Source organism: Mesoplodon densirostris, chromosome 4 (genome assembly GCF_025265405.1).
Source record: "Mesoplodon densirostris isolate mMesDen1 chromosome 4, mMesDen1 primary haplotype, whole genome shotgun sequence".
In the NCBI taxonomy this organism is placed as follows: Eukaryota; Metazoa; Chordata; class Mammalia; order Artiodactyla; family Ziphiidae; genus Mesoplodon; species Mesoplodon densirostris.
In genome coordinates, this window is record NC_082664.1 from 39407987 (window position 1) to 39472719 (window position 64733).

General features: G+C 37.4%; 1 protein-coding gene and 1 non-coding gene across 3 annotated transcripts; one reads left to right on the forward strand and one right to left on the reverse strand.

Annotated features, from left to right (window-relative positions):
- Window positions 1-2253: 2253 nt before the first annotated feature.
- Window positions 2254-38094, forward strand: SGPP1 (sphingosine-1-phosphate phosphatase 1). Of its 2 annotated transcripts, XM_060098050.1 has the most exons (3): window positions 2254-3097; window positions 28385-28474; window positions 35677-38093. In XM_060098050.1, exons 1-3 carry the CDS (start codon window positions 2402-2404, stop codon window positions 36226-36228), a joined length of 1338 nt encoding a protein of 445 aa, XP_059954033.1. In that variant the 5' UTR covers window positions 2254-2401; the 3' UTR covers window positions 36229-38093. The 2 variants fall into 2 exon arrangements, with proteins under 2 accessions (XP_059954033.1, XP_059954034.1); XM_060098051.1 differs by lacking the exon at window positions 28385-28474 and having other exon boundaries at window positions 35677-38094.
- LOC132489673 (small nucleolar RNA SNORA61) lies at window positions 24018-24143 on the reverse strand. The gene has a single exon (XR_009532064.1). It is a non-coding gene; the product is annotated as a small nucleolar RNA SNORA61 (small nucleolar RNA).
- Window positions 38095-64733: the final 26639 nt, after the last annotated feature.

Consider the following 64733-nt stretch of genomic DNA (forward strand, 5'->3'; position numbering starts at 1 on the left):
TGCTCCTTGACTATGCCAGCTAACCATCTGTTTCACAGAACCAGTCACAGCTAACCCAATGCTGCCTGCCTCTCACTCCACATAGTGATTGCTTGTATCTCACTTCCTAGAACTGTTTATTATGCCTGGCTTTACATCTTTGAATATACTTGCATGTTTTCTCATGTTTTGTCTTCCTCACTAGATTAGAAATGTCTCAATATTAGACACAATAATTTCCAATCAGGGATGGCCTATTATTTGCCTGCAGATCTCTGAATTCAAATGAAATCCTTTCAAATCCCTTCCTTCCAATTCCCAGAACCCGATTCTAGTTCAGGCACTCATTCTCTCTCGCCTGATTACTGTAATCATCTTCTAATGATTTACCTGGCCTTTGGTCTCTAACCTCTGGCAATTCACTGCTGATTTCCTTCCTAGTCATCTTTCTAAAGCACAGTTCTGCTGGTGTCACTGCCTAGCTTAAAGGCCTTTGATGGCTCCCCACTACTTACGAAATAAAATCCCCAGCCTTTACAATCTGGTCCTATCTTCCGTTTCTAACCCCATTCCAGCCACTTACCCTTCCTACTCTGTATTCTATGAGCTATTAATTGTTTACCAAATACACCTTTGCACATTTTCATCCCGTCTTTATTCATGTTCTCTCTTCCTCAGATGGACTTCTCCACTTATTCATATCTTGCTCTTCAATTATGATCCAGCTCAATTGGATCACCTCTTAACACCTTTCTTGCTGTCCCTAGTCAACTTGTTTCTTCTTTCCAGAGCATGTTGTTTATGACTCAGTTTTAGCACTTACCATCTGCTCTGTACTCCAGAGGTGGATCTATCTCTGTCTCCCATTCATACTGTGAGCAACTTGAGCGCACGGTTGATGATTTATTCATCTTGCCATGGCCACGGCCTGGCAAGTGGAGTGGGAGAAGGAGAATAATTCTCCCTGGGAAAGAAGAAAATATTTCTAATGACATAAGGGAGGGGAATTTTCCAGCCTGTTTCTTGGAAGAAGTTCAAATTTTTAAATTATAGACATTCACCGTACCTGAAATAACTTCCTGGAATTAGAGTTCAGAGCCCTTCTGATAAAAAACCATTCTTTCTAGAAGTCAAGTTTGTAACTTGTGAAACATGAAAGTTAAGTCTCTCAACCAGCCTTACCAAACTCAAAAATCTACACCCTGTGTTCGGCCACCAATTATGTATCTTCTGTGCAACCCTGCTATTAGAATTTACTAAAAGGAAATTCTAGATGTAAGTCAATAATAACTGTGATCTCTTAAAACCAAACAAAGGCCAGTCTTGAAAATTCCCTGGGCAGACAAAACCAATTTAGTCATTTCTTGCTTATGCCTTTGGAAATTATAAACAAAACTTGAACTGTTTCTCAAGGTTGATATGAGGTAACCACTGAAAATTCTACTATTTTAACCAATCACTATGAAGAAGAAACAGTCACTGCCTTTGCACTATATAAGCTGCTTTATAACAATATAACCCTGAGCCTCACTCCATGTTTTGGTTTGAGTGATTCCAGTTAGCAAACTGTTTTTTGGTGTGTGCACAATACCCTTTCACTAATTACTACTTCAGTGATTTATTGGTTTTAATACAGCTATTTGTGAACTTTTGACAATCAATGACACGCTATTGTCCTGGGATCTATATCTACTCTTGTCACCACTAGTCAACTGGCACGTGGCTTTCAGGACACCAACCCTCAGGGACAGCTCCGTAATTACTTGTTATTCCTTGAGTCGAACGATTCCGGGCGCATGGTGGTTACTTAGCCTTCATTCACCATTTGATTCTGTGCCAGCAGGTCGTCCGGGTGCTTGGCCACTGGCACCGCCGAACCTGGCACCAGGATCGTGGCCTCTCCCAGTCAACGCTGGACCGAGAAAAGCCAGCAACCCCAGCTGGCGGGGAACGAGGGCTGAAGTTGGAGAAGGAGGACGCGCAAAGTCCCGCCCGCCGAGCGCCGCGACGCCTGGTGGGTATTAATAAGGAGAACCTCAAGGCCGCGGCCCCGCCGAGCCTCAGGAGCCCTGACACCGCCCGTGTGAGCTCGGGGCGGACCCAAGCGGCCGGTCCCCCTTCCATAGTGGCCATGGGGGCGGGGCGGGGCGCGGCGCGCGCCGGCGCGTGGAGGCCGCGGGCGGTGGCGGAGCGCGCGGCGGTGGCGGAGCGCGCGGCGAGGGAGGGGCGCGCGGGGCGGCGGCGCGCGGGGCGGGGGCGCGCGGCGGCCGCTGAGGCCTGTGGCGCCGTCACCCGGCAGACCCGAGCGGGTGGAGGGAGGCGCCGCCGGCCAGGCGCGCGGAGACAGATCGGGGCTGCACCGGCGGCCGGTCCACCCTCCCGCCGCCGTCCTCCGGCCCGCGGACCGCACGGTCCCGTTATCATGTCGTTGAGGCAGCGGCTGGTCCAGCTGGTCGGCAGTTTGCAGGACCCGCAGAAAGTGGCTCGTTTCCAACGGCTGTGCGGGGTGGAAGCGCCGGTGAGCCGCACCGCCACAGCTGCCGCCGACCCGAGGGAGGATGAGAAGGCGGAGGCGCCCCTCGCCGGAGAATCCAGTCGCCGAGAGCGGCAGCCGGGGGCGTCCGGAGGCGCCCCGCGGCCCGGGAGCGACCGCAATCAGTGCCCAGCCAAGCCGGGCGGCGGCGGCGCCCCCAATGGCGTGCGGAACGGGCGGGCGACCGAGCTGGGCCCGGCCTCGCAGCGCCGCGCGGGGGTCCTGCGCCGCAACTCGCTGACGGGCGAGGAGGGCCAGCTGGCCCACGTGAGCAACATGCCTCTCTACTACCTGTTCTGCTTCGGCACGGAGCTGGGCAATGAACTCTTTTACATCCTGTTCTTCCCCTTCTGGATCTGGAACCTGGACGCCCTAGTGGGCCGGAGGCTCGTGGTCATCTGGGTGCTGGCCATGTACCTGGGCCAGTGCACCAAGGACATCATCCGCTGGCCGCGGCCCGCCTCGCCGCCCGTGGTCAAGTTGGAGGTTTTCTACAACTCAGAGTACAGCATGCCCTCCACCCATGCCATGTCCGGCACCGCCATCCCCATCTCCATGATCCTCCTCACCTATGGCCGCTGGCAGGTAAGGGTCCCTGTCCTCGCCCGGCTCAGCCTAGGGGAGTTAAAGGACTCCGAGCCGTTGTTGCTGTCTGCAGTTATTTGAATTTGGCCGTTCCCCTCCCAAACCTCTCTTCCCACAGGTTTTCACAGTACCCGCAAACAGGCCCTTTTTAGCTTAAAAAAAAATAATGAAACGATGGGGGAAACCTTCAGACTTAGTCGTCAAACTCTATTTTAATAGTAATACCTTTCCTGGAACCTAAAGTAAACACTATTCGTGGAGTAAAACATTATCATCGGGCTTCGGTTGAGTTTCTAAGCGGTTTTAATTCATGTGGTGCACAGAATATAATTATGATTCCTTAATGTAATGTAATGTCCTTATAATTAATAGTTGGGTGACTAAGATTCACCCGTTTTATACGGTGCCTTTCCCCAGACTGATTTCTGTTTCAGGTGTAGGTAAAGTCATTGGCTTTATCCCGAGACAATGTTTATGAAACAAACATGGTCGTTCAGGCAATGAAGTAATGAATTTTAAATGAAAGCCACCCTTTGTGGAAGTTAATGGAGCACCGCCTGACTGCTCTTTTTAAGGGGTGTGGTTGCTAATTTGCTGAGAGACACAGTTTAATTAGCTTTTGGATCACTGATCTGAACTATCACTTTGAGCTACAGTATTATTGTTGAATTAGCTTTACAAATGGTTTTAAAGTTAGTCTTAAAATTAGGGTTCTTGGTCAGACTAGTGGGTTTGTAAAAATGGTAAATATGACAGCAAGATCAGCCTGACAGCTGGGGATGAGTTTTTAACAGTAAACTTTTATATTTTGCCTACTTCTTCTGGCCTCCCATTTTTCAGTTTTTCATGGTCTGTAAATGTTACTTAGATTTAAAAGCTAATTCTTTTTTTATATAGAAGCAAAATTTATTCTTAGACTGATTTTTTATGTCTTTCTAAAATTCTTATTTTAAAAACTATAGTTGGTTTACAATGTTGTGTTAGTTATCTGCCTTTTAAATTGTAAGGAGGTTTGTTCATTCTGCAGACCAGTCCCTTAATTTAAGAATAAAGTTAATAACTATATGAAGAATCTAAGGAATCAGATTTCCTTGATCTTTTTTCCATTACAGCACAAAATCATCTCACACTGAGAAATACACATTCTGTATAAAACTCCATTATGGTAAGCTTACTTATCTCAGACTTAATTTCAGTATAGATAAACCCTTGTCCTCATCGACATTTCTGTGCAGTGCATCTCTCTTACAGGAACATGGAAAGTATGTAATGTGTATAGCAAGAATGGCAGAATTATGAGGGAAGAGTACCATGAACAGTGTTTTTTTTTTCCTGTTTAACCTTAGGAGATACACAGTAATATTCAGATTGTAAAGTAGTGCTGCCTGTTTTGCATAATAGATAAATATCTCAAGTTTATTTAAGCTAAATGCTTCAGAATTTAAGACTGTCATTGACTTATAATATTAACTGGTTAGCTAATGATGTTTCTCTTATTTTTATGAGATTTTCCAGATTCCATAATGATAGAGCCTTTTGTAACTCCTCGTTGAGTAGCTATGTTGCAAGCTATTAATATTAGCAGTCCAAGAAAGAGAAAGTCGTTGTTGCTCATCATTCATTCAGAACACATGCTAACCGGAAGTCTGAAAACAGTACTGCTGGATTGTTTATGGGACGTAGCTATCAATATTTTAACACTTCAGAGTTATTTGAATTATCAGAATATGCTTACATTACAGTTTTTGAACAACCTAGTATATTGAATTCAAAGTTTGAGGAATTTATATATCATACAGTTTTAGAATTTGAGCTAGACAGGACTTTAAAAATCACCTAGTCTCAAACTGTCATTTTACAGATGTGGAAACTGACCAGTTACATTAGAATTAATCTTGGAAAATTAAGTTTCTTCTTTTACGTGTCCACTCTAAGTTTGAATAAACTTCCAAAATTTGAATGATTGTCTTTGGTTAGTTGTTTTGAAAGAAAGACTCCCGTACATGAAAGTTCTGTGTTTATAAATGTTTGGTTGTAATAATGCAGTACAAAAAACCAAAATGACTTTTAAAATTTTTTACTTTTTAAAAAAATCCTTGTGATGATTGAAAACAAAAGTACCTTCCTTTGCTTAAGGTGCTTTGGTCCTCTTCTCTGCCAATTAGTATTATAGTACTTAGGAGGCTTATATTTCCAGAGCGGGTAATGAAAAATATATATATTGGAAAGTGGGATAAGAATTAAACAACGCAAGCCTAGTGTTTTTCTAATTAATAGCAGTTTTGGTTGACAGTTGTTTCCATCTGCTTGTGCTCCTACTGCTTATTCAGGACAGGTGTGTTTACTTCTAGTGCCTAGGATGCTGAAACTTCTCTGGAAACTGAGTTATCTCACATGCCATCCCTTTGGCTTGAGACAACTACTTCACTCACTCCTCACTTCATGTTCTTAACTTGAAATCTGGACAAGGTTCACTTACATGGAGCCTTTTAAATGAACCTTTTCTGTTTCATTATTCATTTGTTCTTAAAATGACAGTAAGCCAGAAAAATTACTTGGGGCTTCTGTAAAGTGCAGTTTCTGCACCTTACTCCCAGAGATTCTGATCCATTAGATAAGTGAGGGGTATTGCATTTTACTGAAATTCCCCAAATATTTTTGAGGAAAAAATGTACTTTCTTCAATCCCTTCAAAAATATCAAGGAAGTCTGATTCCTTAGATTCTTTTTTTAAAAAAATATTTTATTTATTTATTTATTTTTGGCTGCATTGGGTCTTCAGTGCTGCGCGTGGACTTTCTCTAGTTGGAGCGAGCAGGGGCTACGCTTCGTTGTGGTACGCAGGCTTCTCATTGCGGTGGCTTCTCTTGTTGCAGAGCACTGACTCTAGGCACCCGGGTTCAGTAGTTGTGGCACATGGGTTCAGTAGTTGTGGCTCACGGGCTCTAGAGCACAGGCTCAGTAGTTGTGCCACATGGGCCTAGTTGCTCTGTGGCATGTGGGATCTTCCCGGACCAGGGATCGAGCCTATGTCCCCTGAACTGGCAGGCGGATTCCTAACCACTGCGCCACCAGGGAAGTCCCCTTAGATTCTTCATAGTTATTAACTTTTTTCTTAAATTAAGGGACTGGTCCGCAGAACGACCAAACCAACCTCCAGCCAGTAAAATCAACTCTTGATCCTTAGAATATATTTTATTTCTCCAACATTGCTGTCTCAGTTCTTTTGCAGTTCGATTCTTTGAATCTTTTAAAGATATGTTAATAATACAAAGAGGGAGATTGAAACAGTATGGCTCCAAACAATTATTTGATGCTGGAAGAATTTTTTCCAGTAATGCAAGATAGAAAGTGTTATGGCATTTCTCCAGGTATTAAATAGCTTGATCCATTGGCCAAGGTAATGATTATTGCTCTCATATTATTTGTTGGAATTTTTTGTAGCCTGAATTGGGAAAAAATAAGAAGTAAGGGACATCAGATATTAAGAACATAGTCTTTTGAAGAATAATCTAAAATAAAAAATAAAGCACTCCTTTTGTATTTATGTCTGCATGTTCTTTCCAGAAATATAAAGTCTTAATTTTTAAATAATATGGCATATAATGAGTTCTAATTATATACTTAATTTAATAACATTAAGCAAGTTTTAGATGAATTTCATTTTTAAAAACTTAGTGACATCTCACACTTTATAGGCTAACCCATTCCCAACTAGGGCATATGCTTCCCTACTTTTCATAATAATAATAGTTATATTATTATCTTTATTAACATTTATTAAGGTCTTACTATGGGTCAGACATTGTTTGAAATGTTTATTATCTCATTTAGTCTGCTCTTAAAACATCCCAATGTTTGGTCCTACTATTAATACAAGTTTACAGATTAGGAAACTGACATAGAGGGTGGATAAATGACTTAGAGTAACAGAGCTAGTGAGTCACAGGCTGTCTTTATTTATTTATTTATTTAAAATTTATTTATTTATTTATTTATTTTTGGCTGCATTGGGTCTTCGTTGCTGCACGCGGGCTTCCTCTAGTTGCAGAGAGCGGGGGCTACTCTTCATTGCGGTGCGCAGGCTTCTCATTGCAGTGACTTCTCTTGTTGCGCAGCATGGGCTCTAGGCGTGCGGGCAGTAGTTGTGGCTCCCGGTCTCTAGAACGCAGGCTCAGTAGTGGTGGCGCTCGGGCTTAGTTGTTCCGCGGCATGTGGGATCTTCCCAGACCAGGGCTCGAACCCCTGTCCCCTGCATTGGCAGGCGGATTCTTAACCACTGCTCCACCAGGGAAGTCCCACAAGCTGTCTTTAAACGTATAGACAAACTCCAGAGCTTACAGAGAAAACTCTTTTCATATCATACTTTGTGATTTTTAAATAATCTTTGCAATAATAAAATTTTTGAAATAGATATGTGTGTTCTTAAAATACAAAAACAGCTTTTATATGCCTTGAGAAGATAATGTGTACATACATGTGCAATAGTGACAAATATTTCTTTTAAACATTAAGTTGTTGACCGAAATCAAATGCTGATTTGATCACCTTTCCTTTCCTCTATTTTCCTAATATAAATAAAAAATTAAGCATAATGAAGTCTTTGGGGGAAAAAAGAACATAAGATATTCCATCATAATGTAGTTTATTGTAGATAAAAAGGAAGATATCTGTGAGATCATGAAACAATAAAAGAAAGGCAAGAACTAAGAGTTAGAAAAGTAGGTCACAAATGAGAGAGACCAGAAAAGGCTTCAAGAGCCAAGGAAACTGATCATTATAGTAATTCTTGGAAGAAACACAGTTTATTAAAAAATCAAATTGGTTTGCTACTTTATTTCTTTTTACCTAGTGTGATACTTGTGTTTGAAATGCACATTTTCCTGATTTTATTAAATCTTCATTTTAAATTAATTTATTTGAACAGGTAATAGATTGTAGAAAATTCAATATTTACATAAAAATATGAAGAGGAGAGTACAGTTTCTCTTCTTTTTCTGTTCCACAGCTATGAGAATCTCATTTCCAGAGGGATTCATTGTTAGAAGTTTCTTATTTAGTCTTCTAGAGATAGTCTTTACTTTTGTAGGCATATATTTATATAGTTTATTTTTCATACAAATGGCAACATACCGTTCTGGACCTTGCTTTTTTAATGTAGAAATATATTGGGGAGATTTTCCTTTTCTTTTACCCAAAAATTAATGAATACTAATTTTGTGCTTACGATTGTCTAAATGCCTTACATGACTTAATCTCCATAAAATCCCATGAGTATTGTCATTGGTTTGTAGAAGAAACTGTGGCAGAGGGAAGATAAGTAACTAGCCCAAAACAGAGCCTGGATTCAGACCCAGGCAGTTCTGCTATGAAGTGACACTATACTACTGTTATATTGCCTCTCCATATTAGCATTTTCCATGTTTTATACAGAGAGCTATCTGATTTTTTTCACATGTGCATGATGTTCTAGTATATTAACAGCATAATTTATTTAAAAGTTGACGATTCGGGCCTCCCTGGTGGCGCAAGTGGTTGAGAGTCCGCCTGCCGATGCAGGGGATACGGGTTCGTGCCCCGGTCTGGGAGGATCCCATATGCCGCGGAGCGGCTGGGCCCGTGAGCCATGGCCGCTGAGCCTGCGCGTCCAGAGCCTGCGCGTCCGGAGCCTGTGCTCCGCGACGGGGGAGGCCACAACAGTGAGAGGCCCGCATACCGCAAAAAAAAAAAAAAGTTGACGATTCCAGTACTGCAAATTCAAAGACTTTCTCTATTTTTTTCCCTATCAGATTGTTGGTATTTTACTAATTTTTAAAAACTATACCTCTTTGGTTTTCTTTTTTTTTTCTTTAAGTCCTTGCTCTACCTCCAAATAATGTTATACCATTTCAAGTATAGCAACAGTATACTTCATTTTTCCCTTTTCCCTCCTTTGTATTATTGTTGTCGTACATTTTCCATCTACATATGTTAGAATACTCAGAATACATTATTATTTTTGTAGAGTGTTCCAGCATTATTTCTAGAAATATTTTTTTCTCCCTTCTTCTCTCATCATCCCCTTCTGGAACTTCAATCTCATGTATGTTAGATTTGTTTAACACTGGTCACTTGTAAATCACTAATGCTATGATGATGATGATGAAGAAGAAGAAGAAGAAGAAGAAGATGATGATGATTGCAGTGTTTCTTCTCTCTGTGCTTCATTTTGGATAGTTTCTATTGGTATAACTTCAAATTCACTGGTCTTCTGCAATGTCTAGTTTTCTGGTAAACTCATCAAGTAGAATGAGATATGATTTTAGATACTATATATTTTATATCTGGAAGTTCCTATTGGGTCTTTGGTCTAGTGTACAATTAAATTACTTGTCAGTTTAATCTTTTTAGGCTTGCTAGAGTGGGTCTAGAATAACCATAGTCTAGAGCTAATTTAGCCTCACTACTAAGGTGATAACCTTCCAAAGACTACCCAGTTCCCTCAGCACTCTGCCTGGTGGGAAAGCAATTACAGGCCTGTGTAAGCTTTGGGAATTATTTGGCCTACTGCTTTCCAATAGTTTTTCCCCCAGCCTGGTGGATTTTCATCCCGTGTGTGCACAGGCTAGTACTCAGCCAATGATTTGCAGAGACCCCTCCACCCCCACGGGGCTCTTTCTCTGTGCAGAGTCCTCTCTTCAGTACTCTGTTGAAAATTATTGCTGCTTTGACCTCTGGGAACTCCTGTTTCTCTCCCCTCAACTCAGTGAGACTGTTGGACTTTGTTTTGCTTCCTCCTCCTGTGCTACAGCCTGGAGACTGCCTCTAGCAGCAAGCCAGGGCAGTCATAGGGCTCATCTCATTTGTTTTCCCTTTTCTCATGAATCACAGTCCTGTGCTATTTGTTTTCCAGTATCTGAAAACAGTTCTTTCATATAATTTGTCTAGTTTTCTGGTTGTTTACAGTGGAACAGCTTTTTTTTTTTTTTTTACAACAGTTAATCATTTATGGGCAGAAACAGAAATTCTCTTACCTCTACTGTTTTGTTTTGTTTTGTTTTTAACATACAACAGCTTACTGAGATGTAATTCATATACCATACAATTCACCCATTTAAAATATACAGTTCAGTGGCTTTCAGTGTATTCATAGTATTGTACAACTATCACCAGAATCAACTTTGGAACCTTATCATCATCCCCCAAAGGAACCCCATACCCAGAGCAGTTGTTCTCTATTTTCCCCCAATCCCTAGGCACCCCTAGGCAACCACTACTCCACTCTAGAGATTTGCCTACTATTGTCATCTCATGCAAATGGAAGCATACATATGTAGTTTATTGTGAATAGCTTCTTTCACTTAGCATAATGTGTTAAGATTCATCCATATTATAGCATGTATCAGTAATTCATTCCTCTCTATTGCAGAGTAATATTCCATTGGATGGACATACCACATTTTATTTATGCTTTCATCTGTTGTTGGACATTTGAGTTCACTTTTTAGTTATTCTGAATAATGTTGCCATGGATATTTTTGCATAAGTTTTTGTGTGGACATATTTTTTTTTCCTCTTGGGTTACTTACTAGTTTTTGAAGCCTTTTATGTAGTGGTGAAATTTGCCTTTTGACTGTGGTGTGACTTGGAAGTATGTTTCCCTAATCATTACTTCTCTTCTGACTTTTGTTCCAAGGAGAAATTTTTCTTTTTATGTATCAATCTTTTATTTCATAGTTTCGCGGTTTTGTGTAATATTAGGATGGCTTTCTACCATGGTTTCTTTTTTTTTAAATTTATTTATTTTTGGCTGTGTTGGGTTTTCGTTTCTGTGCGAGGGCTTTCTCTAGTTGTGGGAGCAGGGGCCACTCTTAATCGCGGTGCGCGGGCCTCTCACTGTCGCGGCCTCTCTTGTCGCGGAGCACAGGCTCCAGAGCGCAGGCTCAGTAGTTGTGGCGCACGGGCTTAGCTGCTCCGCGGCATGTGGGATCTTCCCAGACCAGGGCTCGAACCCATATCCCCTGCATTGGCAGGTGGATTCTCAACCACTGTGCCACCAGGGAAGCCCCCTCTACCATGGTTTCTTATAGTACTTTTATGGTTTCATTTTTTATGCTTAAATTTTTGAATCATCTCTTGTTTTGAGAAAGGAATCCAACTTGATATTTCCCAATGGCACCATTTATTGAATAATCCATTTTTCCCTACTGACTTGAACTGTCACTTTTATCATATATTAAGTATAGGTATATATTTGGGTCTATGTCCACTATTTGATTTAGAATTGATATATCTAATATTTTGGGCAAGTACTATACTATTACATTTATTGTAGTTTTATAAATATTTTTTCAGAATTCTTGCTGTTTTTATTTATCTGTCTTCGTGTACTTTCGATTTTGTCTAGTTCTAAAAGAAAAATCCTTTTGTGGTTTTTTTTTAATTGGAAAGATAAAGTTGTCCTTTCACATTTAAGTTTTTGATCTACCTTCAGTTGCCTTGTATGTGCTGTGAGGTATGGATCTGATGTAATGTTTTATATAAATAATTAACTGACCTTGTGCCATTTTTGAATAGTTTATCCTTTCTCCACTTATCTATAATGCCACTTATGTTACATATCAAGTTCCCCTATATGTATGGGTCTAGTTCTGGGTTCTCTGTTTTGTTTCACTGGCCTGTTTGTCTATCTCCTTAGCAATATTATCGCCTTTCTTAATTGGTATAGTTGCTTTAGAATAAGTCTTGGTATCTGTTTATGAAAATTCTCTATCATATTCTTCAAGACTGTATTGGCTATTTTTGAATATTTGTTTTCAATATATAGTTTAGAATCAGCCCTTTAATTTCCATGTAAAAACCTGTCTGGACTTTTATTGAAATTGCAATGAATTTATAAATTAATATGGAGAGAATTGATAGCCTGACAATATTGAATTTTCTTATGTTTGAATATGGTAAATCTTATTTATTTATGTTTTCTTAAATGCATTTCATGAAGTTTTGTAATTTTCTCCATATGGATCAAGCATATCTTTTGTTGGATTTATTTCTAGTTACTTTATTTATTTTTGTTACTGTTGTAAATGATATCTTGTTAAAATTCAAATATTCTAACTTTTTGTAGCTGGAATATAGAAATGCCCTTGGTTTTTATACATTGATCACATATAAACTTTGTTCAACTCTCCATTAGTTTAATAATTTGTAGGATAGTCTCATCTGTTCACTATAGGGAAAATCATCTCAGCTGAGAATAATGACAAGTTTATTTGTTCTGTTGTAGTTGTACACTTTTTTCCTTCTCATTGACTGAAAAGCTTTAATCAAGGTAATGACATTCAATTCCACAAATATGATCTCTTCACATTTCTAATAAGTACTAGGCAATAACATAAGCCCTCCAGATAGCAGAGTGACTAAAACAAATATGGTCTGTTTGCTCAAGGAGATTAGATTGGTGTTTTAGAAATACTCTTGTGTCTGTAGGATGGAAAATGGACTGGAGAGAAGCAAGACTGGAGGCAGGTAAGCCAGGCCTAGTAAGAGGTTACTCTGCCAGTGTAAGGGACAGACTATGGGGACCTAGATCAGGAGACTGCAGACAGGCCTGCTGCCTGATTTTATATGACTTGTGAACTGTGAATGGTTTTCACATTTTTAAATCGTTGAATAAAGTCAAAAGAAGAATGATATTTTGTGACATGTGTACATTATATTATTCAAAATTTTAGGGACTATACAGTAAAGCTTTACTGGAACACAGCCGTGTTCATTCATTACATAATTGTCTGTGGTGCTTTTGTGCTACAACAGCAGAGTTGAGTAATTGTGACCTTGATTGTATAGTCCACAAAGCCTAAGATAGTTACTTTCTGGCTCTTTACAGAAAAAGACTTTGCTGGCCCCTGACCTTTAGGTGGCAGTAGAGAGAAATGGTGAATTTGAGAGTTATTAGGAGGTAGACTGACAAGGCATGGTGATTAACTGGGTGTGGCTGTAAAGAGGAAAAAGTGGAATAAAGGATTATTCCCAAATTTGCAGATATTTGGAAAGGTGAGAAATGTTAGTTTGATTTATAGAGATAGAAGATATTGAAATCAGGTCAGATTTGTGGAAAGGGGCAGGAGCGTGGAGGAGATGAGTTCTGTTTTAGATACGTTGAATTTGACGTGTCTGTAAGACAGCCATTTGCAACTATCTAGGAGGCAGCTGTATACATGAAAGAGACCTGGACAGGTTTGGTGTCAACAACATAGACGTGCAGAATGAAGTGATTAGAGTGGATGATATTGCCCCCAGTGAGGATACAGAGTAAGAAGAACAGAGGGTCTATAGGAAAAAGAAATTTAAAAACATCAATATTTAAGGAATGGATAGAGTAAAAAGAACCTGGAACAGAATCTGACAAGTAGCAGTTCAAGAGGTTAAGAGGATATCTTAGGGATTGTCTAACTAAGGCAGCGTGTGTGTGAGTGTGAGTGTGTGTGTGTGTGTGTGTGTTGTGGGGGTGCAGTGTTCTAGTAACCCATTTGAACTAGCTTAAGCAAACAAACAAAAAAACCAAAAAACGTTATTTGAAGGCTAGAGGGGGACTGTCTCGTGGAAGTCAAGGATAAGAAAGTGCTACCAGGCCTCCTGAGGGATTGGAGCTAGGCTCTGGAATGCTATCAGAACTAAAGGCATGCCATCCATCTTTGTTTCTTGAGGTTGCATGGTCTCGCATTTCTGCTTCTTCCTTTTCTGTCTCCACTTTGGCATGTGTATGTCAGCCTCACCCCTAGCTCTACATCATTTTCAAATTCAAGCACGTAACAGAGACTGACTGACTTTCTGACTTTATTACTATTAGGAAAAAGAATCTAATCGGCTTAGCCCAGCCAATGGATTTGCTTCCCTAGAGCCAAGTGTCCATGTCTGATTCAGGGGCTGTGGTCAATAGAGCAGGATCACACAGTATGAGCATGTCTCCAGGGCCACACTGCTGGGTCTAAGTGGGGATGTTTGCAGAAGAGAGGGATATAGATTGGACAGTATCATAAAAAGAATATACTATAAACTACAAGTGAAAGAAAGAGAGGGTATTCTGGAAAAGGAAAGTAGTTAATATTGTTAAATGCTACTAAGAGGATAAGCAGGATAAGTACTGAACCTTATAGAAGGCTTGGAAAATACAAGAATAGGAAAAAGCTAGTATTAACTTTATTTCCTTACAATTTTGAAATAATTGGGACCATATTGTATATGGACTTTATTCTTTTTTTATTTAATATAATGTGTGATGGTAAATTTTATGAGTCAACTTGGCTAGGCCACAGTACCCAGATTTTTGGTCCAGCACTATTCTAGATGTTTCTATGAGGATATTTTTAGAAGACACTAACATTTAAATCAGTAGATTTTGGATAAAGTAGATTACCTTCCATAATGTGGATGGAGCTTTATCCAATCAGTTGAAGGCCTTAAGAGAAAAAAGACTGTCCTCCCCCAAGGAGGAGGGGATTCTGCCAGCAGACTGCCTTTGGACTTGAGCTACATCAAGTCTTCCCTGGGTCTCCAGGCTGCTTTCCTACCCTGAAGATTTTGGATTTGCCAACCTCCATAATCCTTAAAATAAATCCAATAATAAAGCCAATTCTTTATAATAAATCTCTCAATATATATGTATACATATACATCCTATTGGTTCTTTTTCTCTAAAGAATTCTAATACATTATGTCATAAATTTTCTATCAGTAAAAATTCCTAGAAAACATTATTAATGAATGAAATATTTTCATATTCCTGCAAAATACTTTTTATACTACAGGGTTGTCCTTACTGTTGACATTATTATCTTTATAAACGAGGAAACTGCATTGCAAAGAGACTATAAAACTAGCCCATGGTCCCACACCTGAAGAAGTAGGCACCTTTCGGGGAGTCTGCCGAGTTCCCAACCCTCTGAAGGTTCCCTCACCTATAGGGCTGCCATATTTTCTCTACGTGTTCTTGCCCATCAGGAACTGAGAAGAGTACTGTTTGGGCAGGTTCCTCAGTGAAGAAATAGTGAATTCAGAAACCTTTATCTACCATGTGGACTGAAGAACAGAGAAACTAGTCTGCAGAAAAAGAAGAATGAAGTGGATATGTAAAGAGAAGAGATGGTCCTGTGACTGTCCGGTTTATAATTCCAGTTTCTTCTTTTTTTTGCGGTACGCGGGCCTCTCCCGTTGCAGAGCACAGGCTCCGGACGCTCAGGCTCAGTGGCTATGGCTCACGGGCCCAGCCGCTCCGCGGCATGTGGGATCTTCCCGGACCGGGGCACGAACCCGTGTACCCTGCATCGGCAGGCGGACTCTCAGCCGCTGCGCCACCAGGGAAGCTCTCCAGTTTCTTCTTGAAGCTTAGCCTCATTCTGCCCTAGGGTTCTGTGAGATGCTCTGTAACTTTACAGATACATCTCTTTTTTTCCCCTTAAGATAATTTAATATCTGTTATTTACATTTTTAGAGTCCCAATAAATGCATGTAGTAAGTGGCTAGATCCAGGTCTGTGTAGCTCCAAAAACTGATATTTTATTTTATTTTTTTGGCTTTGCTGCGTGGCTTATGGGATCTTAGTTCCCCGACCAGGGATTGAACCAGGCCCTCGACAGTGAAAGCGCCAAGTCCTAACCACTGGACTGCCAGGGAATTCCCAAAAACGGATATTTTAAGCACTACTTTATTATCAATAAACGTTGATTTATTCACTGTTGTATGGTATAATTTTATGATAAACATTTATATATATAATCCTTGCCCTCATTTCTATTTCTTTAGTGAAGAATTCTAGGAGAGAGGTTACTGATTCAATGTATATGAACATTTATAGCTCTTTTATGTATTGACAAAATGCTTTCCAGAAAGGTTGCCTCAATTTTTACTCCACTAGCAGTGTATGAGAACAGTGCAAGATATATCAGTAATGTGTTCTTCCTGTCCTTTGTTGTTCATATAAACACTGTCCATTCCTCAAATGGAAAATATAATTTTTTTCTTGGTGCTTGCCTTTGTCCCATGTTTAAGTTACTTTGTACGCGGGCCTCTCACTGTTGTGGCCTCTCCCGTTGCGGAGCACAGGCTCCGGACGCACAGGCTCAGCAGCCATGGCTCACGGGCCCAGCCGCTCCGCAGCATGTGGGATCTTCCCGGACCGGGGTAGGAGCCCGTGTCCCCTGCATCGGCAGGTGGACTCTTAACGACTGCGCCACCAGGGAAGCCCTAAGTTACTTTAAAAAATTTTGAATTCTACTAAGAACAGTCTTTGTAACTGCTTTTTTTTTTTTAATGTTTTTTTTTTTTTTGGCTGCATTGGGTATTTGTTGCTGCGCGCGGGCTCCCCCTAGCTGCGGCGAGTGGGGGCTACTCTTTGTTGCGGTGCGCGGGCTTCTCATTGCGGTGGCTTCTCTTGTGGAGCACGGGCTCTAGGTGCGTGGGCCTCAGTAGTTGTGGCTCACAGGCTCTAGAGCACTGAGTAGTTGTGGCGCACGGGCTTAGTTGTTCCGCCGCATGTGGGAATATTCCTAGACCAGCGTTCGAACCCGTGTCCCCTGCATTGGCAGGCGGATTCTTAACCACTGTGCCAGCAGGGCAGCCCTATAACTGCTTTAATTGTAAGTAATTTTATTGACTTACTGACTTCAGTGAGTGTGAATGGAAAATGTCCTAATATAAAAAATAATTCCAATTATGAGTGATAAATATTTAAGGAAAGCATATCAGTAAGAGTAAAAACATTTGGTAGAATAACTGAAGGAAATGTTTAGATAAGTGTTCTGTGATAGGATTTGCAATGAAAAGATTAGATAGTGGCATGAAATTAAAAACATCTAGGAGGTCATATAATCTGTTTTGAGTTTGGTAATTTTTTATTGATTTGAAAATAGGAAGGATTTGTACATTTTTCTTTCATCTTTTTGCTGTTGTTGTTGTCATTTTGCTTTTTTCTTTGGCTGCCCAGCTTGCAGGATCTCCAACCAGGGATCGAACCCACACTCTCGGCAGTGGAAGTGAGGAGTCCTAACCACTAGACTGCCAGGGAATTCCCTCTTTCATCTTTTTTGATAAGATCTGAAGACTTAAGTAAAAACATTCTTTTTAGAGGAAATAACATAAATTCAGCAGATAAAGCTCAACATTCTCTAAGAAAAAGAAAATAGAAGCTAGGAATCCCTACCAAACTCAAAATTATAACCTATTTGTGTAGTGATAAAAGTGTAAGGTAATAAGCATGGTAAATTGGAAAAGTCATCAGAATAGGCCACTAGAATATAATACTAAACGTTATTTAGCATTGCTGGGTCTGTTTCTTATTTTGTAAAGAGAGGGGAGAGGAATTAGTGTAAGATCCTTTGTACTTGTAATTAAGTGAAATTTGTACCTAGCCTCCATTCTAAGAAAAACTAAGTAAAATGTATCTGTGGTATTTTTGATCCTAGGGATACAAGGAATTAAACAAACAATACACTTTATACAGCTTAGTATAGTGGTTAAGAGCTCAGACTTGGGAATCAGACTTCCAGTGTTTGAATCTCATCTCTGTAACTTAATACCTGTTTGATTTTGGGCCTCTCTCTGCCTGTTTCATTTAAATTAGAACACCTACCCCTTAGGGTTGTTCTGATGATTAAATGAGCTAATATTTGTAAAGCTCTTAGAATTGTGCCTGGTACATGGTAAATTGTACGCTAAATTATTTAATCTATTAACATCTCAGTAAAAAACAAACCCACACATATTTCTTCTAACATCTGCCTAGAATTGAATTTGGGGTATAAAAAAATCCAGTTTGAGTTTTCTGTTGCAATGCCTTTTGCATTTTGAAAATTACTGTACTTAATTGCCTTTATTCCACTTACTCTCCCAAGTGCTGAGGCAGCTCCAGAAGAGCTGTTGTCATCCCAGACTAGATTTGCTCCCAACCCTAGAGATTTGAATTAGGAATTAAAAAAAAAAAAAAATCTCTACAGAACCTGTACTAGACACTGGAGAGATTTTCTGGGACCTTGTGAGCAAATAGGCTATATTATCCAAGAGACAATTAGATTAAAAATGATTAAAAATGATTTGACAGGTTACAATCATAATGAATTAATGAATTGGATACTGCCTGGATTTACTAAATTTCTTTTGTTTCTACTCTGGTTTCTGCAGAGGGAATTAAGAATTTGTTGTTCACCTTAACTATCTGGAAAGCTGTGGGCTTTAGAGCTTCCTTTAGCAGCTCTAAAATGATGCAATCTGTATAATATTACATGTAGCCCTTATCTTTTTTCCTCACAAATCCCTTCCCTATAATAGGAATTGGGAAATGGACTTATTTTGTTAACATAAGGTCACATCAACTAGTTTGCTAATAAATAGTATTTCCTTACTGTGGTTTGTAATATAAAAGACATTTAAAATTATAATTAAGTTCTATTGATGAGTTCTTTTGCTAAACTGTGATATAAAAGTTTGACAGTGAAACAGTAACTAAGATGACAACAAATGTGTATAGGTCAAAACAGTAGATTGAGTTGAAAATGTTTTAGTACACATTTTTATTAATATGTACATTAAATGACTATATATGGGTCAGATTTTGTTTTACCTATTTGAACCGACATATTACTCTACATTAGTCTACCAGTGTGGAAGGTACCATGAAGGAAGACATGCTATTTTGATTAATTTTTTTTTGATTATTTATTTTTGCTTTTAGTGTAGAAAATATAGTTCATATTGTGTTGTAGAATGAAGTGGCTTTTATATTTCTATGCAACTTGAGTTACTTTGTTTTAGAAAGTATATATTACTTTTAAAAGCTTAAGCTACAGAATCCTTACCTAATAATGTTTATTCTAAAACAAGTATTGGAAGTTCCCTTTCCTAGTTTACTCAACAGGATTTTCAGATTGCAGTTTATCATGGTGAATTCCAGAGATGCTCTTAGAACTAAAGTTTAACATAGCCCAGGTTTGAGGCCAGGAATTGAATGATACCATGGCTTTTGACCCCAAGCTATCTTGAATGAGATACTGTAAGACTGATGTTCTTAGTGGCTAAAGGCTTACGTTTACTTCATTCAACAAGTATTTATTGACTGTCTACTATATGCAGACACTAGACAATAATTAAAATAAATACTATTATTTTAAGTACATATAAGTATTTGTAATATATATGTACATATAGAATATACATTAAATATATCCTAATGCATAAATATATCCTGTCAAATATAAGGGTGTTTAATTTCTTTTATTAATATTTTATAGTTTTCAGTTTAATTTCTTTTATTAATGTTTTGTAGTTTTCAGTATACCGTTCTTTTATTTATCTGGCTAAATTTGTTCCTAGGTATTTTATTCTTTTGGGTGCTATTGTAAATTGAATTGTTTTCTTAATTTCCTTTTCAGATTACTCATCACTGGTGTATAGAAACAAAACTTATTTTTGTGCATTGATCCTGTACCCTGCAACTTGCTGAATTAATTTCTTAACTCTAGTAGTTTTTTGTGGATTCTTTGGGATTTTCTGTTTTTAACATCATGTCATCTGTGAATAGAGATAGTTTTACTTCCTAATTTAGATGTTTCTTATTTCTTTTCCTTGCCTAATTGCTCTGGCTAGAACTTACAATACAGTGTTAGATAGCAATGGTGAGAGGTAGACATCCTTGTCTTGTTCCTAATCTTGGCAGGCAGGGTGGGAGGGACCTTTCAGTCTTTCAACCATTGAACTTAATAGTATCTGTAGATATTTCATAAATGCCCTTTATCACGTTAAGGAAGTTCCCTTCTATTCCAAGGTTTTGAGACCTTTTATTAGGAAGGAGTGTTGGATTTTGTCAAATGCTTTTTCTGTACCAATTGAGATAATAATGTGTTGTTTTTGTTTTTGGTTTTTTTGTGTGGTACATGGGCCTCTCACTGTTGTGGCCTCTCCCATTGCAGAGCACAGGCTCCGGATGCGCAGGCTCAGCGGCCATGGCTCACGGGCCCAGCCGCTCCGTGGCATGTGGGATCTTCCCGGACTGGGGCACGAACCTGTGTCCCCTGCATCAGCAGGCAGACTGCCAACCACTGCACCACCAGGGAAGCCCGTGTTTTTGTTTTGTTTTTACTTCATTCTATTAATGTGGTGTATTACATTGATAGATTTTTCTTTGTTGAACCGCCCTTGTATTTCTGGGATAAATACCACTTGATCGTGGTGTATAATACTTTTAATGTGCTGTTGGATTTTGTTTGCTAATACTTTGTAGAAGATTTTTGCATCAGTATTCACAAGGGATATTGGCCTGTAGTTTTCTTGTGATGTCTTTGTCTGGTTTTGATATCAGGGTAATAACGGCCTCACAGAATGAGTTAAGAAGTGTTCCCTCTGCTTCTGTTTTTTGGAAGAGTTTGGGAAATACTGACATTAAATCTTCCTTAAATGTTTGGTGGAATTCACCAGTGAAGCTGTCTGGACTCAGGTTTTTCTTTGGAGGTTTTTTTTTTTTTACATCTTTATTGGAGTATAATTGCTTTACAATGGTGTGTTAGTTTCTGCTTCATAACAAAGTGAATCAGTTATACATATACATATGTTCCCATATCTCTTCCCTCTTGCGTCTCCCTCCCTCCCACCCTCCCTATCCCACCCCTCTAGGTGGTCACAAAGCACCGAGCTGATCTCCCTGTGCTATGCGGCTGCTTCCCACTAGCTATCTATTTTACGTTTGGTAGTGTATATATGTCCATGCCACTCTCTCACTTTGTCCCAGCTTACCCTTCCCCCTCCCCATATCCTCAAGTCCATTCTCTAGTACTTTGGAGGTTTTTGATTACTTATTCACTTTCTTTACTTGTTGTAAGTCTGTTTAGACTATATTTCTTCTTGAGTCAGTTTTGGTAGTTTGTGTTTTTCCAGGAATTTGTGTATTTCATCTAGGTTATCTAATTTGTTAGCATATAATTGTTCATAGTTTTCTCTTATAATCCTTTTAAAAAAAATAAATTTAATTATTTATTTTTGGCTGTGTTGGGTCTTCGTTGCTGTGTGCAGGCTTTCTCTAGTTACGGCGAGCGGGGGCTACTCTTCATTGCGGTGCGTGGCCTTCTCATTGCAGTGGCTTCTCTTGTTGTGGAGCACAGGCTCTAGGTGTGAGGGCTTCAATAGTGGTGGCACGTGTGTTCAGTAGTTGTGGCTTGCAGGCTCTAGAGCGCAAGCTCAGTAGTTGTGGCGAACGGGCTTAGTTGCTCTGCAGCATGTGGGATCTTCCTGGACCAGGGCTCGAACCTGTGTCCCCTGCACTGGCAGGCAGATTCTTAACCACTGTGCAACCAGGGAAGTCTGTCTTGTAATCCTTTTTATTTCTGTAAGATCAATAGTAATGTTTCCACTTTCATTTCTGATTTTAGTTATTTGCATCCTCTTCTTTTTTTTTTTTTTTTGTCAGCCAGGCTGTAGATTTATTAGTCTTGTTGTTCTTTTTAAAGAAATAACTTTTAGTTGTGTTGCTTCTCTTGTTTTTCTATTCTGTATTTCATTTTTCTCCACTCTTGTCATTTTATTATTTCCCTCAGTTGCTAGCTTTGCATTTAGTTTGCTCTTCTTTTTCTAGTCCTCAAGGTACAGAGTTGTGACTGATTTCTTTCTTTTTAATGTAGGGCTCCACTGTTATACACTTCCCTCTGAGTGCTGCTTTTATTGTGTTACATGATTTTTAGTATGTTGTGTTTTGTTTTTACTTGTCTCTATTTTATAACTTCCCTGTGATTTCATCTTTGGCCTATGGTTATTTAAGGGTAGTTTAATTTCGGGACCTCCCTGGTGGTCCAATGGTTAAGAATCTGTCTTCTGTTGCAGGGTACACGGGTTCGATCCCTGGTCAGGGAACTAAGATCCCACATGCCACGGGGCAGCTAAGCCTGCACCGCAACTATTGAGCCCTTCCGCTCTAGAGCCTGCGGGCCACAACTAGAGAGAAGCCCGTGGGCTGCAACTAGAGAAGCCCCCGCACCGCAAGGAAGAGCCCTTGAGTTGCAACGCATGCTGCAACTAAGACCCAACACAGCCAAACAACAATTAAAAAAAAAAAGAGTAGTTTAATTTCTACATACAGTTGATCCTCATTATTCATGGATTGCTTGTTTGTAAGTTTACCTACTCAGTAGAATTTGTCGCTCGAGAATCAGTACATTCAGACCTGTGCAGAGTGGTGAAAAATTTGAGTCACCTGGAGTACGTGTTCCCAGCCAAGGCTGAACAAGGCAATAAACTGCTTTCTTGTTTCAGCTGTTATACTGCAAACAAGAGTCCTTTTTGCAGTCTGCTCAGTACCACCTTTGTCATGTCTTTGTGCTTTTTTTTTTTTTTTTGCGGTACGCGGGGCCCTCACCGCTGTGGCTTTTCCCGCTGCAGAGCACAGGCTCCGGACGCACAGGCCCAGCAGCCATGGCTTACGGGCCCAGCTGCTCCACAGCATGTGGGATCTTCCTGGACCGGGGCACGAACCCGTGTCCCCTGCATCGGCAGGTGGACTCTCAACCACTGCGCCATCAGGGAAGCCCTCTTTGTGCTTTTTTTTTTTTTTTTTTTTGATGGCTTTGCTGTTTAAAATGGTCCCCAAGCTGCAGTGCTGTTTAGTGTTCCTACATACAAGAAGGCTGTGATATGCTTTACAAAGGAAATATATGTGTGTGAGGTAAGATTCATTCAGGCACCAGTTATAGTTCTTTTGACCATGAGTTCAATATTAATGCATCAACAATATAGTATATCCAGAAAAGGGAAGAGGAAATTCACTGATGTGTATGTAAGGCCACTCTGGAAATGCTGAAGTAGTATCTGTAGTGTCTGATGAAGCTGTGGAAAAGATGGAAAAGTGGCTGACTTTGTGGATTCATGAGATGATAACCAATTTAAAAAAAGCATAGTGGACAGCATCGTTATGAAGCTGAAAGCCAATGAAATCATGTTACCCAGAGTAAGGAAAATATTAAATTCTTCTCTTGTACTAACTGGCCTGCACATTTCAAAAGACTATACAGCATGAAAAATGTTAAACTTGCAATAATCCTGAGTCAAGATCAAGAGGCTGTGGGAGAATGTTTAGGTTGTCTGCTAAGTGTTATTTAGGAAAAAGGCTATGTTGAAAAGCAGGTTTTCAATGCTGATGAGACTGGCTTGTAGAACTATTTCTCCAATTCTGTCAATGTTTGCTTCAGTTATTTTTGGGCTTTGTTTGATGCAAATGTGTTTACAATCATTATATCTTCTTAATGAATTGATCCTTTTATCAATACATATTGTCCTTTGTCTTTGGTAACAATTTTTGACCTGAAGTCTCTTTTATCTGATTTTAGTAGTGCCACATAGCTCTCTCTTTTGGTTACTATTTGCATGAAATATGTTTTTCCATTTGTTCACATTCAACCTATTTGTGTCTTTGGATCCAAAGTGAGTCTCTTTAGGCAGCATATAGTTGGATCGTGTTTTCTTATCCATTCTACCAATCTCTGCCTTTCATTGGAGAGTTTAAACCATTTCCATCTAAAGTAATTACTGATAAGGAATGACTTTTTTTTTTTTTTTTTTTTTTTGCGGTATGCGGGCCTCTCACTGCTGTGGCCTCCCCCGTTGCGGAGCACAGGCTCCGGACGCGCAGGCTCCGGACGCGCAGGCTCAGCGGCCATGGCCCACGGGCCCAGCCGCTCCGCGGCATATGGGATCCTCCCAGACCGGGGCACGAACCCGCATCCCCTGCATCGGCAGGCGGACTCTCAACCACTTGCGCCACCAGGGAGGCCCTAAGGAATGACTTTTGACATTTTGCTATTTGTTTTCTGTGGGTCTTATGCATTTTTTACTTCTAATTTCCTACATTACTGTTTTCTTTTGTGTTTGAGTTTTTTATAGCGTACCTTTTTTTTTTTTTTTTTTTTTCACCTTGTTTTAAACGAGCCCACATGCTATATAGCAGACACTATGAGCACAGCTTCAGGACTACTATTCCTCCTTTTATGACCACCGAGACCAGGGTTCATATCCAATGGGAAAGGGAACTGGAGGGTTATAGCGTACCATTTTTATTTCCTTCTTATTTCCTTTTGTGTATATTTTTTAGATACTTTGTGGTTACCATGGAGATTACAATTAATAACTAGATATATTTTGAAGGTATAACTGACACTTTTAATGGATTGGATGATGGGTATGAATGAGGAAGTCAAGGTTAACAACAAGGTATTTGGCCTGAGGAATGGAACAGTGGAGAAGTCATTTATTAGGAAGGAGATAACCATAGGAATTTAAGCTGGTCAGATGTGGAGATGGCAGAGAAATCAGGAGTTCAGATTTAGTCATGTTACATTTGAGATGCCTGTTAGACATTGATCACATAGGCAGTTGGATATAAAAGTCTGAGATTCAGGAGACATGTCCTGGCTAGAGATGGAAATTTGAGTCATGAACATAAGGATTGTATATAAATCCTTGGGACTGGATGAGATCACTAAGGGAGTGAGTGTAGATTGGGAAATGGGCACACTAATACTAAAGAGCTGTGACTAAAGGGGGGAACTAACAAAAATGACTGAAAAGGAGTGGTCTATGTATATTTTATATATTTGTAATAGATTCTGTCATTTCTTAGGAAAGGATAATTCCACATCTGTTTTCTTTCCAGCAATATCTAAATGAGGACAGTGGTCCTAAATATTAGTGGTCCTAAATTTTAGAGACAGTTTAACATAAAATAAAAAGGTAGTTATAATTTGGATATTCTTAAATATAAAATAAGTGTGCCAGATGAATTGGTTATTATGCATAATCTTCCTCCCCCAACATGGTCCCACTTTAGGAATATTACTTTATCTAGTTTTTCTAGGTGGTTTTACTTTTTATAGTCATTAAGATCTGTGATCTTTTTTATCTGCTTAAAAGATTGCTTGATAAAATACTTCTTTGCTTTGATACTGTAATTATACTGAATTCTGTTCTGTGGGGAGCGAATGTGAAAGTTATGTAGTCAGAACTGAATCAGGTCTTCCCCCAAATGTGTTTGTTTCCACAAAAAAAATCTAGGGAAAATATTGTGAAGGTAGAGACTAATGGCTTAAAAAAATCAACCGTCAATGAAAAAAAAAGTGACTTGATCTTTTCCCAAGTAGTCATCTTACCCCAGTGAGATCTAAAGGTGCTCTGGAATAGGGGAAAAGCCTCCGCATGTAGCTTGTTCACATTCCTAACTCTCCCATTTAAACACCTTGGAGTTAGTAAACCTGAATAAAGGTGGATTAAGTTAAGTTAAATTCAGTTAACTTAAAATGCTTCTTTTTGCCTACCTTCAGTCCTAGCTTTTGAGACTTAATAAATGAATTTTTCTTCTATCTATTGTGTAAGAGAATTCCCACCAATAACTTTGTACTTTTTAACTTCCTTATGGGGTCTAAGTGAAAAAAGAGAAAGAAGAAAGACGCATAGGAGACTTTTTTGGTGGTGGTGGTAGTTTTTACTTCTTTGCCTCTCCCTTGCTATTAACAGTTTAAAAAAAATTAACAGAAAAATTGAAAAAACCTGAGTGCCTGCTACAGAGACAAAAGCCACTGTTATCATCTCTCACCTAGATTGTAACAGCAGCCTCCTAACTGGTCTTCCTGCTTCCACCCTTGCTCCCTTATTGTCTAATCCCATGACACTGCTCTGCTCAAAACCCTGCAATGGCTCCCCATTTGATTCCCCCCAAAATCAGATTTCTTATGGAGGGCTCTTAGGCTCTGGTTGCCATGACGTCTCTCACCTCTCCTCCTACCTGCTCTCTCTGTTCCAGCCACACTAGCTTCCTTGCCAGTCGCATTTCCTCATTAAAGACTTTGCTCTACCTGATCCCACTGCCTCATATATGTTCTTTCCTCAGATACCTGGTTGACTAATTCTCTCACTTCCATCCAGTCTTGGCTTAAATCTCAGCTTGTCAATATAAAGCCTACACTGACTATCTTTTAATACTTTAACCTGCCCCACTCACATTCCCATACTCCTCATCCTATTTCTGTTACAGTTTTAATTATGATAGGCGTGGTTATGCTGTGGTAATGATTAACCCTGAAAACAGCTTAACAACAAAAGCTTATTTCTCATTTGTGTTTCATATCCATTATGGGTTAGCAAACAACTCTGTTCCACTTAGAACCTCAGGGACCCAGGCTGATAGAAGTTTGCCCATCTTGTGATGCATCTCAACATGCAGCTTCCAGCATCACATCTATAGGGAAGAGAGAGTTCATAGAATGATTGAAAGGGGCAGAAGCCACCTTTTTCCCAGTTCATTGTCAGAACCAGTCACATGGCCCCAATCTAACTGCAAAAGGAGCACAAGGAATATTTGGTGAACATTACTGTTTCAACACCTGTTCTCTTTTTATTTCTCCATAGTACTTATCATGTTTTATTGTATAAGTTGTATATGTTATATAAAATGTCATTTATATATTTACATATTGTATAATTTGCATATTTTGTGTTTATTATTTAGTGCCTTTCCTCAGCAAGAATTTAAAACTTATTCTCCTAGAAAACCTCACTACTTACAGCTTCTTGGACACAAGCATTTCTTCATTTGCTCCTGCTGTTTGTAATGTCCTCTATCTTTTTTGCCCTGTGCTTCTTTTTCCTCTAAAGAGTAAATCCTACTTATCTTTTGGGACAATTTGAATCTTAATCTGGGAGACTCAACTAACATCCTTAAACTAAGTTAAAGGCCCATCCCTTAGACTCCCTCTGAATTTTTATTATACTCCTATCGTAGCCCTTAACCTCCTTATAGGGTTACATGTCTGTCTGCCCCATTAACCAAGTTCCTCATGCATATGGAAGAATGTCTGAAGAAATACATGGAGCCTAGAAAAGAAACTATGAGGATCCGAATAAGGACAGTATAAGTAGGGTGAAGAGATGACAGAATCAGAAATATTTAGAAAGTAAAATCAGCAAGACTTGCTTATTGGTTGAATATGAGGGATAAGGGAGAAATCAAGGATAATTCATGCTTCTCATTTAGATTATGATACTTCCAAGTGAAATAGGGAATATGAGAGTAGGAACAAGTCTAGGTGGTAGGATGATGAGTTGGGTTTGAGGTATAGTATGTTTACCTCCATAAGGATCTCAAGATGGAGATATGTGCAGGGGTTGGCTAAATGGTTCTTAATCCAAGGACATGGATAGGTCTTCAGCATGCTAAGTAGTAGTTAAAAGATAAGAAAAGGTGAGATTGCCAATAACTACTAAGGACAGAACCCTTAGTTAAACTAACGTTTAAGGAACAATTAGAGGAATACATGCTCTTGTGCAGAAAACACAGAAAAAAATAGGTGGTCAAAGGGGAACCACGAGAGTGTGATGCTGTCGAAATCAAGGTATTTAGACTTTCAGGAAGAAATATGTGGGCCATGTTAAAAGCAGTAGAGAAGTCAAATCAAAACAACTGTGTACTAAATCTTGACCACTCTTCTTGCAACCTTACTTAACTCTTTCAACTCCACTTCTTATTGAACCACCTTGAATTCTTATTGAATTGAACTATCTTGGCTTCAATTTCATTGAGAAATTTGAAGTTATCAGGCACATGCCCATCCATCAATCATTTCCTCCTTCCCCTTAATATCAGGAGCTTCAAAGCCAAGTCTAATACCAGTGCCATTAATACTAAGAGTTGTCTACATTTTAAGTTTTTTCCCAATTTATGGCTTTCTGCTCCCAGTATCCCACCAAAATTTTTTGCAATAAGGTTGCCATTTGAAATTTTAGTGGAGGGGCAAAAATGGACAACAAATTACGTGATGCTGAATATCGAAAGGAAGATGTGGAAATGGCAAATAGCAGTCAGTCACTGATGGAAGTGAGAGGGAGATAATGCCTCCTCCCCAAGGGAGCAATGATATTCACCTGGACCAGATTCAGGCGTTATTCCAGAGGCACTTTCATTTTGGAGCTACAGTAAAAGTATGTCTCTTACCTGTTTTTCTTCTGTAGCATACCAGTGATTGAATCTTTACTGTAGAAGCAAAAATGAGCCAATTCCCACAACGAAGATTGTAGAAGCATTCCATTTGATTCATTTGTTCATTCATGTAAAAGTATTTCCTGAATGTCTGCTATGTGCCATGCTTATGGTTAGGTGCTGGGAATACAACGGAGAGTAAAAAACACATAGTTCTTGTTCTCCTGGAGTTTTGTAGTATAGTGATTTTTTATTTGCTTGTTTATATTTAACCTAATTTATTTAACTAATTTTACTTTTTTTTCCCTTTAGTATCCTCTTATATATGGACTGATTCTTATTCCCTGCTGGTGTTCTCTAGTTTGCCTAAGTAGAATTTACATGGGCATGCACTCCATTCTGGTAAGGAAAACATTGTGTTCATAGAGCTTTATTTTTTTCTAAAATCGACAGGCAATTGTATAATTTTTAATCATTTTCAAACTTACTGGAAACCTAAATGAGAAAATGTAGTTACTGTAAATCTTCTTTGTTTTGCAAAAATAGAAACAGGATGCTTTGTAAAGTTTTAATGTAGTTATCATGTATTTCATACAAACAGTTCCCACAATAACCAAGTATTATACTCAGGATAACATTTCTCCCTCCTTCCAGTTTCACTTTTCTTTTCTTTCTCATTCTCTTCTATGCCTTTCCTACCACTGAGTCAAAACCAACAATGTAAATACAGACACCAAGGAGCTCTACTTATAAGTGAGGACCCAGTGACTAGAAGCTAAATGAACTTAAACTGTCCTGGTGCCACTTGTATTTGAATATTAAACTCTAGTTTTCTTGGCTTACATCAGATATTTTATTTTGAGAATGCAATTCAGTTTCAAAAGCAGCAGCACAGAGACACTGTACTCTTTCAGCCAGCCACACCTACTCACTTCCCTTCCCCTCTATCCCATTGACATTTCCTAGTTCGGGCCTGCACCATCTCTTAACCAGATTACTGCAGCAGCTTCTTAATTAGCAGCCCCACTTCCAGTAGGACACTGATCCATACAGTGTTTAGCCTCCTGTTGTAGTTTACTGCCCAAAACGCAAGTATGATGCCATACTGAATGACTTGTGTTTCCTCAAATGCAAAGGGTGTTTCATATCTCAATACCGTTAGGAATGCCTTAACCGCCACATGGAATGCCCTTTTCCTTTTCTTTGCCTAACGGACTATCATCTCCTGTTCTTCATGACTCACAAAAAAAATTATCTCCTAAAGCGTCATTACCTTCCCCATCTTTCCTTTCTCAAGACTGGTTAGGTAGCCTTTCTCCCAGAGCATATTGAACATAATTCTGGCATAGCACTTATGCTAAATTGCTATTGCTTTTTTCTTTATCTCTCATCCCCACTAGATAATAAGCAACATGAGAAAAGTAACTCTCTATCCCTTGCATTTAGTGTGGTGTCTCTTAGGACACTCTGTGAATATATTATGTATTATCTTGTAGATAAAGGATCAGAAGAAAGGTGGAGAGATAGAAATGAATTCATGGAATCCAAAAGTTTATAATGGGTTATATAAAATTTTTCTTGTCCTTAACAAGTTCACATTTTTAGACTTTTCTGCTCATAAAAGTGTGTCATTAGCTTATTCCGTAGCTGTAGAAGTATTGGGTTTCTACTTCTTCCTCAGATTGCTTGCTTCCAGCAGCTGCCCCTTCACTAGTAAATTTCCAGAAGTCCCAAATGCTATGTTAAGAAGCAAGCTATTTGTGTTTTATTTTTTATAATTATTTATATTAATGCAAATTATGAATTGGCATATAATTATCTTTCTGACTAATCTCTACTAATTTTATAATAGACTAAGTATCACATTTTTATATCAAATCTAATATTAGTCACAAGAAAATGTTTTCCATCTCTGTGCCATGTTACAGTTATTCCCTTCCACTACCAATTAGCAATATTGCACCTAAAAAACTAACAAAAGGTTATACATCTATGAATGATAATATTATCCCTAGGTTCATTATCATCATAAAAGAGGAATAAGAATCTTAATATATTGAATATGTAATCTCAACCATGCTGTTCTTCAAAAAAAGGAAATGTATAGTGAATTGATTAAATATTCAAGCTGAGTTCAGTTCATGTTTAGATACTGGATAACATCTGTTCTTGAATCAGCTGAAGTAAAAACAATATTGATGTATTATTTTTCAAATCATGCGTCTGACAACCAAATCATGAGTCCAATAACCCTCGGTCTTTTTTTTTTGACCGCACTGTGAGGCTTGTGGGATCTTAGTTCCCAGACCAGGAATTGAACCCGGGCCCCAGCAGTGAGAACACCAAGTCCTAACCACTGGACCACCAGGGAATTCCCCAGCCCGTCTTTTAATTATTCAAAAACGATCTTGTCCCATAAAATGTCTTTATCAGTTTTATTCTGAGTAGCTACTGAATTTTATTATGTATAGCATTGCAAGTTGTTTTCCTTTTAAAAGTAAAATCACAGATGACTTGCAAGCATTGTGAATTATGTTTCTGTATTATAAGCACGATTATTCCGAATCAATAACATATTGGTTTTATCATTTGATAATTAATATATGAAATTATAGTCATAATGAATCCCCCCTTTTTACATTATGGATCTAATATATTCCCACAATTTTTACTTTTTCCTATATTTTAATGCTTCAGTAATTACCTGCATTTTGAACTATTGTCTTAATCATAATTTGTATCTTCATTGTTTATTGTGAAATTACTATGGAACTATAGGCAGAGTATGCCCTAGAAGTTGCTAATAGGTGCTTAGATGCCATACTATCTAAGCAGATGTCTTTATTAACATTAAGAAGAAAGTTCTAATAATGTAGTCTAAATAATTTATAACGAGCACTTTGTTGAGTATTTTCCATACGCTTTGTTTTTATTGTTATAACACAAAGAGCAACACTTAAGTTTATTTTTAACATTTGTTTACCTTCCTAAATAGATTTTCTTAATCCCCAGAAAAGTAGAGGAGTTACTACATCCATTTTTCCTCTATTTATGTATGTATGTATTTATGTGTTTGTTTACTTTTTTGGCTGTGCCATGCAGCATGTGGGATCTTAGTTCCCCAACCTGGATCGAACCCATTGGGAGTGCAGAGTCTTAACTTAATGGGGAAGTCCCCATTTTTCCTTTATTCATTATCAAACTTAGCTCTAAAAATTTCTTGAAACACAAGCCATTTTTAAATTACTAGATTAAGTACTTGACAAATTACTGTTTTGTTTCTACATTAGTAAAATTATGAATATGTTATAATTACATTTACCCAAAATTGTACTAAAAGTTTATTTTTCTATATGTGGAAAGTCTTTTTAGAAAGGTATTATGAGATCATGAAGTAGAATGTACCTCTCAAACCCATTTTTGTGTGTGTGTGTGTGGTACGTGGGCCTCTCACTGTTGTGGCCTCTCCCACTGCGGAGCACAGGCTCTGGACGTGCAGGCCCAGCAGCCATGGCTCACGGGCCTAGCGGCTCCGCAGCATGTGGGATCTTCCTGGACCGGGGCACAAACCTGTGTCCCCTGCATCGGCAGGTGGACTCTCAACCACTGCGCCACCAGGGAAGCCTCAAACCCATTTTTATAACAAGACATAAAAATCAAACTAACCAAACAACAGGGAAAATCCTGAAAACATGTTATAGAGAAAGATCCAGAACAGTAAACACTAAGAGTTTTAATAGTGGTTATTTCTGGGTAATAATTACTTGTTAATGTTTATCCATATTTTCTAGTTTTTCTGTACTGAACATGAATTAAATTTTAATTTTAATTAAAGATAAAAATTTCAAAATCCATCCCTAATAATGCCTTTATAATCAAGGATTGCATTCCAATAATACATTTTGTTGTTAGAAACCCTGTTGGCATCACTGACATGTTGAATTAGAAGCTGAACACCTGAAATATGTTACAGTTAAAAAAAAAACAAACCTCTAGGAGCCAGCAGAAGTCTTGAATTCTAGCCTCAGCGAATCACTAGCCTCTCTAGTTTTATTTACTGATTGGAAGAAATGAAAAGGAGACAATTTCAGATTTAATACATAAGAAATCTTTATTGAATTTATGGTATTTGATATCTTCTACCATAAATTTGATAACCATGAACATTCCATTCAAATGTGTAATTAACTTTTACAGCATATATGTTATCTATAATTAATAAGTATCTAAAATTATTTGCTAAGTTTCTTTTTGGAAAATTTCCTACTTTGAGTTCTTTATGCTACCTTTAACATCAGCTTTTCTCTATTGCATACTTTGTGCTATAATGCTTAAAACCACTTAGTTACACATTTTAATATTGTACATTAAATTGATATTACAATGATAGCCACCATGTTTATGTCCTGAATTCAATCATTCTTCCTTCTGGTTCTGTAGCATGGAAATTAAATGTGCCTTTTTATCCAGGATAATATTATAAATAATTAATAATTCAATCAGAAAAGGAGGCAGATTTGTATAGAGACTTGTAGCGATCTAAGTTTATTATTCATAGAGCTATAAAAGAAAAGCAAAGGACAACAAATATTGGATGTTTTATGTCATACTGAAATATACATCTAAAAATATAATTGATGTGTTGTCATATATATATATAATCATGTAAATCAGCAAGCAAAAGAAAATCCAAAGGAATAGTTGCCCTAAAGACACAAATATACATTGTATAGAAAAGGAACAGTCCATAAACATATGAAATAATGCTTAATTAATTATAAGGGAAATGCAAATAAAACATCAAGAAATACCAACAACTCATGGGATATAAATTTCTATAAACATTCTGGAAATTTTTAATTGTCTTGTAAAATTGAACATGCACATATACTGTGATTCTGCCATTACATTCCTAGGCATATGTCCTGGAGAAACTTTCATAGACCCATACGGGAACATAAAAAGAAAGAACATAGAGGCATTGTTTATAATGCTGGTTGGTTTAAGAATATATACCAATTAAGAAAGCATTCAAGCTTAACCATAACCAATGAACTAATCCAAAAGCTGAAAACATCCTAAGTGACCATCAGTGGGAAAATAGATAAATTGTATAACCACACAATAAAATATTACATAGTTGTGGCAGTGAATGACCTATAACTAACTACATATGATGAATGAATCTTAAAAACTTAATGTTAAGTGTAAGAAGCAAATCAACGGAGACTGCATACTGCCTAACATTTTTATAAAGCTCAGAAAGAAGCAAAACTAGGTAATGTTTTGTTTGGAGATATGTGATAAAAGTTTTTAAAAGCAGGTATTTATTCAGCTAATACTCAGGCTTATGCAGGGTGATAGAACTAGGAAACAGCATACCAATAGATTCAAAGTACTGGTAATATTATAGTTCTTTATGGGGGCAGTGATTTCATAGATATTCTTTTTGTAATTTCATATATATTTTACGTATCTTATTCTATGTACTAACTATTACATAATAAAAATCTTAGGACAGAAAAACATTAAGCAACTACTCTGTTGCTTAACTGTATTGAATGCTGTTGAGACGTAACCATTGTTTTGGGTAGCATAAAGGTCACTAGTATCCATGAAAAGAGTGGTTTCAATGCAGTGATTAGTTTAGGAAAAAATAGGAAGTGAGAAAGTGGAGGCAGTGAATATAAGCAACTCTTCTGATAAGTTTTTCAGTGATACTAGATCCCAGGGTTTTGTTTTGTTTGTTTTAAGGTGGAAATTCTGAAACAGTTTTGTTCATGTCAGGAATGATTCAGAAAGGAAAGTTCTTTTTATAATAGTGTTATTTCCTCCAATAAACCATCTTCTATTTTCTACCCAGTTGTTTGTACCTAAAAGTAGGAGTCATTTTTGATCCCTTTTTCTTTTGCTTCTCTCTTACATTCAGATCATCACCAAGTTGAAGTCCGTCAACTCTAATTTTAAAATATTTTACTAAATCCATCTAGGTACGTCTCTTTATATGGACCATATCTAGAGTGCACCACTACAGTAGCCTCCCACTAGTGTCTCCTGTCTTCCATACTTTACCCCTATAATATATTCTCTACACAGCAGATGGAATGTTCTTCTATAAATATCCATCAGATTTTATTACACTCCTACTTGGGAATCTTTCAGGCTCCCTATCACTTTTGAAATAAAATCTGAACTTCTTACCTAGCCTACAGGGGCTCTATCTACATGATTTGACATCTGCCTGTCTCTTGGATCTCATATCACATCACTCTTCTCACTATTTGAGCCACACGGAATTTCTCTAAGTTCCTTGAACTCACTAGGTTCTTTTCTGCCTCAAGGCCTTGGCACTCCCTCTACCTAGGACACTTCTCCTTAGATCTAAAGATAGGGCTGACTCTTTTTTGGAATCAGATTTCTGCTCAAGGGTCACCTCCTCAGACAGGTTTCCCTAATCACTCTAATAGGGTCTTTCATCATTCTACCCCATTGTCTTGTTTTAATTTCTTTATAACAATCTGAAATTGTAATATTTATCTATTTTTTACTCACATGGTTACTGTCAGTCATCCCCACTAAAATGTAAGCTCTATGGCAGTAGGAATCTTTTCATTTATTAAGCAGTGTATACTCAGCCCCTAAAATAGCATCAGGCACATGTAGGTACTCAATAAGTATTTGTTCAGTGAATAAATGAATGAATGGGAAAAGGAAAAATAGGCTTTGTATCCTCTTTAGTCATGGAAATAATTATGTATTTAAATGTGTGATTATTAAATGCATGAAGATGAAGTCTTTGAAAAATAAGTACAGTTGATCCTTGGACAACGCAGAGGTCAGCACAATAAAAAATCCACCTATAGGGCTTCCCTGGTGGCACAGTGGTTGAGAGTTCGCCTGCCGATGCAGGGGACGTGGGTTCGTGCCCTGGTCCGGGAAGATCCCACATGCCGTGGAGCAGCTGGACCCGTGAGCCATGGCCGCTGAGCCTGCGCATCCAGAGCGTGTGCTCCGCAACAGGAGAGGCCACAACAGTGAGAGGCCCGCGTACCACAAAAAAAAAAAAAAAAAAAAAAAAAATCCACCTATAATTAGAGTGCCCTTCATAAACTTGGTTCCTCTGTATCTGCAGTTCCTTTGTATCAGGGGTTCTGCATCCTCAGATTCAACCAACTGGGGATCATGTAGTACTGTACTACTGTTTACTATTGAAAAAAATCAGCAGTTAAGTGGATCCACACAATTCAAACTCATGTTGTTTAAGGGTCAGCTGTATATTGTTTTTCCCAGAAATCACTACATACGTTAAGCATAGTTTATTGTTCATTTGAATATACATTTGTGTATAGCATATATGTATTAATTTGTAAAAGGGCAGAGCTATAAAAGCATAATCATTTTATTATCATCAATGAATCTTTTTAGTATTATTAAAACAGCTTTTAGTACCTATTATATAAAGTTTACTTTAAGAATGTGACATATTTTAAAAATGTACATTTATTAACATTGAAATGTGAAATATATATATATATATATATATATATTTCCTTAAATGCCAAAAAAGTATTATACTAAACAACTCTACCTTCTTCTTTTCTCAGGATGTTATTGCTGGATTCGTATATACCATTTTAATCTTAGCTATCTTCTATCCATTTGTGGACCTGATTGACAACTTCAACCAAACTCACAAATATGCTCCATTAATCATCATCGGGCTTCATTTAGCCTTGGGGATCTTTTCTTTCACTCTAGACACTTGGAGTACATCCCGGGGAGACACAGCTGAGATTCTAGGAAGTGGTGCTGGGATTGCATGTGGATCTCATTTTACCTATAAAATGGGTCTAATATTAGATCCTCCTCTGGATATATTACCTTTACCTAGGTCCCCCATTTCAGTGACTCTGTTTGGAAAAGCCATATTGCGGATTCTCTTAGGGATGTTGTTTGTACTAGTAGTCAGAGATATAATGAAAAGGATCACTATTCCTTTAGCCTGTAAAATCTTCAATATACCATGTAATGATGTTCGAAAAGCAAGACAGCACATGGAAGTTGAACTTCCTTATCGGTATATTACCTATGGAATGGTTGGTTTCTCTATCACATTTTTTGTTCCTTACATATTTTTCTTTATTGGTATCTCTTGATGGAGAAATATTGTTTATGATAAGAAAGGAGGGTATCAGTTACTGATATCTAAAACCATATTCTAGTTAAAAGCCAAATCAGAGTTAGGCTTTTGCAGGAATTTAACTTAAATAATTATTTAAGTAAATTCATAGGAGTCAGTGCATTTTATCATTGCACATCCAGTTATTGTTTTAGGTGAGCTGAGCTATTTCAACATTGAGAAAATGATAAGTATCCATTTGGAATGTTCATGTAATATTTGGAGAGTTTTGTGCTGTTACGGATTCAAGTTATATATAATATATATTAAGGAACATAATATACAATTATGTGTCTAATATACGTTATATATAAAATAATATACCTAAGTTTTTCTTTAAACCATGGGGGTGTATTATAAAATCAATAATAATATGCAAACAGTTGTGCCTGTGTATTTGGACTTAATACAGGTATGTTGTTATTAACAGATATATTTAACGTTTATTTACTATGGGAGCCATTTCCTAATCAAATTGCATAATTACTAGACCAGAATTTGTATGCTACCACATATTGATTTCCTGCCTCTTTTTATACTGCCATCACCTTTCATGTTACTCATGACGTTGAACATAGGAGGCATTTTTAATGGACCAAATTTTCAGAAAAATTAGTTTTTGGATTCCTTTTTTTTGTTCCCCAGTTCTGTACACTGTGTTGAATGTACTTTATTTGCACTTGTTCTGGACATTAGTTTAATAATTCAGGTACTGAATTTTATTGCTTGCTAATTGTGCCTTTCTGTTGCTGAATTAAGAAATGCCATGTATACTGTGATATAAAAATAAGACTAACTTTATCTTAAGTTACATATAATCAGACAAATATTTTAAAAAAATATCGTCAAGCTAACAGGGCTAGCAGTAAACCACCTTCAGTTCTTTAGCCTTTGTTTAGAAAGAAATGTGGAATGGACTAAACTTTCTCACTAATTTATTGGGAACCTAAATGGATAAATATTTCCATTTTTGTAGGTATTTTTCTGTGCATTGTAAGTTATAGGAACAAGATATATTTTTTGTACATTGTCTTGATCGTTTATACTACAGGTAGATATTTCCAATGAATGGAACTGTAATTGAACTTTATAGATGGGACAATGCACATTTCATATGTAAACAAACCATTTTTCTAAATTATTTGCAAATGATTGGGTTTAGCAGGGTTAACTTTTAATACCATTTATTAGCTACTATGGTAAATTATAAAATTTTAAAGTATCAGTATTTTAGGTCCTATTATTTTTTTCAACCTTTTATTATTTTCATGGTGGAATATTTGAGTATAAATATTAAACTATTCTTTATTCTGTTCGTGCCTTTATATTTTGAAGTGTAATTGTAATTAGATTAACATTAAGTTTATTTGTATTAAGTTTTTCATAAAGAAGAGAATTAACTTTCCATGTAAATGAGCATCAGGTATGGAATTACTGACTTAGTGCAATATCTGTCTGATTATCCAGAGGTATCAACTTAAGATGTTTCTATTTTGGGCAGCATAACTATTTGAGCTCATATTTTTATAATTATGATTGAGAATTTAGGGACATGGTAATTTTTGCCAGTAGTGAATCTGATAATTGTTAATAAAGCAACTAAATTTTCGACATTTACCTATTAGTTAACAGAAAACCAAGGCACTTAGGAACATATCGGTACGTTGGAAAATGTGCAAAGAACTTTTCTTTCAAAATGTGTTCACTGAATCAAATTTTAGGGACTATTTCCCATAATTTGAGCATATGCTATCTTATTAATTTTTATATCTAGCTTAAAAGGTATTTGAAAATATTCCATTTCTTTGTGATTTATTATTTTCTGTCCTATGATAGTTCCATGCTAAATGTATTTTAAAATAAAAGCCAAATTCAAGATTGGAGGGTGTTTTGTTTGCCTTCTATGCATTTGTTTCTGTATTGTCTGGTAGAGATTTATAAAATATATCTAGTTATTTTCATTCTAGCAGTCTTTTCCTGTGAAGCATTTTATTCAATATAAGTACTGTTTTTAGAAATAGAAGACACTGAAGAAATTCTTTAAGGTTCAAACTGCCTTGGGGTCTATATATGATCATTCTGACACTGTACTTTTAGTGAAAAGTTTCATAACTTTATTTTTAAAACTTATGCATAAAACATGTTTCAGTAAAATCCATGACTGAGTGTTGTAGGTAGTTGACTGTTAATCCATTAATCCAGGAATTAATCATAATACAAGGAACAGGTACTTTTACAAGCAAAATAAACATATGGACATTTCATTTTGTAACTATAAAGTGCCATGACATGTGAACTGCAAAAACTAGGGCTTCCTGAAAGTCATTATAAGACCTAATATAAAGCAATGCTACTATAGTAGATTTATGTAATTTAATTTTGTCTACTAGCTTTCTTTACAAGTAGTGTTTATTAAATGTCTTTCAAAGACAACATAAAAATTAATTCAGTGATATGAGTATAATTTAAAGGCAGATTTTCATAAAATGTTTGATAAAGATGAGTAAATGTTAAAATGTTTTTGTTTTGAGTAAAATTATGTATAATCACACAATTTTATATGGCAAAGATTTTTTATTGCCAGAGCAATTTCATTCTTGTTAATGAAGAATGTTTACTCTAGATTTAAAACCAAACTGTTTAATCTGGATATCAATAAGGCCCAGTTTTTAAAATGCAACTTTATAGCTGAATTAGTTTTTCTGAAGGGAGTTTTTGTTGTTTGCTGTGGAGATTATTTTGAGAAAGGGAAGAGGCAATAGTTTGAGAAAGTAATTTGATGTAGTGGATATTACTATGCTATTATTTTGTCAACTTTTGGTCATGTTCTTCCAGTTTTTGCTGTTATATACATAAGTTAAAAAGAAAACTTTTAAACTTGAATTTTAAATAACTTTTACACTTGGATTTTAATGGTGGTTACATACGCTATAAATAGCACAATAAAAATAAGTTTTAACATGCTAATTACAAAGGACATTTTAGAAAGCTCTTCATTTTTAAGCACACCAGACCACTACAAATCTTTATAAACAAAGCATGCCATGCCTTCCTTGTGAGACACACAGGAGGGAAAATTCAAAGAAAAATAAAAGAAATATTTTTTTAAAATAAAAATGTTTACAGAAATAAACACTAACTTTTTAACCTCAACTATCTGGTATCTGCTAATTTGCCTTTCTTTTTTCCTTTCATCATGTTTAGTCTTGGTGCACTTTCCATGGATGTCTAAAAAGCCTAGCTCCTAGTACTGTAAGTGACAGGATATGACAGAAATCTAAAGTGTGTTTTTAAAGGGTATTTTCCTGTCATTTTCTAAAAGCCAAGTGAATTTTAAAATAGCTTTATGACGTATACTAACAGATTGTATCATGATGTCTACAACATCATTGGGTTTATTTCAACCTTAAATGTCATAAAGTCCATTATCTCAGGTTTTAAAAGTTCATACACTTACCTATTATGCTGTTTGCAATATTTGTTTGATTTAATACATATTTTTAAAGTTTCCTTTGTTACATAATGACATTTTCTTATGAGATGTAAAATGGATTCTCTTTTTAAAAAATAGTTACTACAGTAATATTACTTCTTCAGATTTGAGGTTTGTCCCTTGTCCTAAATTAGGGGTTCTCATAACTGAAATCCATTGTAGCACATATCACAACCTGTGATTATTTATGTATTATTTTCTTAAATTTTCTATCTTCATCTCCATGATGTAAGCTCTGTGAGGAAAAGTGGCTTGTACCTCTATTTACTTCTGGATCCTTGGGACAGAGCACGCATAATAATATATATTGAATGAATACCCAGTCCCTAGACAGGCTTCAGTATGTGTATTTATCTGGGTGAAAAATTCTACAATTTTCATCAGCTTCTCAGAGAGATCGATGATCTAAAAAAGTTTAAAATTGGGCTTCCCTGGTGGCGCAGTGGTTGAGAGTCCGCCTGCCAATGCAGGGGCCACGGGTTCGTGCCCCGGTCCGGGAAGATCCCACACGCCACGGAGCGGCTGGGCCCGCGAGCCATGGTCGCTGAGCTTGTGCGTCCGGAGCCTGTGCTCCGCAACAGGAGAGGCCACAACAGTGAGAGGCCCATGTACCGCAAAAAAACAAAAAACAAACAAACAAGTTTAAAATTATGTAATAGTCTACATTTTACTTGTTCTAGCTGTTTTAAAGGTTTAGATTGTAAATAAATGCATCCAATTCATCTAGTAAAAATTTTGTCACTTTTCATGCAAATATTTAAAGGATAATCATTTAGATTCTTGAAATGTTTTACATGTAATTACTATAATACCCCATTGTATAGAATGTGATTTGTATCCAAATAAGTTTTAAGATGTTATTTTCTTTGGAATTAAAATAAAATCTGAGAAGAAAATATTCTGCATATATGGGGATATAACTTTAGTTTCTAGTAATAAGCTATATAAATATGTTCTTGAGAATATTACTTTGTATGGTTTGATCTTTAATCTTTCACATAACCAACTACTTCACAATCTGTGATTTTTATAATTAAAGTGATATTTATAATTAAAATGTAGATGAGATATAGTCAGGGCTTAAATATCAATTTTTTTACTTAAGCACAAAGACTCCCCTGGATTCCAAATGTCTCCAGGCCCAGACTTGTGAGACTCAACTGGGGTTGGTGACAATAAAGTGGATTCTAATTCCCCTAATATTTAAAGTTCCCCCAGTGTCCCCCTCCCTGCTTTTATCTGGGCTGACTTAAGGGATAAAATTCACCAAACTCATTTTAATGGTGGTGTTACTTTTGCTAATTTCTGATTGAAATGCTGTGATGACAAACTTGAAAAAGTAAGAGAAAAAAAAGAAGTTATAGTCCCTCAACATTTCCACTCTGCAAAATGTTTCAAATAGCTTTACAAAATAAATATTTTAAAAATATTTCTTTCTCTTGGCAGTATATTCCCAAAATCTTATTTAAATTATTCATGGACACAAGCTGTAAATTTTTTAAATGAACATATAACTTAATTTATAAATTTCATTAATTAATTATAAACCCAAACATGACATTTATATCTGAAATATTTTTCTTCCTTTTCTAAAAATAAGTTGTCTACATTTTCCAACTATGTTATATATGTTAAGGCTAATCGTAGATTTACAAAATACTTTATTTTTTTAATCTATTTTTTATTGAAGTATAGTTGAATTACAATGTTGTGTTAATTGCTGTACAGCAAAGTGACTCCGTTTATATATATATATATATATATACATACACATTCTTTTTCATAGTCTTTTCCATTATGGCTTATCACAGGATACTGAATATAGTTCCCTGTGCTATACAGTAGAACCTTGTTGTTTATCCATTCTATATATACCAATTTGCACTGCCAATCCCAAACTCCCACTTCCACCCTCTCCCACCCCCCTGCCCCTTGGCAACCACCAGTCTATTCAAATGTCCCTGATTTTGTTTCTGTTTCATAGATAGGTTCATTTGTGTCATATTTTAGGCTCCACATATAAGTGATATATGGTATTTGTCTTTGTCTTTCTGACTTCACTTAGTATGATAATCTCTAGTTGCATCCATGTTGCTGCAAATGGCATTATTTTGTTCTCTTTTATGTCTGAATAGTATTCTATTGTATATATGTACCACATCGTCTTTATCCATTCATCTGTCAATGGACATTTAGGTGGTTTCCATGTCTTGGCTATTGTGAATAGTACTGCTATGAACATAGGGCTGCATGTATCTCCTTGAATCATAGTTTTGTCTGGATAATATGCCCAGGAGTGGGATTGCTGGGTCATATGGTAAGAATTACAAAATACTTTAGATGTATCTGGCATCTTAGAGCGCATATATGGCAATTTCTTACCAAGTGCATAAATCTATAATATTATTAGCAGATAATCATGTGCAGTCTTCTTAAATACTTAGGCAGACTGTAACTTTATGATGCATTGTTGAAATAAATGAACGAATGAAATAAGTGAGATAAAATTTCAATGGGCTAAGAGCAGTGTGGTGGGACAGAGGATACATTTTAGGTAGAAGTAATTGGATGAACCAAAACATGGAAATGGGATGTATTAGACCCGTTTGGCAAAAAAGTGGATTGCAGTTTGTCTGGAGCATCAAGGTACCTGGAAGGGAGTGGTAGAATGTAAAGCTGAGAAGTTTGTTAAATTGTTCAGTAAACAATGGTAATAGTGGATGTTGCCTTTCTTTACCAGTAGAAGAGCTGCACTATTTATTGCTTGTGGATGAAATTACACCCAACTTGAAGGTAATCAAAACTATTGTTTGTTCAATAAATAAGTATATATATATATATTTTTTTTTAAGGTGTTGGGGGTAGGAGTTTATTAATTAATTATTTTTGCTGTGTTGCGTCTTTTTTTTGTTTCTGTGTGAGGGCTTTCTCTAGTTGTGGCAAGCGGGGGCCACTCTTCATCGCTGTACGCGGGCCTCTCACTGTCGTGGCCTCTTGTTGCGGAGCACAGGCTCCAGACGCGCAGGCGCGGCAGTTGCGGCTCACAGGCCCAGTTGCTCCGCTGTACGTGGGATCTTCCCAGACCGGGGCTCGAACCCGTGTCCCCTGCATTGGCAGGCAGACTCTCAACCACTGCGCCACCAGGGAAGCCCCCAGGATATATTTTTAATCTGTGATAAAGGAAGAGAGTTGTGTGTTTAGCTTTGTCTTGTTTACTTATTGAGAAGAGAAGTAAGGCAATTTTTTATTATTAATCCTGGATTTTATATGAAGAAGCCCAAGGCCTTGAACTTTGGTGACATGAGATCATGACTGCTACAGTTGCAGTTATTTAAAGGAGCCCCAAGTGACTTAGGAGAACTTTGAATGTGAAGTTATACTCCCCCAACCTTCCACCCTCACTAGAGGGTTGTAAAGCAAATAATGGCACACCAAGAACCCCGTGAATGACCCTAAGGAATGCAGCATGAGGACTGCAGAGTTTGCAGGCCTTCATGTGTTCCACGACAAGGACTACCTCCCAGGGGATGCACTGGGCTTTCTAGACATGCTCTGGGAGTAATGTTGGCGTTCTTCAATTTATCTCCTATCCCACCATACTTGAGACTGAACTTTCTTCTTTGGTTTGAAGTCAGAACCTATCACACATCTGATCAACCCCAACTGCTTGAGACATGGATTGTGGGGTGAGTGTAGGAAGGATGTTTGCTAGTAGAATCACAGAGACACCATAAATATGTTCTATATATGTCAGGTAATCCACAATACACCCATGAGCACCTGATTTTTCTGATTCAACATTATTGTTCAGGAGGGCTCTTAGCTTTCTCATTAGAAGTGTGTATGTGTGTCTATTACCTATTTTAAAAGGACATAATAACTATATTGTCTTATATTTACCTTCCAGTTAGCCCTCAAACATGTTACTATACAGTGCAGATCTGCAAGTATAGCCATTCCATATCATTCACTTGAAACTCTCAAAGAACCCTTTGGTGACTTTTCCATGAGACGGTTTTGTAAGTAGAACAGAAAGATCATAGAATTTTGTTTTGGGGGACTTTAAGGTGTTCCATGTCATAATATGTTACATTCTTATTCTTGCCCTTGCAAGTCTATCATAAAGCTGACTTCAGATTCCCAGCTTGCAAGCAGTGGTTTCTCTCAAATCCTGACCCTGATAAAGAACTCTTCATTTTTTACAGAACTTTTGTTCATCCTTGTGAAAATTTTTGTGTATGAATTCCATTCTGCATGAAGATGCTGGTGCCAAACTGTTATTGAATTTTATGTTCCCATTCTGTGTCTGTTTTCTCCAGTAAATACGACAAAACAAATATGTTGAATAAAAGAAACAGACTCAAGCCAGTATGTTACAGATGACGTCAGAAGAGCAGAATTTTTGTTTTGACTTTGTTTTGTCTTTGACTATAATTTGCTGTATACCTTTAGGCACTAACTCCATCTTCGTGAAACACCATGTCCTCACATATAAAATGAAGACGTTGGACTTGATGTTCTCTAAGATCCCTTTCAACACTAAAATTTAATAAACTGTACTAGACGAAGCATACAAAAACAAAGGGAGGGCTTCCCTGGTGGCTCAGCGGTTGAGAGTCCGCCTGCTGATGCAGGGGACATGGGTTCGTGCCCCGGTCTGGGAAGATCCCACATGCCTTGGAGTGGCTGGGCCCGTGAGCCATGGTTGCTGGGCCTGCGCGTCCGGAGCCTGTGCTCCGCAACGGGAAAGGCCACAACAGTGAGAGGCCTACGTACCGCAAAAAAAAAAACAAAACAAAGGGAACATTTCTATTGGTTTTATGAGGATACTGAAATTTAACGGAAAAAATTTTACTCCCTTTTCACTGAGGGAATAGAGTCGAAGGAGCCTATCTTGTCCTGTCCGTAAAAGGTTTGTAGACACCCGTCTAAGAAAGTTTCAAGTTTCTCCAAAGAGAAACAATGAGTTAATAGCTTTAGAAGGGTCATAATAAGAGGTTATAAGTCTCCGTTATAATTCTTGTTTGAATCACAAGGTTTAAAGTGACCACTAGGCATTACCTAATCCAGCCTACTATCCAAATAGCTCTGACCTGTAATCACCCTAAACAGATGGTTCTTTAAAAAATAAAGGGAGGGGGGCAAGGACAGGGTAAACGCCAAAGGCCTCAGTAATTCTATAATTCATTCAACAAATCTTGCTAGCTATGGAGATGAACATGTAAATGAAAAAGAGAGAGAGAGAAAGAGAAAGAAGAAAATTCCCTTTGGGAATCTCAATCAGAACTAAAAGAAAAAACAAAGAGAATGCTTGATAAAGAATGTAAAACTGGGGCTTCCCTGGTGGCGCAGTGGTTAAGAATCTGCCTGCCAATGCAGGGGACATGGGTTTGAACCCTGGTCCAGGAAGATCCCACATGCCACGGAGCAACTAAGCCCGTGTGCCACAACTACTGAGCCTGCGCTCTAGAGCCCATGAGCCACAACTACTGAAGCCTGGGCGCCTAGAGCCCATGCTCCACAACAAGAGAAGCCACCGCAATAAGAAGCCCACACACCGCAACGAAGAGTAGCACCCGCTCGCTGCAACTAGAGAAAGTCCACGTGCAGCAATGAAGACCAAACACAGCCAAAAATAAAAATAAATAAAATAAATTTATATTAAAAAAATGTAAAACTACCTCATTACAAGCATAAATCTCGTATGAACATTGAAGATTCATGTTGTATTTTAGAAAATAAGACCCTTGTAATAAATTCAAGACATTTAAAAATTGCAGAGCACATTATCAAGTTATATTTTTTAAAAATAAAATAAGCAGAACATAAAATCACTACCTTTGTTCATTAGAACATTTCTAAAATTTCAACAGTGCTCATTGCAGTAAGCATTTAAAAAATGTTTCAAAAGTTCTGTTAGGGCTTCCCTGGTGGCGCAGTGGTTGAGGGTCCACCTGCCGATGCAGGGGACAGGGGTTCGTGCCCCGGTCCGGGAAGATCCCACGTGCCACGGAGCGGCTGGGCCCGTGCGCCATGGCCGCTGAGCCTGCGCGTCCGGAGCCTGTGCTCCGCAACGGGAGAGGCCACAACAGTGAGAGGCCCACGTACCGCAAAAAAAAAAAAAAAAAAAAAAGTTCTGTTAGAAAACATGAGGTTATTGAATGTCAGTCAGCTGTTTTCTTACAGTGAAATTTTTTCACAGAAATGAGAAGTTAACTTGCCACAAAAAATTACGTGAGATATATATGGATACATTGGTGTAAAAAAATTCAAATACAAGAAAAGCAGAAGTCCTATTTGACCATTATAACAATTGCATTCTCCTCCCAGAAGTAACCAGTGTTGCCATTTGGAGGGTTGTTTTTTTTTTTCTTTTGTATGTATATATTCACACATGTTGAAATACATAATTGTGTTTTATAAAAGTTGGGTTTTCTAAACAAAAGCAGGATGTTGTACATATTGTTCTGCAAATTGCTCCCCTCTTTTTTTTTTCCAGTTAATGATATATATTGGAGTTCATAGAGAATTTCTCTCCTGGAGTTATCTTTTTTATCCTGAAACATAGACTTTTCCCTATCTACTAAACTGCTGCCAAGAGCACACAAACATGGTCTGCCTCATGTCTCTGTTCTCAGCTTCTTGCGAATTGTCTGTATATGGTCTCCACTTCCTTACCACCCATTCCGTGTTTTATTTGAGAATTTATAACAATTACAGAAAAGTTAAAAGAATATAATAAATATCTATATTCCCATTACCTAGAATGAACTACCCTTGGTATTTTGTCATATTTGCTTCCAGTCTGTTGTATTTTACTTTTTAAAATTGAGATATAAAATAAATAAAATTGAGATATAATTGACAAATAACATTATATTAGTTTTGAGTGTACACATGATTTGATATATGTATATATTATGAAATGATCACCGTAATATGCCTAGCTAACATCCATCACTACACAGTTACAATTCTTTTCTTATGATAATATCTTTTAAGATTTACTGTCTTAGCAACTTACAAGTATATAATACAGTATTATTAACCATAGTCACCATACTGTATTTTACATCCCCATGACTTATTTATTTATTTGTTTGTTTAAAATTTTTTTTTCTTTTTTTTGCGTTATGTGGACCTCTCACTGTTGTGGCCTCTCCCGTTGTGGAGCACAGGCTCCGGACGCGCAGGCTCATCGGCCATGGCTCACGGGCCTAGCTGTTCCATGGCATGTGGGATCTTCCCGGACCAGGGCACGAACCCGTGTCCCCTGCATCGGCAGGCGGACTCTCAACCACTGTGCCACCAGGGAAGCCCCCTAAGCATCTTTTAATCATTGCCATATTCCCATCCCCTCTCATGATTTGCAGAGGCAATTGTTATGAGTCCTTCCAGTCCATTTTTTACTTTTATGCACATATTTGTATATCCATAACCAGTGTACAATATTTTATGTGTTCTTTTAAATATACATCAATGGTATCATTCAACAATTGCTTTTCTTTGATTCAGCATTATGTTTTTGAGATATATCCGTTTATAATTTATAGATCTAATTCATTTGTTATCTAATGTATAGTATTTCATTATATAATTATACCACAATTTATTCGTCTAGAAGGGACAATTAAATTATCAATATGTTTCATTAGAAAATATAATAGACTTTATTTTTTAGAGCTGTTTTAGTTTTACAGTAAAACTGAGCAAAAAGTATAGAGGGTTCTCACATTCCCCCACCTCTCCTCTCCCCAAACCTCTTACATAGCCTCTACCACCATCAACATCCTGCCCCTGTGCACTACATTTGTTATAATAGCTGAACCAACACTGATGCATCATTATTAATCAAAACCCATAGTTTACATTAGAGTTCACTCTTTGTGTTGTATACTCTGTGGGCTTGGCAAATATATAATGACGTGTATCCACAAGTATAGCATCATACAAAATAATTTCAATGCCCTAAAAATCCCCTTGCTCTGCCTATGCCTCCCTCCTTCCCCCTAAGGCCCTGGCAACCACTGATCTTTTCACTGTCTCCACAGTTTTGCCTTTTCCAGAATGTCATATCGTTGGAATCATACAGTAACAGCCTTTTCAGATTGGCTTCTTTCACATATTAATATGCAATTTTATATTAAAATAACATGCTTTGATGTACAACACAAAGAGTGAACCCTAAAGTAAACTATGGACTTTAGTTAATAATAATGTATCAGTGTTGGCTCCTCAATTGTAACAAATATTACACTAATGCAAAAATTAATAGGGGGAGTTGGGGAGGGGATTAAGGGCCATATCTGTATTTTTCCCCCAGTTTTTCTGTAAACCTAAACTTGCTCAAAAAAAAATCTCAAGGTAAAAAAAAAAAAAAAAGACTTACAAAACTTAACTCAAAATGGATAAATTAAGAGCTAAAACTATAAAATTCTTAGAAGGAAACATAGGAATAAATCTTTGTGACTTTGGATTAGGCAATAATTTCTTTTTTTTTTTTTTTTTTGCGGCACACGGGCCTCTCACTGCTGTGGCCTCTCCCACCGCGGAGCGCAGGCTCCGGAAGCGCAGGCGCAGCGGCCATGGCCCACAGGCCCAGCCGCCCCGCGGCACGTGGGATCCTCCTGGACCGGGGCACGAACCCGCGTCCCCTGCATCGGCAGGCAGACTCCCAACCACTGCGCCACCAGGGAAGCCCAATAATTTCTTATATATGACACCAAAAGCACAAACAATAAAAGAAAAAATAGATAAAGTGGACTTCATCAAAATCAAAAACTTTTGTGCCTCAAAGGATACCATCAAAAAAAGGAAACAGACAATCCACAGAATGGGAGGAAAATATCTGATAAGGGTCTAGTATCTAGAATATATAGAGATCCCTTACAACTTAATAACAAAAAATTAATAACCCAATTTTTAAAATAGGCAAAGGATTTGAATGACATTTCTCCAAAAAAGATACACAAGTGACCAAGAAGCACATGAAAAGATGCTCAACATCATTTGTCATTAGAAAACTGCAAATCAAAACCACAATGAGATATCACTTCACACACTAGGATGACTGATAAAAGAGATGGACAATAACAAGTGTTGGTGAGGCTATGGAGAAATTGGAATCCTCAAACATTGCTGATGGGAATGTAAAATAGTGCAGTGTCTTTGGAAAACAGTTTGGCACTTCCTCAAAATATAAGCAGAGTAATTATATGACCCTGCAATTTCACTCTTAGGTATCTACCCAAGAGAATTAAAAACATATGTCCATGTCTGTGAGTTTGTTTCAGTACAGAAAACAAACTTATGGTTACCAAATGGGATAGGGAGGAAGGGAGGGACAAATTAGGAATGTGGGGTTAACAAACTACTACACATAAAATAGATAAGCAACAAGGATTTACTGTATAGCACAGAGTTAAATTATATTCAGTATCTTGTAATAACCTATATGGTATATAATTTGCAAAAAAAAATCACTATGCTGTACATCTGAAACACAGTATTGTAAATCAACTATACTTCAATAAAAAAAAACTTACATCCACACGAAAACTTAAACACAAATACTCATAGTAGCATTATTCATAATAGCCAAAAAGTGGAATCAATCCAAACACCCATCAGTTGATGAATGGATTAACAAAATGTGGGATGTCCCTGCAATGGAGTATTATTTGACCATAAAAAGTATTGATATATGCTACAAAATGGATGAAACTTTGAAATTGTGTTAAGTGAAAGAAGCCAGATATAAAAGACTACATATTTGGTGAATCTGTTACATGGAATGTTCAGAATAGGCAAATATGGACAGACGGAAAGTAGATAAATTATGCCAGGGACAGGGGGAGGTGGGGAGGAGTGATTGGGGAATAACTGCTAATGGATATGGGGTTTCTTTCTGAAATGATGAAAATCTTCTAATTAGATATTGGTGATCATTGCACAATTTTGTGAGTATACTAAAAATCACTGAATTGTACACTTTTTAAAAACTAAAATGAAAAATAAAAAGTTCTATAAAAACCTTTGTGACAATTTCCTTGTGGAATTATGCAAGAGTTTCTCTTGGGTACATATCCAAAGTGTAAGTATTGGGTTGTGAATTATGCACATTTATAATTTTAGTAGCTACAAACAAATTGCTCTCCAAAGCAATAGTACCAATTACAATCCCAATAACAGTACTTTTTTGCTTCACATCATTGCCAACACATCCTATTTTTATGCTTTTTAGTTTTTGCTAATATATGAGTATGAAATGGTATCTTGTTGCTTTTATTTGCATCTATACTCCTCAGTGCAGTTGAATGCTTTTCCCTCTATGACCATTCGAGTTTCCTTTTGTAGTTTGCCTACTCCAGTGTTTTACCCATTTTTCTACTGGATTGTCCTTAAAAAATTGATTTCTAGGATTTTTTTTTTTTTTTTTTTTTTGTGGTATGCGGGCCACTCACTGTTGTGGCCTCTCCCGTTGCGGAGCACAGGCTCCGGACACGCAGGCTCAGCGGCCATGGCTCACGGGCCTAGCCGCTCCGCAGCATGTGGGATCTTCCTGGACCGGGGCACGAACACGTGTCCCCTGCATCAGCAGGCGGACTCTCAACCACTGCGCCACCAGGGAAGCCCAATGATTACTATATTAATGGACTTCCAGATTGCTGCTAATTTTTTGCTATAAAAATGCTACTCTAAAGATTCTTCTATGTATCTTTATTTATTATTATTATTATTTTGTAATTGCATGTGACTGCAAATAGGCAGGGAGTCAACAGAGATGAATAAATAAGACTAGGGCTTCCCTGGTGGCGCAGTGGTTGAGGGTCCACCTGCCGATGCAGGGGACATGGGTTTGTGCCCCGGTCCGGGAAGATCCCACATGCCGCGGAGTGGCTAGGCCCGTGAGCCATGGCCGCTGAGCTTGCGCGTCCGGAGGCTGTGCTCTGCAACGCGAGAGGCCACAACAGTGAGAGGCCCACATACCGCAAAAAAAAAAAAAAAAAAAAAGACTATATCCTGTCCTCTTTCCTAACAGCATTTCTATTTCCTTTCTCCTTAGAGATTTAAAGAGTCCTCGTACCCAAAGTAATTTTGAAACATAAAGCAAGTTTGTTTCTTTTAATAGCTAGATTCAAAGAGAAAGTTTTTGCTTTATCATCAAGAATGTATTCTCTGTCCCAGTCTAGTTAGATCTGAAATTCTCTTATGTCTCAGAAATCACCATGGGATTGTAAGAAGATAGAAGACCCTTAAAATTACCTCTACAAATAATTTTAAGTTTGATCTTTCATCATCATCATCTTATCTCTGTTGGCTCCCTGCCTGTACACGTCTTCAGCAAGTTATACTAGAATGTTTAAAAGTCCAGTACCGAACATTTTGTAACTATCATTTTTAATGGATATTTATTGCTATTTGTATTCCCTTTATATTTAATAGCTGTTGGTATACTGAAGTATATCAAAAATGTATAATTTATTTTAAGAAAATTAGTACTTAAAATCTGCTTCTGGAGGGAGTCTTTACAACACATGTTTCACCTCAAGGACAAAAACCGATCAACTAAGAGTGTTTAAGGGCTGTGTTGTGAAGAATTATTCAAAATTCTGTCGATAGGAGTGCTACAATTAATGATATCTGCCAAGGGCAAGAGAAAGGGGGTGGAAGATAAGAAGTCAATGAAAAGGACCCTAAAATCCAGACTGAAAGGGAGGAAAGGGTTTCCAGAAGAACAAAGAGATCAACAGTGTCAAATGCTAGTGGAAGGATTCAGGATAAGGGTAGAGAAAAGCCATGGGTTTCTTGTTTACCTTTAAAGAGAGCAAAGTCAATAATATATGTGGTAGGATTAGTAGTACGATTATAATGAGTTACAGGGGGAACAAAAGAATTGGGGAATGAGGCAGTAAGTGTATTTCTGCAGTTTATAAATTTGTGAAATTAGTAGGTACTACATGCTAGAACTAATTTTATTATATACAGTTTTTAAAATCTACATTAAGGGCCTCCCTGGTGGCGCAAGTGGTTGAGAGTCCGCCTGCCGATGCAGGGGATACGGGTTCGTGCCCCGGTCTGGGAGGATCCCATATGCCGCGGAGCGGCTGGGCCCGTGAGCCATGGCCGCTGAGCCTGCGCGTCCGGAGCCTGTGCTCCGCAACGGGGGAGGCCACAACAGTGAGAGGCCCGCATACCGCAAAAAAAAAAAAAAAAAAAAAAAAAAAATCTACATTAAATCTAAGATTAGACTGCATATGAATCGGAAAGAATGTAAAACCTAAAGCTAAGAATATCCATCAAATGACTTTGTAGCACCTGATCTTAAGCAATAAATTTCAGTACCATTAATCTAGCTTTTATCTCACATTTGTCAAACAAAGAGAAAACATCAGGGAACCACATCTAGGGGATTAGCTAAACTACCTGGAGCCGTGATTCTCAGTGTGCATTTCCCTGACCGGCAGCATCAGCATCACCTGGGAACTTGTCAGAAATGCACATTCCCAGGCCCCATCTAGGACTTACTGAATCAAAAAAGATTTGGAGGGGCTTCCCTGGTGGCGCAGTGGTTGAGAGTCCGCCTGCTGATGCAAGGGACACGGGTTCGTGCCCCGGTCCGGGAAGATCCCACATTCCGCAGAGTGGCTGGGCCCGTGAGCCATGGCCACTGAGCCTGCGTGTCCAGAGCCTGTGCTCCGCAACGGGAGAGGCCACAACAGTGAGAGGCCCACATACCGCAAAAAGAGAAAAAAAAAGATTTGGAGCCTGGAACCAGCAATTTTTTTAACAAGCCCAACAGGTAATCTGGGTGCACACTTGATTTATTATATTGTAACATATTATAATGGTACTTTCTTATTAAATAAGCCACATAGTTATTAAGTTACTAATCTACTTGGTGGGCTTGGCCTAGATGCTATACTGCCAAACCCTTTCAAGGCCTCAGAGCCAACTGAAAGTCTTTTAAGGGTATTGTGGTCTATTGGCCAGTGTGATATATTAAGAAACCTCAGAGCTGGAGGAAAAATGATTACTCACATTGGGCACCAGCGATCCCACAAGTGAGAGAAGCTCCTCTCCTTAAGTCCCTGGGGCTTGAACTCAGAAGTCTCAGGTACCCCGAGCCAATTCCTGACACATCAAAACTACGTACAGTCATTTTTGACATATTTGTCCGTGAAGAACATAACTATTTGTTGAATTTTTGCCTCACTACCCATTTGTAACATATGCCTTGCAAAAATTCTTCCCCCCTTTTTTTACAAGTTTATTTGTACATCTATTACATTGCTGTCTTACATATAATATTACATAATAATATATTATACTGCATTTCAAAATAATCAGATCCTTTAAAAAGATCCCTTCATCTAGAAAGTGTGCTTCTCCTACTGAGTTCTCCTTTCAGCCTCGCAATTATTGAAGGTCTTTACATAAAGAAATTAAAAGCTCGCTTCTTTGTATAGTATCAACCCAGTTCAGAAAATAGATTATCTAGCCAGTATTTACAGGCATAGTGTTGACTCTGCTGAACTTGTGCTCACTACCCAAGGCCCTCTCTTACTTTCTCTGACTCTGGTTTGGTCCTAGTTACCTCCATTGGTCAATCTGTGCTATGGGCATGAGGCTTGAAGTGGCATCCTCACATTTGCCAATGCTGTGTATGCCAGGGAAGGTCTAAGACAGAACCCCACGATTGAGATCAATAATTGTGTGATTCATATTTGTAAAACTGAGAACATTTATTTTCAGTGTTTTTTTTTTTAAATAAAAATTGAAAATGCCCTTTACTAATCAATATTTTATTTATAGTGAAAGTTATAGTATGGGTTTAATGGATATCTACATCATCAGATTCAAAGCATTTTTTAACAATAACCTTAAGAGTGAACTTTGTCCTTAATTTATCTTGTAACTATATGAATGTCTAGACAATCTGTGCTTCAGAATTATCATGTAACCTTGAAATGACTGATAGTGATTATGATTGTTTTAAATTCATGTATTCAACATATTTACAATTCATTAAAAATTTTTCCAAATTGTTTTGAATTCATTGCTACCAACCAAATGCAGGTGCATTATTTTCCTCTTTATTAAATCCACATTTCAATTAGTGCAATGGAAAATCACATATCACTAATTTTTTTTTTTTTTTTTTTTTTGCGGTACGCGGGCCTGTCACTGTTGTGGCCTCTCCCATTGCGGAGTACAGGCTCTGGATGTGCAGGCTCAGTGGCCATGGCTCATGGGCCTAGCTGCTCCACGGCATGTGGGATCTTCCCAGACCGGGGCATGAACCCGTGTCCCCTGCATCAGGAGGCGGACTCTCAACCTCTGCGCCACCAGGGAAGCCCACTAATGTTTATTAATAATCATGCAATAGCATAAACTACTATGTTTCAAATACCTTCTAAACATTTATCAACATTTAAATTGACAGTATTTTGTTGAAAAACTGTCAACATAAAAATAATTTCTCCTGCCTCAAAAATAATAATCCTTATAAATCGTGGTTTGGTTTGAAAGAAAAGAGGAAGAACGTTTATGAAAGTTCCTATAAAAATACATCTAGTACATTCAATAATGTGTATTTAATAAACTCAGTTTCTTCTAGAGTAAGTTGAACTGAAATTTCTGACTATTGCCCTAAATTTATCCAGATTATCAAATCAGCATTTTATTTTCTGCTATGCAAACTTTCCTTAAAATCCCAAATTTGAAATACTGCACTTAAAGACATTTCTATTGCAGGGGGGGGGGGGAACCCCATAAGTTAGTACCATAATAATTATAAAAGTGTAAAACAGCTGTAAGAAACCCATACCTCTCATGCTATTGGAGTCGTTAACAGATGACAAAGAATGAAGACTTCCCAATTGTTAATAATTTAACTACCAGTTCAAACTGTAGAAGGCTAATATGTATTATTACCAGATTGGAAATTAGTCTTTGTTGCCAGACTTACACAGCTCTTCCTCTCCACTATGTTCAAAGGAGAGCAAGATGGTGATTTCCAATATCATTAATAATATTGGTGGGGGCTTCCCTGGTGGCGCGGTGGTTGAGAGTCTGCCAGCCGATGCGGGGGACGCGGGTTCGTGCCCCAGTCCAGGAGGATCCCGCATGCCGTGGAGCAGCTGGGCCCGTGAGCCATGGCCACTGAGCCTGCGTGTCCGGAGCCTGTGCTCCACAATGGGAGAGGCCACAGCAGTGAGAGGCCCACGTACTGCAAAAATAATAATAATAATAATAATAATAATAATATTGGTGGGACCTTAACCTACATATGCTACATTTTTCAAGGTTTTCAATATATAAATGTTTCAAATAAGTGTTCAATACAAATTCTGGTGATATAGGTTGGCATTTCTTAAAAAGATTCTATTTCTGTATGTGGTATTTCAAGAATAGTATTCACAATATTTTTATCTTATGAAGAGAGTGCTCCCTCGAGAATCAACATTTATATTTCAAAATTTAGTAATATGTATAACCACAGAAGAGTGGAACAGTAGTTGTGTTTTCAAGAGAAAGAACTTCTCTATTTCTTGTAGCCATTCAAAGCATATATAGGAGTTTTGCAAAATCAGGAAGTAACATTAACAACTTACTTTCGCTGTCTTTGACAGAGAAAAAGTGATAAAGTGTATTGTTTTATAGCTAAACGTCAGTTAAAAAGAAATTGACCTGAATGCTTTGAGATGAGCTACTTAATTTTTAAAAAATTAGTTGTGTTTAAAAGAAAGCCCTTTTTAATGAAAGTCTTTGAAAATTTACAAATAAATTACTTCCATAACTTTGTAACTACAATTTAATTCTCCTTTAACAATGGAGAATCTAATTTTCTCCTACAGTCAATATCTGGAAGAACAAATTTTCATGTGCTATTCCAGTCTGTATAGAGACCCTGTTCTTGGAGCTTAGAGGCTGCTTTTTTCTAGAAGGGGGATTGCAGCAAAGATTTCTGAATGGGTACATGACATTTTATTTTATTTTTTATAAATTTATGTATTTATTGGCTGCATTGTGTCTTCGTTGCTATGCGCGGTCTTTCTCTAGTTGCGGCGAGCGGGGGCTACTCTTCGTTGCCGTGGGCGGGCTTCTCATTGCATGGCTTCTCTCGTTGCGGAGCATGGGCTCTAGGTGCACAGGCTTCAGTAGCTGTGGCTCGCGGGCTCTAGAGTGCAGGCTCAGTAGCTGTGGCACACAGGCTTAGCTGCCCCGTGGCATATGGGATCTTCCCGGACCAGTGCTCGAACCCACATTCCCTGCATTGGCAGGCAGATTCTTAACCACTGTGCCACCAGGGAAGCCCAGTACATGACATTTTAATGTAGCTATTTTATGCGGCCATTTCGGTCCATTGATATTTTTTAAAGTTTATCACAAGTTAATAAAACTTGCTCATAGTTACAAAAAAATTAAAATATAACTGAGATACAAAGGGGAGAATAAAAGTCTTCCTTTTACTCCTCAGAAGTAACCACTGTTGACCCTGTAGACTTTTTAAAAATGTATACACTAGCATAAAAATCCCTTTGAAAGTTAAATAAAAATGAGCTATATATATGGTTCCGTAGTTTCATTTAAAAATTGTATGAAGGATCTACCTAATTTTAATGGCTGCATATTATTGTATTCTTGTAGCATAGTTTAACCAGTATTCTATTTATAAATTTAAGATATTGCTAGGTTTTTAAAAATTACAGTGATACAGAGTCTATCCTTGTATATACATTTTAATGCATTTATGCAAAGTAACTGACAAGTCAACGTTTTTGTGGATTTTATTATTGATAGATGTCAAATTGCCCTCCAGATAGGTTATATCAATTTATAGCACCACTAATAGCATATGAAAGTACCTGCTTCCCTATTCACTTTTTAGTGTATACACTTTTGTGCTGTTTGAAGGTTTTTTGTTTTATCGTGAATGCAAATCACCTTTTCAAAGTTCATAATTTTTCTAAAGTGGTGAGATAATTTAAATTCAGTCTTTTTCTTTTATGGCTATCCTATTTTTCCAAAACTATTGTTGAATCAGCCATCTTTTACTCATTATTCTGAAATATCATCTTTATCATATACTAAATTCCCATATAAATATTAGTCTTTTTCTGGATTCTTTATTCAGCTTCGTTGATTTATCTGGTTGCAAAGAGTTTCAAGTACTGTAGCTATATAAGTTTAAAATTCTTATAAGACTAATTAATTCTCCATAAATGCTCTTTTTTAAAAAAGTTTTTTTTCCATCTATTCTCATATTTCTAGAAGAATTTTTTTGGCCAGTCAGATTTTTTTATTGTGGTAAAATACACATAAAATTCAGCATTTTAACCATTTTTAAGTGTACAGTTGTGCACATTCACACTGTTGTGCGACTATCACCACCACTCATCCCCAGAATCTAGATGAATTCTAGTAAGACTTCGTCAAGTTCCAAAACATAATGCTGTTGATATTCTGATTGTTATTATATTCAGTGTAGAGATTTACATAGCAATAACACTTTTTACATTATTGTTTCTAACCAAGCACAATATGTCTTTCCATCTCATTCATTCATTCATTCATTCATCACTAACTTAAGAAACATCTGTTGAGTGCCTATTATACCGAGAACTCTGCTAGGCACTGGAGATATAAATGTAACTAAAGTAATGTATCTGTTATCATAGATTTTATGAAATCCAGTAGGGGAAATAGAGATTAAGCAAACAATTGTACATATAAACATAAAATTGTGAAGGGAGAGATATATGCTGGGCCTATATAAAGTGATTTGATCTGGGCAGTCTTCCCTGAAGAAGTGACAACCAAGCTCACTCAAATTATACTCAAATATACTCAAATCATCTTCAGTATCCTCCAATTGGCTTCATACAGGCCCAGAACATTTCTTAGGTTTTTCCCTGAGTATACAATCTTTGAAATAGTATATGGGATCTTTTATTCATTTTATTTTCTAACTGGGTCTCTTCTCTTTGTGGGAAAGTGATTGAACTTTGTATTAAACTTTTAAACAGCTGCCTTTAGGATTTTTTAACTGTTTTTGAGGGAACTCATTCTCTTATTCTTGTACATTTTCCCTCAGCCAGTAAGACAGGAATGTCTGCCAAAACTTGCATACTTTGGGAAGTTTTAGGGAGATGCTGCTTTCTCCACCTCTGTGAATGTAAGAGGGATTTATCTATTTGGTGAAATGGTGAGACTATGACATCTGTGTTGAGTAGAATTAATGTGTGAAAGGTGGCCCATCTCTTTGGGCTCTTGATAGTCAACAAGTAAGGCAGACCCCAATCCACTCTGCAGCAGGCTGGTTCACATGTTTGCTCTCTTGACATAGCTCTCCTGTTATAGGAAGGATGCTTGAGTTCCACACACTACGTTACTTCATGTAAACTTGTTTGGCCAAGAAAAAATTGGAAATTATATTTTTATTCTTATATCTTGGATTTTCACCTATTTCAGAATGAAATTAAAATATTAAATTCTATCAGCTTGGAGAGTTTGATTAAAGAGCATTCTGTCAATGAAGTACTTACTATTCACTAGACCAGTGGTCATCAAACTTTGTTGATTGCACATTCATCATAAAAAATTTTTAAGCATCTATCCCTAAACTTTACTTAATAAATTACCCACATGTACTATAATAATGTTCTTTGTATTATAAAATATACATGGAATCAAAATTGTTAAAGGATGAGATTTCTAAAATAATTTTTACTTATGAATGATTCTCAAATGTTTTGCTCTCAGCAATGATAATAATTATTATAATTTCATTATGTTTTAAAATCTTGGTTTAACAATTTGGCTATAAAGCTTCTTGAAAGTCTGATTCTACATTCAATTTATTTCACTTCTTGGTTTTAATGTCTATAATGTATGAAAAACATACTTCAAAAAGGTACTAAGGTTCAAAGGGAAGTGGTGCAAAATCAGGATACTCATTTTTTATTATCTATATCCTAATTATGGAAATTTCTGTGGAAAATTCCACTAGAAAAGTGGAAGTTTTTGTTGAAATTCCACTAGAAATCTTCCCTAATGTCAATCAGATGGTGTATATTTATATCTAACATATGGATTAAATATCTACTGTAACTCTTCATTGGAAAACTTTCAAACAAGTTTGACAATTCTGTTTCCCAATTTCAGCAGACTTTTTATAGATGACAAAACATCATTTTCAGCAATAAAGTCACAGAATGATAGAAACATTTCCAAACGTGTTTTCAAATTGTATTTGCTTTTTTTTAAAAAAATATGATGGCTACTCAGTGAATCATCTCTTTTTTTAATAAAAATTTTATTTATTTAGTTTATTTGGCTGCGTCGGGTATTATTTGCAGCACGGGGCTCTTACATGCGGTGTGTGGGCTTCTCTCTAGTTGTGGTGTGTGGGTTTTCTCTCTCTAGTTGTGGTGTGCAGGCTCCAAGGTGTGTGGGCTCTGTAGTTTGTGGCACACAGACTCTCTCTCTTTAAGTTACCCGAGCTCAGTAGTTGTGGTGTGTGGGCTTAGTTGCCCCGTGTCATGTGGGATCTTAGTTCCCCGACTAGGGATCAAACCCAAGTCTCCTGCATTGGAAGGCAGATTCTTTACCACTGGACCACCAGGGAAGTCCCTGTACTTGCTTTTGATAAGCAATTACTTTTCTATTCATTGTTAAAAGGTCGCTATTACCTTGAAGGAACAGATAAAGTGTTCCTTTTTTCTGTTCCCCAAAATATCTGCCAACACTGCATTTGCAGAGAGCCACTTGTCAGCACAGGAAATTTGAAACACTTTCTTTTTTGTAAAGGGAAAATGTGAAACTCATCTTCACTTTGGCAGCTCTTTTAAGTACTCTGCCACAAAATATCAGTAAACCTCTCTGTTGTATAAAAAAATTTTATGCCCCTTCTACGGATAATTAAAAAGTATTGTAAAGAGTCTACACTAAAATTTTAAAATTTTGTTTCTATTAAAATAGATGATATTCTGTAGAATTTCATACAGTCTGGCTCCAACTTTCCTGTCATTGTAACTTACCAATGAAGAATCCACTGATTTGATTTCACATGTTATTAGCACTGTAACCATGTTCCAGAGAATTCATTTATTTTAGTGAAACCAGTTGCTCCACTAAAAAAAATCAGTTTTCTTTTCCCATGCAAAATTGTTTTTATTAGCAAAGTCATTTATTACTGAAAACATAACCTCTCTGGGATATCTTTCTTTTAATGGCTCAAGAAAATCAGTTCTTCCTGTACTTCATTCTTAACTCAGAATTTAACAAATACCATAAGCTGAAACAGATGAGAAACACTTACACGTTCATCCAAATGAATAGGAACCTCCCACACTGCATAACTTGTTTTAATACTTGTCTCTCCAACTTTGCACAATATTTTCTATGCATATTCCCTTTAGAATATTACCTAAAGAATGTATTTTAGTTTGTCTCTTTTAAAAAATTCTTTATTTTAGCTATTTTAACTGTTGCAGGAAAGAAATATTTCCCCAGTGGCGTATGAATTGATTTTTTTTTTAGTTATTGCTATTTTTGTTTTGTTTTGTCTTTCACTTTTAGGTAAGAAACCTCAGAAGTAAGAAATCTTAGAATTCCAAACATTTATCACTTAGTTTAGTGAAATTGTATAAAGTGTTGCATGTCACATAATTTTAAATATTGCTCAAAAGACTGTTGAAATTTAGCTTCATATTCTGGATGCATCGATTTTAAATACCTTGCTAATAGTGTTTTTATAGTATTATTAGCTAATACCTCAATCCATTATAGTCACTAAGGCAAGATTCATTTGCTGGAAAAGTGTATAGAAATCCATATTTCAAATAGTCTTCTTTTTGGTTTTTAGCTGACTTGTTAGATCTCATTACACTGTCATTTTTATCACATATTTTGGCTAAGAAGAGATTGTCCTGAAGTAGGAAAAATCTAGTTCTGCCATTTGGTTGTTGCTTTTGCTTTTATTACTGATCTTTTCAATTCTTGTCTTTGCGAGACTGTTTTAACATCAGATGTTTATTATCTTAGGTCAGGTTCCCAAGAAGCAGAGTCTGAGATGAGGATTCTTGTGCCAGTGATTTCTGGAGAAAGTGAGTGATGTCAGATGAAACCTGTAAGGCAGTGCAGGAAACAGAACAGAGTAGGAGAAGGGGCTAGGCAAAGATGCGGGTTCAGCTGAAGTCTATCCTCAGTCTGATCCTACAAGGAGCTCCGGAGTATGGATGGCACCATGGAGTTGTGTGTCACCTCCAACAAAGGAAGCAAGCCTTTTATACCCCCTTATCATTCAGTCATTGGGTTGGGTGAGAGGGTGGTGGTAGCGTATAACCTCCCTGATTAGGTAGCTCCCGTCATTTAAGAGCAATTCTCCTAAGCAGAAGGATACAGCTATGAGCTGTTAGCAGCCAAGAGTCACAACATATGAGGAATGGATGCAATGACCAGTAAGGAGGAACTTGGCAGTTTAGTTTACATAGTCTCCATCAAAACTTCTCAGAATACTTTTTTTTTTCTTCCTTTATCATCATAGCAAACATTGACCTGGCAAGTGTCAAGCTCTGGACTAGATAGTGGTGACAAAAGTAAAGTCAAACACAGTACCTGTCCTTCTCAGGAATGTATTCAAGAGGGGAGACTGACATGACCATAATAAATACTATGTTCTATGCATAAAATGCATGTAATCCTCAACACAACCCTATTATGTCAGTTGCCTTACTTTCTCGTCTAAGAGATGAAGCAAGTAGAAGCTAAATGGATATGTCATCTGCTCTGTCACACATCCAGGAAGTGCTAGAGTCTTCTCGACTCCAGAGCTGGAGCTTTTAGTTATTATCTTATGATGCTTCCTGAGTGAAACAGAATCAGAGCATAAAGCACAAAGTGACTGGGGAGCAAGGAAGAAAAAGCCTTTGTTTCTGAGAGGAGAGGTTGGGTAGGAACTGTAAGAGAAAGTTTCATGATGTCCTTCCATATGGCCACAAAGAGCCCAAACATACAGAGGAGCATGACCAGGGGCATGGAGCTATGAGTGAAGGACAAACTTGGGCAACTTGTTGCTCCCTCTTCTGGATTCTCATAAAATAGGTCACTGTCTATACTTTCATTTACGAGTCAAACTCACTGAAGTGAGTTTATTTTTTATGCATCTGTTTCTGCCATTAGGCAGTGCAGTGAGGAGGGGGAAGGTATCTTATTCATCTTTTTATACCCACTTGCTCACGTAGTTGCTCGACACATGTTCTCAAAGGAATGAGTGACTGGTGTGCAGGATGTGTGAGGCTGGGGAGAGAGGGCTGATAAATGAGAAATGAGGGCTGATAGAGTAGAGAAAATCCTTGGATTTGGCAATTAAGAGTTGATTTGTGACCTCTGAGAGAAGTTTTCATGGAAGCCTAGAGTTGAAAGCTATATTCTACCCAATCGAAGAATGAGGGTGAGGTGATGAAATAGAGGCAGCATATAAGATATAGAAAATGGAATAAATCAGTGGGTTCTCAGGGTCACAGGAAAGGTTTTTATAGAATGGAACAGACTCACATATGTGTAGAAAGAAGGAAAAGGTAGAACTGAGGAAAAGGTTGAAAAAATGAGGACACAATGGATGATTCAAGGCCTCAGAGGACATGTGATTAAGTGCATGGGCAGACATCAGCCTCAGAAAGAAGGGCACCCCTGAGGTTCCTAGGATTTCCTTCTTGCAACCTCTGCTCCCCTTAAAACACACACAGAATACACCCACCTACAAAACTGTCTTGTACTTGGATCTGTCTCTATCATACCAGTTCAGTCTATAGGAAACAATTTGTTGTTGTAATATATATCCCAAAATATGAATTATTCAGTCCAGGACAACACAAAGGAGGCACTATCAGAAGAGTCTAAGGTTGTCTTTGGCACTCCTAGTTTTGTTCCCACTGAAGTCTCCCCATCAGTGTGTGGTAAACAGATCTCCCATGCTCTCTGGTCATCCAACAGATAACTGTTGTATAAAATACCCATACACACACACCTCCCAAAGACTCTATACTTCTCAGGAAGAATACAGAGTTAATACACAGCTATTTTATAACTCTCCACCCTCTTAGCTTGCTTTATTTTTCTTCAGAGGAGCAGGGCTGATTTTCAGCCGATTTACTTCAGCAAGGCTACATCAATTGTTATAATACTGAGATACTCTACTTCTGTGCTGGCAAACAGGTAGCTGCTGCCCCACATCCTGAGTGCATCCCCTGTTCTTGCTATCCTAGCATCTCCCAGACTTTCCCATGATCTGGCAACTAGAGGCATAACAGCAGTCACAACTAGTCTAAGGCCGGCCCATGTTCTGAGGGGTTAGGGTGGGAGTAGGAAGGGGTATGTGGGAACATAGTTACAAGCGAAAGCTTATATACTAACACATTATTGGGAAGTTCAATGTCAAGGAAGTTGGAGTGAGCAGGAAAGGGAAATGAGGCAGGGAAGGAAGGGAGCAAATACAGAAGAGTACAAGGGAATATGAACCCATACCAAGTATCACAAAGCTGGCCATACCAATGTTAAATATTTGAATATTCCACCCTGTATAGTACTTGTCATTAGCTGAAATTATATTATATACTTTTCAAACATACATTATATTTATATTTCTAGTGTCTTCCCACTAGAAGGTAAGCTGCATGAAGGCAGGAACTTTGTTTTGTTTAACATTGTAATTCCAGGATGTAAAATATACTGAGTACATAACAGGTGATAGATAATATTTGTTGAATGAATGAGTCAACTCATATTAAGGAGAAACATTTTCTAAATAAAGCACATTTTATGTAAATTCCTGGCCATAATACATGTAGTACTTGATATTATTTTTGCAGAGTGGTTTCCATTTCTCATTTTTTATTCTCCAGCTTCCTAATCATGCCCAGAGGCCTTCTTGTACATAAGAAATGACCATATGGTAACCATTTCATGTTACAGTCATCTACCTCTGGTTCCACCATCTATCTACTCAAAGACCTGGCAGAACTTTGAAGTCCTTGCTTTCCCTTATCTTAGTCCACCAAATAGGTAGACAAGCCATCTACAAGGGAAAAGAGGGAGATTTGTTTTCTCCTGCACAGAGCATTCTCTCAAGGGTGGGGGACAGAAGTTACAATTTAGCTCACTTAGACTTGGTATTTATGACTTTCCTCTTTGAAAGAGTTCTCTTTCCTTCACTGCTCATGCTGCTCTAACTAGTACTCAGATATGTTTTTTTTTTTTTTTTGAAATATACATTTTCTTAGTGTGGAAGTTTTATAGGAAAAATTATTACATGCTTCAAGTTTAAGTGGGAAATGATTATCAAAAGTAGTCAGTTTTATAGTACAACCAACAACTACCATGTTTAGATTTTCAATTTGGGAATTTAAGGGTGAGAAAATGCTAATTAATTAGATTAATATATTCATGACTGAGATAATCTACTTAATGTTCCTTTCCTCTTCTAACCTTTCACTTCATCAGCCTAAGAGCAATCATCTGTAATCATTTATAATCATCTGATTACAAACTTATTCAAGCTGCTTACTCTCACTGTGACCCTATATTTTATCTCCATCATCACAACGTATTTTTTTAAAATTTTCTTTTATTTATTTATTTTTCTACACACAACGTATTTCTCTAAATGAAAGAAAACACGGTTTTGTTGCAATGTGATATTATTATTGCTCAGATATCAAGATGCTGGCAATTATGATCAGATTCATCTTTATAATGCTCGGCACGACTTAGGATATTGTGTCATCTGGCAAGGAAATTTATTTAATATAACGCTTAGAAAATTAAATCCAACCTCCTACTAAATATTTTTCTAGAATAGAGGTGAGAGAGAATCAAACAATATGTAAATCCAAAAAGATGTAGACAATAAGTGGGGATACCAGTGGTATTTGAGTCTGGGGGCTAAAAGTTCCAGAAATCCTACAAAAGAAAACAGAAAGGTT

What these genes read in the sequence shown, in the direction of transcription:
- SGPP1 (XM_060098050.1), top strand. Translation starts at nt 2,402, where the DNA reads ATGTCGTTGAGGCAGCGGCTGGTCCAGCTGGTCGGCAGTTTGCAGGAC. An exon ending in TCACCTATGGCCGCTGGCAG is followed by an intron (nt 3,098 to 28,384) that starts GTAAGGGTCCCT and finishes TTTTCCCTTTAG; the next exon opens with TATCCTCTTATATATGGACT. An exon ending in TGGGCATGCACTCCATTCTG is followed by an intron (nt 28,475 to 35,676) that starts GTAAGGAAAACA and finishes TTCTTTTCTCAG; the next exon opens with GATGTTATTGCTGGATTCGT.